Genomic DNA, 72,089 nt, shown 5'->3' with positions numbered 1-72,089 from the left:
GTGGGCACTCCAGTGCCTTCTGCAGGCTGGGTCTCACATGGAGCCCCTGCCCTCTGTCCCCTCCTTGTCCCCACAGCTCAGCGGTCCGAGCACACCTGTCAGCCCGTTTTTTCCCTCCGGCAGGGACGGAGGATGGCTTCCTGCGGGCCTCGGCGTCTATTCACTCAGGCAGCCTCAGGCCATCTGCTCCAGGCATGGGGTTCTCACGCAGCCTGTTGCTGCCCCCACTGTGGGGACAATTCCACTGGGCCCCCAAATCCCCCATTTCCCCTGCTCTCAGCAGCAACATCTTAGCGGTAACCCCAGAACATCCCCTCAACCCCTCATCCTCTTCTTTTCTCCCCCAGTTAATCCCAGCAAAGTCCCGTCTTAACTTGTCCAACTGTCCTGCAGCAGGATTTTGGCTCCCCCCTCATCTGTCTTCTGGTACATTCTTGAGTGTCTGTAGCCGGAGCTGTATTTCTTCGCTGTTTCCCTTTTCCTCTTCCCCTCTTATCGTGGCTTGCTCCCTGCCCTCTTCCTTTGTTCCTCTGTCTGTTATTTATATGAACTTCCGTCCATGTTCTTCATCCTGGGGAGATTCCCTGTCGAGGCTCGAAAGGTTCGTCATCCCCCTGGAACTTGGCTTATCCTGCTGCTAAGGGGTTTCCCCAGTGGCTCAACTTGTAAAGAATCTGCCTGCCAAAGCAGGGGACACAAGAGACATGGGTTCGATCGCTGGGTTGGGAAGATTCCCTGGAGAAGGAAATGGCAACCCATTCCAGTATTCCTGCCGGGGAAGTCCCATTGGACAGAGGAGCCTGGGGGGCTACAGCCCACGGGGTCACAAAAAGTCGGACACAGCTGGGCGTGCATACAGGCACGCGGCTCAGTCTTGCCTGAACCATTTCCAGTCATTGCATGAAGGTGTCACCTCTGTGGAGAGTGCCTGGGCAGTGACCCACAGAGCCTGGCTGTGACACCACTTGGCCAATTTGGCAGGCAGACTCTTTTTTTTTTTTTTTTTTTAATTTTTTTATTAGTTGGAGGCTAATTACTTCACAACATTTCAGTGGGTTTTGTCATACACTCTTAAGTGACAAAGAGCTTGGCTTTGGCATCAGACAGATCAGAGTTCGGAATCTCACTATCATCTATGCCCCGTGACACTGGGCAAATCCTGTAACCTATCTAAGGATTGGCTTCCTAATCTATGCAAATGAAGACCCAGCAGTATTTCCCTCTGGGAGGTGAGGGATCAATCAGGGCCCAGTAAGAAATAAGTGGCAATTTTGAAATATGATAATTCTAGGATTTATTCAAAAAGAGTTTATACAAAGGGCCTATTACAAAGTAGTGGGTTACAGCCAGCTGTAACTATTGCAGGCCTTGAGAAACTGCAACAGTGGGGAAGGGAGGGCATAGCTACTGGAGTCCAGAAGGACCTTTTCCTTCTGGAGTCAGCCACTTTGAGAAAGGAGAGCCCAGTTCAGGGCCATGGTCAGCTCTGCAGGGCAGAGGTTTGGGGAGTACAGACCCCGTCTTGTTGTTTCTGCCCCCTTGACACCTCTCACTGGCTGAACCTCACAAAAAGCCAGAGTCCAGGGGCTCCTGTCCACCTGCTCCATCCATGTCTGCCCCACCACTAGCCAGAATTGAAGAGGGATTGGGTAAAGGATTTGGAGGAGCACAATTAGCAATTAGCAGAGTTTGCAAATCAAACAAGAGAAGCATGTAAGACCCAGCACCCCCTACATATCAATAAATGTGTTAGCAACTTTTTTCCTCCTCTTCTTCATTACTGTTATTATTTAGAGAAAGTAAAATACAGTCTTTCTTGACTTTTCTCTCAACAATTCTATCTCTCCAAGAGAAACTACCCAGAAACAAATTCCTCGTTGAATTGTCCAGAAGTTCCTGCCCACTCCCAGTCTTCTTCATAGTATCCCACGATGTTTTCACCCAGCCTTAAGTGACTGGACCAGAGGCAGACACTTCACCCTGATAGGCAGAGCACCCCCCAGTGTTTCCACTCTGGCTTTTGCTGATTGGACGAGGGTAGACACCAAGGAGGCTGCTGACTGGTGATTGGCCAACCCCATCAGCTCTGCCTTAGAGGGTTTGCACAGTGGGCTGTTCAGAGGAGTCGGTTTGTAAGTAGGTCCAGAAGTTGGCAGAGCAGAGCGGGTAGGAAGCTGAGGGACCACTAAAGTGACTAGTATAGATCAAAACATGTATTTTGAAAGGCTGAAGGTGGTCTGTCCCCAGGGCTGGGCTGACTTTCCCTCAGGCTGGTGGACCAGCACCCACCCCCTCACTACCCACCTTCTCTTACGATAACTTGCCTCTTAGCTGAGCTTGTCCCTGTCAGAATTCCTATACTCTTTGCAGACACATTTTCAAACTCCTCATATATGGCAGGCAAGCGGGAAGCATGGCCACAGCCCATTTGCTGCTCCTGAGCAAAGTGCTAAAGGTTTGGGGTGAAGAACACACCCTCCTTTCTAGCTTGTCAATGCAAGAGGGGGAAAAGATGAGGCACATCAAATACTCAAGGACCTCTCTTGGTTATGCAGTTACTTATTCTGTTATTTGTATAATCAGGAGGACCCACTAATACGTTAAAGGAATTTATGCGATATAAATACTGGACAAATATTTAAGCTACAGTGAATTGTGGTAAGTAATAGAGCATAGCAACCAACTCCATGCTTTCCAGCTCAAATGTATTCATTCACTTTCACCAGGCAATTTTACATACTCTAAAAAAATGATTAAGTGTCTTTGTTTTCATCTCCAGACACAAAATATTTTACTCTCTGACACATGTGTTAGGCATTTGATGTATGTTTTCTCCTTTCTCTTTTAGAATGGAACGCCAGTATGGTGTGGTCAGGCTTGCTTTTTTTCTTTTTCTTTTTTTTTCAGACAAGGAAGCTAAGTTCCTGCAGGACTGGTGGGTGAGTTGCCCAAGATCTTAGGAGGCTAGAGGCAGAGAACAGACCAGAACCACGGTGCAGAAGACCTACTCCCTGCTCTGTGAGTCTGTGCAGGCTTCCAGAATGGCTGCAAGGCCACCACCTCTGGGAAGCCCTGCCTGATGGCCCCGGTTAACTTTGACCTCTCCCAATTTGGGTTTGCACTGTGCTTCATCCATACCTAACTTGATGTATCTTTCTTTCAGCCTGGCCAAATGTCTTTATGCCCTTTACCTTTATTGTTACTTAGTTGCTAATTCTATCTCTTTGTGACCCCATGACCCAACAGGCTCCTCTGTGGATGGGATTTCCCAGGCAAGAAGACTGGAGTGGGTTGCCATTTCCTTCTCCAGAGGGTCTTCCTGACCCAGGGATCTGACCCATGTCTCCCACTTTGCAGGTGGATTCTTTACCCCTAAGCCCCCAGGGAAGTCCCCCTTTTAACTTCTATTGGGCCCCAAACCCTCTAAAGTCAAGATTCCGGGTAAATCACTTTCATGTTTCCTTTAATGCCCAGCTCAGAGCCAATCTGTCTGATGGATGAATAAGTGTGTAAATGATTAAAAGAATGAAAGAACAGCAATCTTGTTGGGATGTGAGTGGGCCCTTACACCTGGTAGCTAGTGACAATATGAGAGGTGATGAGGGGATAGAGGTTAAAAGCAGGATGGTGGGGACCTGGCTTCTAGTTCCCACCCTGCCACTCACTGGTGGTGTTGCCTTAGCCCATTTCCTTCACATCTCTTCGCCTCTGTTTTACCTGTCTGCGGGTGATGACAACCGGAGCCTCTCACTCCATTGTGCTGTTGTGAGGATTAAATGAAAGAATGCAAGCAAAGCAGTAGTTCAATTCTTGCTACATAGTAAGTGCTCAATAAACACATTATTAAATAGATGTTATCATTGGACGTTGGAAACCATCCCCACCTTAAAAGCTTTATGTTTCTTCTCTGTGAAGACCAGGAGCCACCATTTATTAATACCTCTGTTGTTCATTTGAAGCACAGGCATTGATTAAATCTAACCTCTCTTGTACTCACCTACCAGTGCAAATTCAGAATCTTTTTTTTTTTTTTAAAGATATATCCTTAATCTTGAATTTTATTTTATTTTTTTTCCCAATTAATTTCAGAATCATTTTTTATCTCCAGCAGTGTAAGTGGTGCATCCTGGTGTCTCAGCTTTGCACCTGGGGCCTCTGCATCTTGGTTAGCACTGGACTAGGGTGAATGAGGCACTTAGGTTAAGCATAAATTTAAGGAGGATTGGAAAAACTCAGCAATCAAGGGAAATAATATTATTTTTATTGTGCACAATATCCGTGACATTCCTAGTTTAACCATTTTAACTGGACAATTCAGTGGCATTAAGTACATTCACATCATTGTACAATCATCACCTTATTTCTAGAACTTTGTCATTGTCCCAAACAGAAATGTTGTACTGACTAAACAGTACCTCCTGAGAAATAATATTGTACCACAATGTTTAAAAAATCAAAATTAATATAAAAATCTGAAGTGAGAAAAGTAACAAAGCTTGAAGCAGAATGAGTTAAGCTGAAGTGTATTTAAAACTTTTTTAAATTGTCACTTGGTCAAGAGAAATTGTCAAACATGGCATTTCTCTCCACTGAAAGTGAGAGTGGCAAACAAGTAATTTACTTATTTTATTTATATATATATATATAGGCCGCACGGAGTAGTATGTGGAACTTCCTGGATGAGGGACTGAACCCATAGCCATTGTAGTGAAAGCACTGAGTCTTAACCGCTGGACCATCAGGGAAGTGCAGCATTTTTTTTTAATTGACGTATAGGTGAGTTACAATGTTGTGCCAGTTTTGGGTAAGTTTTTAAAAATATTTTTGATGAGTTTGCTTTCCTTACAGTCAGGAAAATAAAATAAAATTCTGTTTGGAATATTAATAAAATATTTAAGCTTAAGATAATCTTGTGAGTTTTAATACACCTAGTTTCCAATTTTTCAGTAACTTTTTAACCACTTTAATTGTTCTGGGGAAAAAAGTTAACAGTTGAAAAGTATGTAAAAATATGTATATCAGGGCACATATTTTTCCTTCTGCCTTTGGCCCCAATATGACTCAGCACCCTCATGTTCTTGATCCAGTAAATATAGAATTCTGATTTTTTTGCTCACCATGGAGTTTTGGCATTCATTTAGATTTTAAAATACTATATTAAGATATCCTTTATGTTGATTACTGAATATTGTTTGGTCTCTTAGTTTTGGTGCCTGAGGCAAGGGTCTCAATCATCTCACCCTCATTCTGACCCTGCCCCGGGGGCTTCCAAGAACCTGGACCTGACCCTCCCTGCAGAGAGGAGTCACCATTCACGTGGGGAGACAGGCTTTACACACTCACGCCTCCAGAAGTATGTGGAAGGAGAAGGTGGAAGGTTCCAGCACTGCGCCTCTCCTCTCATCTGAGAACAGATTCGTACTTTGCAGGACCTGGTGCAAAATGAGAATGTGGGGCCTTTGTTCCAAAATTAAGAATTTCAAGGCGACAGCAGGAGAGCAGTGAACCACGCACAGGGCCCTTCTGAGCGTGGAGCGCTCTGCGCCTTCCCAGGTCGTCTTCTTGAAGCTGCCTCTGCTCATTCCTGCCAAAGGAGCTCTCCGGTCCGATCCCCACTGACCTCCTCTCCTCTCTCAGCTGGATTTACCTTTCTGCCCCCGCTGGCCCCACCATCTCCACCACTCAGCGCTGCAGGCATTGCCCTGCCTAACCTGACCCCAGGCCCCCTGCAAGACATCCAGCTTAAACCTCCTCTGAATGAATGAAGCACGATGCTGAGCACACTGTGTTCCATGCACCCCTCTCTTTGGGAAAAAAAAAACTAGAACCATTTAGGAGATTTCCCTGGTGGTCCAATGGTTAAGACTCCATACTTCCAATGCAGGGGGCACAGGTTCAAGCCCTGGTCCAGGAACTAGGATCCTGCATGCCACGGGACCAAAAAATAAAACTAAAAGATAAAAAAAAATTTTTTTTAAAGACTGTTGGTTCGTATGGACATTTATTCATTCTTTCATTTCATGTCATCCAGGCATTCACTGGGCACCTGTATGGCAGACACGGGGCTGGGCATTCTGGACCCGGACAAGAGCAGCACCGGAGCCCTGTCTTGGAAGGTCCAAGCGGACCTCAGTGAGTAAGGAGATGGTTACAGCACAGGTGCCTCCCCAGGGCCAGTGACACGGAGCTGAGGACCTGGGTCTGTTTCCGTAAGGCGTGGCATGGCCTCCTCCGGCTTCTCTGACCTTGCAGGGAAAGGCAGCCGGGGCCCTCTTCTCTCAGGGGCGCTCTGAGCCCTGACTCCAGACTCAGAAGTGCAGCCCCTCCCACACCAGCCCTGAGACCTTGCGCAAGTCGGGTCGCCTTCAGAGTCTCCGTGTCCTCTCTTACAATTGGGAAACTGTCTTCCAAACACCTCGCAGGCTCCTCGGAGTAAATCAGCTAAGTGCTCATAAAGCCCACAGGCATCTGACGGAGCGATCTTATGAGTCCTGGGCCCCAAGGACCACACCCACACCGCCGTCTGGCTGTCTAATAGTCATTCAGCAAACACTGGCTGAACACCACTGTGTGCCAAGCCCTGTGGCATCTGAAAGCTCATTATTTCCCATTCTTCCAGAGAAAGGAGATCGTCTCTATAGTCTGTGTTTACAAATGAGGAAATTAATGTTACATGGAACCCCAGTCCCTTGGGGGCACTCTGAAATTTGAACTCGCCTCTGACTCTGTGCTCAGCCCCTTGGTTGTATCTTGAGGGCCCTGCAGGACCTGGTAGGCACCCCACCGTCACCCCCAATCTGACCCCGGGAAGGAATTCCAGGAGGGGGTTCCCATCCCCATCCTCCTGCCTGCTGCTCCCCCACCCCCTTGCCCGCCCACTCCCCGCAGTCACCTCTGACCTCGTGCCCTGCCCCCACACTAGCTTGCACAGCAGCGGCGTCTGGCGGGAAGAGCCTTGAAGCCGGCAGCCCTGGCCTCCTTGAAGCTGTACTTGGTGAGGCCTTGACCTTGACCTCCCCATGCTCCTCTGCACGATGGGAAACAGGCCCCATGGCAAGGTGAGGACTACACAGGGCTGTGTGTGAAAGGTCCTGGCACAGAGGATTCTTTCTGTCTTTGCCCTGAGCCCATGGGGAGGGAGGTGGCTGCATTGCACTTGGAGTGCTCCTTCCAAGCCAGTCCCTCTGGAGCAGGTCAAAGCGTCCCCCTGCAAGCTTGGTTAGAAGATGGCTCCTGAGCGCCCCCCATTAGTCTGTCACCTATTTATAAACACTTTGAGCCCTCACTCTGCTCCCAGCATTGTGCTAGGCACAACAGATAACCCAAGGGAAGGTGCCTGCTCTCGAGAACTTGTAGTCTGGTGGTAGAGGCAGAAATAACCGGACACTTCTTCTAGGAAGCAAGCTGTGTCCTTCTGGTTGGCTACTGGAGCCCTGTGAACTGCTGACAATGACTTCATCCTCCCGAGGGATGCGTGTCATCTGGGCTTCGTGCACTCTGGGAAGGCTTCCTGGAAGAGGAGGAGGCCGAGAGGCGAAGGAGCTCCTTTGGTTCTCCTCTTGGAGGCACTGAGGTCTTAAGAAGGAAGGTCCCCTACAATAGGGTCGCCAAGCACCATTCTCTTCTTGCCTCTCGCTCTGGGGTGTAGTTCCCGTACACGAGCCTCACTGGCTCTCTCATCACGTGAAATGGGGTGAAAATATGACCGACCTCTCAGGATTGTTCCAAGACAATAATGAAATAATGGAGATGAAATTGCTCTGGACACTCGGTGCTGAATAAACGTCAGCTGCTATCATCTCCCCAGCAGGGCCAGCTCTGCTTCCTGAAACACCACTCCCTACGGGGCGCCCACCTCGACCTGGCTCCTTGGCACCAGACCCAAGGTCCTGGTGTCCAGGCTCACCTTCTTCCTCTAAATCTGAGAGCTCGACATGCCACCCAGCGGAACTGCTGTGAAGATTGTTAAGAAACGGTTCATTTTCTCAGGGTTAAATATATGTAGCATGATGCCATTTTAACATTTACATTTAGGCTACCCACTCCAGTATTCTTGGGCTTCCCTTGTGGCTCAGCTGGTAAGGAATCTGCCTGCAATGCAGGAGACCTGGGTTTGATCCCAGGGTTGGGAAGATCCCCTGGAGAAGGGGAAGGCTACCCACTCCAGTATTCTGGCCTGGAGAATTCCATGGACTGTAAAGTTCATGGGGTCACAAAGATTCAGACATGCCTGAGTGACTTCCATTTTCACTCATATTTACATTTTAAGCATACATTTCAGTGGCATGCGTGGGTACATTTATACTCTTTGGCAACTGTCACCCATTCATCTCCACAACTCTTTTTATCGTGTCAAATTGAAACTCTATACCCATTAAACTCTCACTCCCCACTCCCACCTCCCCCTAGCACCTGGCAACCACCCTTCAACTTTCTGTCTCTATGAATTTAACTATGCCAAGTACCTCGTATAAATGGAATCATACAGTATTTGTCCTTTTGCAACTGGCTTTATCTCACTCAGCATAATATCCTCAAGGTTCATGTGCACTGTAGCATGTGGCAGAATTTTCTTCCTTTTTAAGGCCAAATGATAGTTCACTGTATGGATAAACCACATTTTGTTTATCTGTCCATCCATCCGTGGACACGTGGGTTGTTTTCACCTTTCGGCTATTGTGAATAACACTGCTATGAACATGAGTGTACAAACATCTGCTCATGTCTCTACTTTCCATTCTTTGGGGAATATACCCAGAGGTGGAATTGCTGGATCCTGCGGTAATTTGATGTTTGGGTTTTTGAGGAACTGCCAGGCTGCCTTCTGCGGTGGCTGTCCTACTTTCTATTCATCAGGGTTGCATCTGATCCACTCCTTTCAGGCCTATCCTGTGGCAGTCACGATATGAGTTAAAAGCCCAGATAGAAGGTAACATTTTAAAATGGAATGGACCGGGTTGAAGAGCAACTAGGGGACCTTCAGAAAATGTAGGAGGAACCATCAGAAGGTGTTTGAGGAAACAGCGCAGTGTAGCAGAGCGCCAACACATAGAACGACTGTGTTCCCGAGCCTGTGTGTGTACTTGTAATCACGGATAATTTTATTGCTTCTTACCAGATGCCTGGTAAACCCCTTAATGTAAAAAGCAATGACTTTTCTTTTGCCAAAGGACTTGGGAAATACCTGTTCTGAAACCATGAATACCAGGGGTACCAAACAGGGCAAAAAATGTCCATGCAAAGCCATCTAGCTTTCCCAGTAATGAGCAATATAGGAATAGAGGATTTTTTTTTTAACATGCTCATAAAATGATTATACTTGTTCTGAGAATTTCCTGGTTTGAGCATGGCTGTTACAGACTTATTTCGTAAGTTGATTTATTTTTTCATGGTATCTGCAGGGACCTGTGTTTTCATTCCTGTTGGTTTTTTTGTTGTTGTTGTTGCTTTCCCCCCATATCACATCTGAAAAATCTCTTTCTGGCACATTTGAAAGTGGCGAGAATTGTGAGAGAATTTTGGTGCTCCAAAATCCTCATTCACATTCTCAGCTGCTAACATTCTGGCTTGAGATGGTCTTTGCTTTGAATATTCGTTGACCATTTCTGTTGTTACATTTCCCCAAATAAAATCTACTTCAGATTGTTGCTCTCTGGAAAAGGGCTGGTGAGCAGTTTTCTGACAGTTGTATATTAAATGCAGGTGGCTTCATGAATGCATTTTCTGTCTGACTCAATACATTAACCATAACCCACAGTTTCTTCCAAAGGAACTGGAATGAATTAAATTGTTTAATAAAACCTTACTTACCTGGATAAACTCATTTCTATTTTGCATTTAGATTCCCTAATGCATCTTTCCAGATTGTTATTTGTAAAATAAAAAGCTAGACGTGTTTACTTAGAAAGCCAAACATCAGACTCTAATCCTGGTTCCCATCCAAGTGCTTTGCAACATCTTTCTTTTTTTTCCCTCCCACATTTCCTAACACGATATGAACCGTTGCGTATTTCATTTAGCATGAGTTGATAACTCCCACCCAGGGTACAAATTAAGACTGGGGCATTGAATTTGCTTCTCTGCATACACTTCTTTCCATCACATCCCTGAAACCTGTACTGTTTCAGACAGAAAGGAGGAAGGCATTGCATATTGGGAAACTGATTTTAAAGCATTGCCCATGCCAAAAAACCTTGACTGACTTTGGGTTGAAGCTCACTAAGAAGCTGCTTATAGGAAAGCTTCTCTACCCCCTGTAAAAATCATTCTAGAAGGCTGAATCTCCTAGAAGAGCCAACTTGGGAAACTGAGCGACAGTGTAGTTTTTGGAGAAATCTGGGCCTGAAGAATCAATAACCTTTCCCTTCTCCTTTGCCAAAAGCAGTTTCTGGTGTATAGTACGCCTTAAGTGAGTGCTTGCTGAATTGATTAACTGAATAAATGAATAACGAGGATGACTTACTTCATCCTATTTCCCTTTTTCCAGAAACCCAGTGCCAAGTTCAATGCTCAAATACAATTATATTAGCCAAGATATTTGATCTCATTGCATCCCCTCTTTCTTTTTAAAAAATTTAAAGTTCCACTTAAGCAATTTTATTATATACCTGTCTTAATGTAAAGTGCTAAAGATAATGTCTGTCTGATTGAACCAACATCCACCAAGCATACACCTTTTCATATGTCACCTTCCTTAATCACCTTGCCAGCCTTACCTTGCATGCCAGAAGTCAGTGCTCTATTTAACAGATGAGGAAACTTAAACATTTTTATCCTTGACTTTTAGGGGTAGGAGGAGTGGTGGCTGACGTTGCTTCTTCTGTTGTTCAGTTGCTCAATCCTTTCTGACTCTTTTCGACCCTATGAACTGCAGCAGACCCTGCTTCCCAGTCCTTGACTATCTCTCAGAGTTTGCTCAAACTCATGACTATTGAGTCGATGATACCATTCAACCAGCTTCCTAAAGGCCAGGCAGTATGTTAGTCATTTGACTTAATCCTCAAATTAAAAAAAAAGAAAAACTCACCACATCAATATTCTTGGCAGCCCCATTTTGTGGATGAAGAAACTGAGGCTTGGGAGATTCAGTAATTCACTCCAGGGGCACACAGCTGGGCAGAGATAGTATTTGAACCAGGACTCTGACCTCCCAAGCCATTGCACCCAACATGAACTGTCGGTTCAATGTGAAAATATTGAGGTAGCAATGTTTTCACTCAGATGTAAGTAATTTCTTCCCATAACTGCAGCAATCCAGCTGCTTACACACTACTAACTGGGCTTAGGATAAAAAGCAAAGTGATTATTATTCCAGAACGAGATGGCTACTAGACAAGGCCTCACAGGATAAAGGAACAGGGTCTCAGGATTCATAAATTCCGCTTTGCTGTGTGCTTCAGGGGCCACCTGACGAAGGAAGGGCCCTGGCCAAGCTGGAGGAAGCTTTCCCCACCTCTCCGCTCTGACCTTCGGCAGCATCTCCCTTGGGAAGCACCCTCTGCTGTTGAAAGGCGGGCATTAGACCATTAGACTGGGTGTGGCTGGCGGTTGGCAGCCCAGGGCACCTTCTTTCTCTTCCCTCCTCCTGGCCTTCTGCCGGAGAGACAGCACTAGCCACCCCCCCACCCCCCGCCCCAGCCTGCAGACTTGCTGCAGCCCTTCCTGTCAAACCGCCTGAGAAGCTCGACAGGAACGTCAAAGATGAGGTGCTTGAGGTTTATCAAGTTTTCAAGATTACAGCTCCATAAACCCCTTTACAAGGCCGCTCAGCACCAGCGTCCCGAGCCTCCCTGCGCATCGCCGCCACCTCTGGTTCAGCCAGCCAGGCGGCCCCCACACCCACCCACCCACCCACCCATCAGACCTGCCCTGTCATCGTCGGGAGGAGGGGGAGCAAACCCAGCGCTGGTTCCCTTATAATCAAATTTTCACTGTGCTCTCTGACAGGTTTTTAAGTCACTTAAGGGATCTATTTATATGTGAAAGCATCAGCATTGTGCAGTAAATCCAACCACAAGCCAGTCCCATATTTTATTAAGTTTAAGTTCAGTGAAAGTGCAGAGCAGACGAGGGTCCTGTGTCTCTCCGTTACATCTGATTTGCGGTTCCCATAAAAAGGCCCACATGCCGCTGTTTCAGATGTGTTTTGGATTGAAAATAGGATTAATGTGCTAAAGTGTGATTAGAATGGTTAAACACGATTAATTGGAACAGACTTCTGCTGCCAGGGGAGCCCCTCCGAGCCTGGCCCGGCTCCAGGTTACCCAGTGAACAAAGCCGGCCAACTGTCCAACTTCCCCGTGTCTCGCCTCACGTGCCTCGCCCTTGCATTTTCTCATCGCCAGCCTGTCTCAGGGCAGATTAAATGCAGCTGAGAATGTGGGTCTCGCTCGGCGGCCGGCGTCCTCCGGGAATAGGCAGGAACCTCGGCCTGGCCGGGCCTCGACGGGGCGGGCCAGGAGCCGCTGAGCACCGGGGGCAGCGGGCCAGGTGGCTGGGCCAGGGGTGGGAGTAATTTGGGGTTTTTTAAATGATCTATTAAACCCTTGAACTTTAATCAAGCTGCTACCACACTGACGGCTCTGATTTATCCTCGGAGGCCAGGCCCAGGCCCAGAGCTCCAGCCAGGCTTCTGCGGGCCATTTTAGGGGGGCGGGGTGGGGGGGTGGGCAGACAGGAAGGTCACCCACAACCCCCCTCCAGGGGGTGTGTCCTTGGCCACCAGGCTGGACAAAGCCTTCCTCCGCCCTCTGCCCCCAACACAGAAGAGGCTTTGAAGAGGAGCTCAGCCAAGCCTCTTCCCAACCTGCACCCCCAGACTGCTTGCCTTGGGGTCTCCCCTGGGATGGGCTCTCGGGGCCCTGGCTGGCTCCTCCTCCTTCAAGTTGGGGGTCAATGCGGTCTCCCAGGCCGAGGTTTCCCCCAGCTCAACAGGCAGACTTTCTGAGGAGGGGGAATCACGGAGATTCCACAGAAGGCCCACTCAGGGTAAACATTTTAGGCAAGAGGCATTTCTCACACCAGTTAGTTTGAAAGAGGTTCTTTTCAAACAGTGAAGAAGCAAAGTTATTAGAGATTCTAGAATTTGAAAGCATATTTTCCCTTTAAAAGGGTCAATCTGGCTATGAAGGAAAATATGGCCTGGAAGAGACCCTTCCCCTGGATCCTGGGGAAGGATCTGACACACGCCATGCTGTGTCAGACAATGCTGAGTGTGGCAGGGAGTTTGGCTGCGGTCAGTCGTACTTTTGACTCTTGGGTTGGCAAAGTAAGTGCGTGCGTGTATGTGCGTGTGTGTGTGAGAGAGAGTATGTCTGTGTAATTTGTGCTGTGTGTGTGAAAGAAAGAATGTGTCTGTGTGGTATATGTGCCTGTGTGTATGTGTCCATGTGTGTTTGTATGAGTATGTGTGGGGTGTGTGTGTGTGTAAATGTGTGTGTCTGTGACTTTGTATGTGTGTGTGTGTGTGTGTGTGGTGTATGTGTCTGTGTGTGTGTGTGTTGATAGGGAGACCCTGGAAGCAGGCGTGGAGCATTCTAGAAACATCAGTCCTCCCAGACCTCAGCCTTGCCTATGTCTGCCCCGTCCTGGGTAGGGGGGCAGCTGGAAAACTTTTCAGGGCCTCAGCAGTTTGACCCTCAGGCTTGTGGTCCAACCTGAACACTTGAGAGTAAAGAAGATGGTGTCTCTGATCACAACGTGAGCAGAAGTACGCACGGGAGCGGACACGGCATGAGGGTCCAGGCCCCGGAAGTCATCTCGGCCCCAGACTTGGAGATGGAGCCCAGATAAGGGCCAAGCCTCGTCCTGGACGGCACAGCGGTCAGATGGACAGAGCCTGCAGGAGCCCCGTCTGCTGCTCTTTCGGGGGGTGGGATTTCAAGGTGTTGGGGCTTCCCTGGTGGCTCAGTGGGAAAGAATCCAGCTGCCGATGCAGGAGACTCAGTTCTGAAAGATCCCCTGGAGGAGAAAATGGCAACCCACTCCAGTATTCTTGCCAGGGAAATCCCATGGACAGAGGAGCCTGGTGGGCTACCGTCCATGGGGTCGCAAAGAGTCAGACACGACTCATCAACTAATTGGCAAAACAACAACAACCACAATTTCAAGGGGCCCCATTCCATCCTGAGTGTTAAGTCTCTTCAGTCTTGTCTGACTCTTTGTGACCCCATGGACGGTAGCCCACCAGGCTCCTCTGTCCATGGGATTCTCCAGGCAAGAACACTGGAGTGGGTAGCCATGCCCTTCTCCAGGGGATCTTTCCAAGCCAGGGATTGAACTCGCATCTCTCAGGTCTCCTGCATTGGCAGTCGGATTCTTGACCACTAGCGCCACCTGGGAAGCCTGCTTCTGTTTCATCCCCGCGCCTTCTGGGACACTCCGCCCTTTGATGCCTCCCCAGTCCCACCCTGCACACCTCTGCCCATCTGCCCAGCACGCTGCCCTCTGCTGGGTCTCCTCTGCCTCTCCCGGCCCAGCCCATCAGTCACTCTGTAAACATGTCCCCAATCCACCTGCCTCTCCAGGGGTCCCACTCAGGGTCACGCGGGGTTTGTCACGATTCCCCACCAGCCCCCCCGCCACTGTGAAGGGGTGAGAGATGGAGTTCGGGGTCAGCTGGCTCAGATCCAGACAACCCTGCCGGCCGCTCCCTGCTGTGTGGCTTGGGGCAAGCAACTGAGCGTTTGTGACCCTCTGTGTCCTCATCTGTAAAATGGGGGCAATGTTCCCTGCAACCTGGGACCTGCATTTTTCATAGAAATCTGGTAATGGTAGTAGCGGTAGTGGTAGTCGCCCAGTCGTGTCCAACTCTTTTCAACACCGTGGACTGTAGCCCGCCAGGCTCCTCTGCCCACGGGATTCTCCAGGCAAGGATACTGGAGTGCGTTGCCATTCTCTTCTCCAGAGAATCTTCCCAACCCAGGGTCTCCTGCATTGCAGGAAGGTTCTTTACCATCTGAGCTACAAGTCCCTAGAAATCTGGGTGCATCTCAATTAAAACGCACATATTGAATGAGGGGCTCTTCTTTCTTTCCCTAAAATGCTGTCAATGAAAGTAGTGCTGGGTCTTCCAGTTGAGGGGGTGTTAGAACTGAGAAAATCCGGAACACCGCCCACTCTAGGTTGGTCCTGGAGAGTCAACCACGTCGTTTGTGTAGACCAGTTAGCGCAATGGCTAACACCCTTGGCGGCGCCTCCTCGGCCCCTGGTGGGTCTTAGCGATTACCAGCAGGATCACAGGGAGGCGGGCCGTGTCTGACTTCCTCTCACACCGTGGGGTCTAGGAGCAGGGGCCAAGTCTGTGTCCTCTGCACCCGCTCGAGGCCCCCGAGAGAGGCCTCGGCATGACTGGTGAGGAGAAGTTTCTCCTCCCGCAGCCTGAAGGGTGTTCCGCCCCAGCTGGCCAGGCCTTCCCCAGGGAAATGGGCCAGGCTTACCTCTGCATCCACTTGTTTGCTTTTCTGGAAAAATGTGCATCTTGGAGGTGCGAGGTCTGGAAGCCCCCGAGCCACCTGGCAGAGGGCACCAGGAAATTGGAGTGTTTACGGGATTTGCAAACAGGAATGTTTCCGCCGCGCCTCAGACCCACCGCGGACACTCTGGGGCAACACGAGGCTGTTTGAAGGGAGAAGGATGTCCCAGTCAGGATTTCCACCCAAACGACCACAGGCATTGGGTGTTGGGGGGCTCTGCCGTCACCCTCCCCCTGAGGATGTGGAGGGCCCCTCTCAACAGCACAGAGGCCACCACCGCTGGCCGTTGGCCTTCACATCCAACCCTGGGGTGGCCGAGGCCTCTGGCTTCCCCTGCAGGAGACCCAGTATGTTGCTAGATAAGTGAGTGGATGGGATTTGCAGTGAGGGAAATGGCAGGTCCGCGATTTAAGCACTGACCCTTGAACTTGGCAGGTCACTTAGAAAAAGTCTCAGTCAAATGTCACCTGGAATTTGTCCTGAATCAACAGCATCTCAGGAGAGACACCAGCTCTCATGGCCCCAGGCCACATCCAGCTATATAAAAGGGTGTCTTGGTTTGAGTTCCCCAAAATCAGAGTCCTGAAACCAGAACTTGGCACTTGGAGTGGGTGAATGATCTAGGATGTGGTCCCAAGGAGTAGGAGTCAGAGGCAGCGCGTGCATGCTAACTTACTCGATTGAGTCCGACTCTTTGTGACGCCACGGACTCCTCTGTCCATGGGATTCTCCAGGCAAGAATACTGGAGTGGGCAGCCATGCCCTCCTCCAGGAGATCTTCCTGATTCAGTGATCCAACCCGAGTCTTTTGCACCTCCTGCGTTGGCAGACAGGTTCTTTACCACTACTGACACCTGGGAAGCCACCAGAGGCAGTGAGGAAGGAAGCAAAGCCGCAGAGGAGCTGAACTGCTCTGGGCCACCGGGGGTCAGCCCTGCTGGGGAGCTCTGGGGGGGCTGTGCAGAACATACCACAGAATTGTCCTCCAAGGGGAGGCAGGACCCTTGCCCAGAGACCCCCATCTCCCTTAGGGTGAGACTCCTCTAGGGTATCACCCTTGAAGACTGCCTTTGCCCACAGGCTGAGCAAGCTCCTCCCACTTTCTAGAAAGCCCTGTGGCCAAAACCTGTGAGATAGTCAGCGCTTTTGTGGGAAGTTTTGCAAGTTCAGTTCAGTTGCTCAGTCGTGTCTGACTCTTGTGATCCCATGGACTACAGCATGCCAGGCTTCCCTGTCCTTCACCAGCTCCGAGAGTTTGCTCAAAATCGTCCATCGAGCCGGTGATGCCATCCAACCATCACATCCTCTGTCATCTCATTGGAAAAGACCCTGATACTGGGGAAGAATGAAGGCAGAAGGAAAAGGGGATGACAGAGAAGCCTTGCAAGGACAGGACCTAATTGCATGCATACACACTCAGTTACTTCGGCTGTGTGTGACTCTTTACAACCCCATGGACTGTAGCCTGCCAGGCTCCTCTGTCCATGGAATTCTCCAGGCAAGAATCCTGGAGTGGGTTGCCATGCCCTCCTCCAGGGGATCTTCCCAACCCAGGAATCAAATCCATGTCTCCTGCATTGCAGACAGATTCTTTACCCACTGAGCCACCTGGGAAGTCCAGAACCTGATTATCAACTGCCTTTAGGGTGAGTCTGAGGTGGTAAGCTGCAGGACACCACCACTGTCCCCCCCAGGTAACACCACCAGTGTTGGCACCTTGCTCTGTGCCCGCAACCAGCTTCCCATTCTGGGCCACATCATAACTTTTGTGAACCCCTTCATCCCTCCCAAAAATACTAACTTTATATTTTATGTCTGCATTAGTATAAAGATAACCTGGGCCAGGTGTGTTATTATCTGTGTAGTATCTGATGCAAAGAGACAACTCACTGGAAAAAATCCTTATACAATGCTGGAAAAGACTGAAAGCAAAAGGAGAATGGGGCGACAGAGGATGAGCTGGTTAGATAGCATCACCGACTCAAGGGACATGAATTTGAACAAACTCTGGGAGATGGTGAAGGACAGAGGAGCCTGGCGTGCTGCTGTCCGTGGGATCGCAGAGTTGGACACAACTTAGCAACTGAATAATGAGAACATAAGCATTATATTCATAATTTTCTTTTGATTTAAAAAGATTGTGATTACTGGATAAAGAAGATATGAGACATATATACAATGAAATATTACTAGGCCATTAAAAGGAATGAAATAATGCCATCTGTAGCAACAAGGATGGACCTGGATATTATCATACTAAAGTGACGTAAGTCACCCAGAGAAAGGCAAATGTCATGTGATATGGCTTATATGGCAGAATCTAAGAAAAATGATACAGATGATCTTATTTACAACACAGAAGCAGACTGACAGACTCAGACAATGAACTAATGGTTATCAAGCAGGTAGGATGGGGAAGAGGGATAGATTGAGAGTTTGTAATTGGCATAAACACACTGCTATATTTAAAATGGATAACCAACAAATACTTACCATAGAGCACAGAGAACTGTGCTCAGCATTCTGTATTAACTTAAATGGAAAAAGAACTTGAAAAAGAGTAGATACAGGTATATGTGAAAAGTAAATAAAAAGATATCAATTAAAACATTTTCATGGACCTTTAAAAATCATGGTGGACCCTGAGCACAGGGCCTGGAAAATAACAGACTATTGGAGAAATGGGCCTTGTTCCCACCTCTCATAACATCGTCCCACCTCTACCACTGTTCAGGCACTCCCCCAGTGCTGGCCACCTTTTGAGCTGTCTCAAGCCAAGAGCTGTCTCAGGTCTCCGCTGAAATGTCACCTCCTCTCAGAGGCCCTCCATGCTATATTCTCTCTCGTAGGCATCCTCTTCTTGACCTTTGTAGCACTCAGCATCCTTCCAATTATGTGTAGTTAATTTGCTTGGTGTTGAGCACCCATCTCCCCATTCCCAACAAGCTCCACAAGGGTGAGGTCTGGGTCTGTGTGATCCATCGCTCTATCCCCAGGTATCATCCAGGAAGCTGGGCTGAGCTGACCAGAGCCCTCTCAGGATGAAAAATTGTTCCTGGGGGCTGGAGGTGCCTCTGACAGACAGTCCTCAACTGTCCTCCCCTTTTGGAGACTTCCTTCTCCTAAGAGAGGAGGCCTGAATGAGGCGGGCATGGCAATCCCCACTCCAGTACTCTTGCCTGGAAAATCCCATGGACAGAGGAGCCTGGCGGGCTATGGTCCATGGGGTCAAAAAGAGTCAGACACAACTGAGTGACTGAGCATGCACGCAAGAGAGGAGGACAACCTGAAGGATGAAGACCCGGTCCTCTCGCCCCCATCTGGGACGGCTCTAATGGGTCATCTCAGCTACAGAACTCTCTCTCGGCTAGACTAGGGCCTCAATTGGGACAACGTCACAACTTGACTTCCCCCTCCCTCAAAATCCTGCTTCTTCCCATCCATCCCAAAGGTGTTGGTCCTGAGGGCACCCCCACCAAACCACCTGAGTCTGGTCTCCATCTCAGAGTGCATTTTCCTGGGAACCCATCAGCAATGGGTCATACTCTCATCAGACATGGCCATTCTCTCACTTGTACAGAGTGAACAAGATAGGAGTGAGACCAAGAGAAACAGGAATTTATTAGGAGCCTACTGACATGTCTGGATTTGTATCCACTGAAAAGATTTTGAAAGTTTTCCTTGAAGTCTCCTTAAGAGCTCTTGTGAGGAGATGTCACTGTTCAGTCACTCAGTCTTGTCCGACTCTTTGCGACCCCATGGACTGCTGCACACCAGGCTTCCCTGTCCATCACCAACTCCCGGAGCTTGCTTAAACTCATGTCCACTGAGTTAGTGATACCATCCAACCATCTCATCCTCTGTTGTCCCCTTCTCTCCCTGCCTTCATGCTTTCCCAGCATCAGGGTATTTTCTAATAAGTTGGCTCATCACATCAGGTGGCCAAAGTATTGGAGTTTTAGCTTCAACATCAGTCCTTCCAATGAACATTCAGGACTGATCTCCTTTAGGATGGACTGGTTGGATCTCCTTGCAGTCCAAGGGACTCTCAAGAGTCTTCTCCAACACCACAGTTGAAAAGCATCAATTCTTTGTTCAGCCTTCTTTACGGTCCAACACTCACATCCATACATGACTACTGGAAAAAAGGAGGAGACATGGAAGGGACTTATTCTGACAGGTGAGGCATGGCCTCTCCCCTTCCCCAGGTCAATTTGATAACTCTGCCTCAGTCGAGTTTTATGCACTGGGTGAAAGAGAAGTGAAGCTGCTCAGTCATGTCCAACTCTTTCCAACCCCAAGGACTGTAGCCTGCCATGGGATTTTCCAAGCAAGAATATTGGAGTGGGTTGTCATTTACTTCTCCAGGGGACCTTCCCGACCCAGGGATCAAACCTGGGTCTCTCGCACTGCAGGCAGACTCTTTACCACCTGAGCCACCAGGGAAGCCCACGCTCTGGGTGTTTGCATCTGATTTTGTTTGAAGAAAGTGCTCTGCCATTACCCCACAGTTCAGTTCAGTCCTGTTCAGTTCAGTTCAGTTCAGTCGCTCAGTCATGTCAGACACTTTGTGACCCCACAGATTGCAGCTTGCCAGGCTTCCCTGTCCACCACCAACTCCCAGAGCTTACTCAAACTCATGTCCACTGCGTCAGTGATGCCATCCAACCATCTCATCCTCTGTTGTCCCCTTCTCCTCCTGCCTTCAATCTTTCCCAGCATCAGGGTCTTTTCTAATGAGTCAGCTTGTCACATCAGGTGGCCAAAGTATTGGAGTTTCAGCTTCAACATCAGTCCTTCCAATGAATATTCAGGCCTGATTTCCTTTAGGATGGACTGATTGGATCTCCTTGCAGTCCAAGGGACCATCAAGAGTCTTCTCGAACACCACAGTTCAAAAAAATCAATTCTTCGGCGCTCAGCTTCCTTTATAGTCTAACTCTCACATCCATACATGACTATTGGAAAAACCATAGCTTTGACTAGATGGACCTTTGTTGGTAAAGTAATGTCTCTGCTTTTTAATATGCTGTCTAGGTTGGTCATAACTTTTCTTCCAAGGAGCAAGCATCTTAATTTCAAGGCTGCAGTTACCATCTGCAGTGATTTTAGAGCCCCCAAAGAAAGTCTGTCACTGTTTCCATTGTTTCCCCATCTATTTGCCATGAAGTGATAAGAGCAGTTGCCGTGATCTTAGTTTTCTGAATGTTGAGTTTTAAGCCAACTTTTTCACTCTCTTCTTTCATCAAGAGGCTCTTTAGTTCTTCTTCACTTCCTGCCATAAGGGTGTCGTCATCTGCATATCTGAGATTATTGATATTTCTCCCAGCAATCTTGATTCCAGCTGTGCTTCATCCAGCCCAGTATTCTGCATGATATACTCTGCATGTAAGTTAAATAAGCAGGGTGACAATATACAGCCTTGACATACTCCTTTCCCAATTTGGAACCAGTCTGTTGTTCCATGTCCAGCGCTAACTGTTGCTTCCTGACCTGCATACAGATTTCTCAGGTGGCAGGTCAGGTGGTCTGTTATTCTCATCTCTTTAAGAATTTTCTACAGTTTGTTGTGATCCACACAGTCAAAGGCTTTGGCATAGTCAAAAAAGCAGAAATAGGTATTTTTCTGGAACTCTCTTGCTCTTTCAATGATCCAACAAATGTTGACAATTTGATCTCTGGTTCCTCTGCCCTTTCTAAATCCAGCTTGAACATCTGGAAGTTCACGGTTCACGTATTGCTGAAGCCTGGCTTGGAGAATTTTGAGCATTACTTTGCTAGTGTGTGAGATGAGTGCAATTGTGTGGTAGTTTGAACATTCTTTGGCATTGCATTACTTTGGGATTGGAATGAAAACTGACCTTTGCCAGTCCTGTGGCCACTGCTGAGTTTTCCAAATTTGCTGACTTATTGAGTGCAGCACTTTCACAGCATCATCTTTTAGGATTTGAAATAGCTCAACTGGAATTCCATCGCCTCCACTAGCTTTGTTCATAGTGATGCTTCCTAAGGCCCAATTGACTTCGCATTCCAGGATGTCTGGCTCTAGGTGAGTGATCACACCATCATGGTTATCTGGGTCATGAAGATCTTTTTTGTATAGTTCTTCTGTGTATTCTTGCCACCTCTTCTTAATATCTTCTGCTTCTGTTAGGTCCATACCATTTCTGTCCTCTATTATGCGCATCTTTGCATGAAATATCCCCTTGGTATCTAATTTTCTTGAAGAGATCTCAAGTCTTTCCCATCCTATTGTTTTCTTCTATTTCTTTGCATTGATCACTGAGGAAGGCTTTCTCACCTCTCCTTGCTTTTCTTTGGAATTCTGCATTCAGATGGGTATATCTTTCCTTTTCTCCTTTGCCTTTCACGTCTTTTCTTTTCTCAGTTATTTGTAAGGCCTCTTAGGACAACCATTTTGCCTTTTTGCATTTCTTGGGAATGGTTTTGATCACTGCCTCCTGTACAGTGTCATGAACCTCCGTCCTTGTTTCTCCAGGCACTGTCTATCAGATCTAATCCCTCAAATCTGTTTGTCACTTCCAGTGTATAATCGTAAGGGATTTGATTTAGGTGTTACCCAAATGATCTAGTGGTTTTCCCTACTTTCTCCAATTTAAGTTTATATTTGGTAATAAGGAGTTCATGATCTGAGCCACAGTCAGCTCCCGGTCTTGTTTTTGCTGACTGTATAGAGCTTCTCCATCTTTGCCTGCAAAGAATATAATCAGTCTGATTTTGGTATTGACCATCTGGTGATGTCCATGTGTAGAGTCTCCTCTTGTGTTGTTGGAAGAGGGTGTTTGCTATGACCAGTGTGTTCTCTTGGAAAAACTCTGTTAGCCTTTGCCCTTCTTCATTTTGTATTCAAAGGCCAAATTTGCCTGTTACTCCAGGTATCTCTTGACTTCCTACTTTTGCCTTCCAGTTCCCTATAATGAAAAGTACATCATTTTTTGGTGTTAGTTCTAGAAGGTCTTGTAGGTCTTCATAGAACCATTCAGCTTCAGCTTCTTCAGCATTACTGGTTGGGGCATAGACTTGGATTGCCCCTCAACTCCCTGCCAAAAATAGCTTTGAAAACCACTGGATTTAAATGACATAATAATGCCCACCACGGTGGTGAAAGCAAGTGTCCAGCCGATATCCTCTGGGCCAGGTGTGCCTCAGCTTCTTTCATATGATCCTCACACCCATCGCATCAGGCCGAACATACTCCTTAGCTTATAATTTGGGACACAGAGGCACAGAGAGGTTAAGTGATGTGGCCAAGGTCACACAGCTGAAAGCTGCAGCAACTAGGATTTCAACCCATGCTTCATTGAATTTAGTCCCAGGAACTGCAAGAGATTTACGATCACACTTTGTAGAATACAGCTGATTACAACTCTCGAATCCTTTTAGAGGAAAGCACCCAGCTTTTTTTTTTTTTGAAAATCAAAAGCCCATCGGACTGCTCTTTGCTGTGTCTTTTCCTGGGGACGGGCTCTGCCTGAACGGCGGTTGGGGATGGTGGAGAGGAGGAAAGAGCAGGGAAAAGGGTAGCTGAATATTTACAAAATTATCCCAACAGTCCTCTGATTGTCTAAACTCCTTATTTCACAAGCAGTGAGGCTGGGAAGGTGACTTGCCCATAGGCATACAAAATTCAGTGGCTTTCCCTTCCAAGCCAGGCCAGGGCTGTGTCCACTCTTCTGGCTACTTCCCTTACTTTCAGAAACGTCCAGAATGAAGTCAAGACCCTTTCAATACCAAATCTTGTCTAGGGGAAAAGTCTGACTTCAGTGCATCACCCTGGGGGCCCTGGGCTCTGAGGAATCCAAGCGCTGTGGTTTCCAGACTCCATCTAATCCATATCATAATGCAGTTTATTTAGCATTAAGCTAAGGTCCTGGGATCTCATCAGGGCAGGAGAGCAAAGTTCCTCAGAGTCCCCAAGGAGAGATGCTTCAGCTGAGTTTGGCCTACATTTTCTCCAAGAATCCATTCACAGCGAAGATAATATTTGGGATTCTTCCAGGCAGGCCTCATCCAGCTCCATGAAGCCTGGCTCCACCAGATCTTACAAGGTTCACTTGGGTTCACGATACAGCTCCAGCTTGGAGCTCCACGGCTGAGGGAGTTGGGCGGGCCTTGGGGGTCCCCAGAGAAGAGCTTCACCCTCAGCCTCCTTTCCTGTGTACATATGTGGAGCAAAGGAAGAGGGTGCCTTGTCCAGAAAGCTTAGATAGTCATCTGGTTTTTTTCTAAAATAGAAAGAAGATTGATCTACTGCAAGACGGTTATGATGGGTTTTTTTTTTAATTGGAACAGAATTGCTTTACAATTTTGTGTTGGTTTCTGCTGCACAACTACATGAGTTATCCATAAGCATACACATGTCCCCTCCCACCTGAGCCTCCCTCCCCTCCCCCTCCCCGTCCCTCTAGGTCATCACAGAGCACCGGGCTGGGCTCCCTGCATTACACGGCAGCTTCCGCTGAGCTATGTATTTAACACGTGGTAATGTATAAATGTCATAAATGTCAGTACTGCTCTCAACTCGTCCCACCCTCTCCTTTCCCCACTGTGTCTGCAAGTCCATTTTGAACATCACTTTTCCTGCACTCCTTGCCCACAATGGCAGGATGGCCCCATGTGTGGCATTTTTCTACGATAAGGTGGAGACACTTAATTCACTGCATTCCACTAGGGACAGAATCGCATTTGCTGGGGACAGTCCCGTGAGGAAGGCAGAGTTAATAAGACGTTCAGGGTGCACTGTTCCTGAGCCAGGCTCTGAGATGAGTCGGGCCAGCAGAGTCATCATGAAGAACAACTCCAGGGGGCGCTGTCCATGTGGAGCGCACAGGAAAATGATGCCTCCTGCAGTCGTCTGGCAACTCCAGGTCCTGTTGACTTAACGAGGCAGAACTAAAACAAAGGGAGAAAACAGAGGTTCCCTCTCAGTGCTGAGCTCCATCATCTTTTATATTCGCATCGTGCTTTGTCACTTACAAGAAAGAGTCTCCTCCATTTTCTCTTTCATTCTCAGAATGGCCTTGTGGGGTAGGCAGAAGAGAGATGGACACTCCTGCCTTGCGGAGGAGACTGAAGCTCAGAGACATCAAACAAGTATCCCAGAGTCACACAGCATGTAGGGAGCTACAAAACTCAGCAAGCTTATCAACGTAAACATGATGCCCATTTTATGTAGTTATCAGTTCTCATCCCTGTCTCCTCCTGCATGGAGTTCCTTGATGGTGTGGCTCCTGTTTCCTGTTAAGTCTTGTCTACCCTGCTTGGCCGTGCTTGCAAATGTTTGTTCAGGAGACTCAGTGAGGATGGAGTCACCCTATCACCATGGAAGTAGCTGATGTCAGGATGTGATGGGCAAGCTGGGGACTCAGAGGCCCCCCTGAGACCTTGACTCCCATTAGCCCAGATCAAGCAGCTGGAAATAACCATGACCACAACTACCACCACTGGTAACACCACCATCTTCTTAGCACTCACCACCATCAAAAATTTTTATTCATTTGTTTACTTTTTCTGTTGATTCCTCATGCTGGAATTTCAGGTTCAGAAGAGAAGGAATCGCCTGTCCTGTTAACCGTGGTATCCTCAGCACTAAGCATGGCACACAGTCTGTGCTCCATAAACATTTGTTCAATGAGCAAATGAATGAATGGTCAGTTTTAACTAATGCTTGGGAACCCTTCACAGCTTATACAACATTCTCATGGGCTCCAGTTAGTAACTGCTGCATGACAAGCCAAGCTTAATGGCTTGAAACTACAACATATCCTCACAGCTCTGTGTGATGACTGGGCAATACTGTGTGGTCCTCACACACTCAGATCTCCACTTGACTGTGCTGGACGTGCACCAGAAGTCACTCATGAGGCTGGGAGGTGATGCTGGGGCATTGCCTGAGCTCTGACCCATGGCCTCTCCATGTGACATGGACTTGAATAGCCAGATGGCTGGATGCTAAAAAGAAGAGAGAGCCAGGCAGAGTTAGTGCCTCATGACACCATCCCTGGAATAGAACATTGTGATCGATTGACCAATTGAGTGACTCAGATCAGTCGAGAATCAAAGAATTAAGACCTAGACTCCACTTCTGAGTGTGCGGAGCAGCACACACATACGGAGAGATGAACAGGCCGAGATTGACCTTGAAGACTATCTACCACTTACCATCCATCACTTCAATGTTCGTTGCTTTTTTTTTAACCTAGAATTTCCCTTGGACTGCAAAGAGATCAAACCAGTCAATCCTAAAGGAAATCAGTCCTGAATATTCATTGGCAGGACTGATGCTGAAGCTGAAACTCCAATACTTTGACCACCTGATGTGAAGAACTGACTTCTTGGAGAAGACCCTGATGCTGGGAAAGATTGAAGGCAGGAGGAGAAGGGGACGACAGAGAGGATGAGATGGTTGGAAGTCATCACCGACTTGATAGACATGAGTTTGAGCAAGCTGTGAGAGTTGGTGATGGACAGAGAAGCCTGGCGTGCTGCAGTCCACAGGATCACAAAGAGTTGGACACACCTGAACAACTGAACTGAACTGAACTCTGTGCAGGCTCTCTAAATGGCTCTGGGCATAGAGTACATTTCTGCCCTGGGCCAGGACTGGGGCTGTGACTGATTGCTCTTGGATCTAGTCTTTGCCCTCCCCTCCTGGCCAAATTAAGTCTCAGGGGACTGGCCCCTGCAAATAGGCTCCCTGGCTAACTGGCTTCCTGCAAGGTGGAAGGCTGCATGTAGCTCAGTGGTAAACAATCCACCTGCCAGTTCAGGAGATGAGAGAGACCCAGGTTCGATCCCTGAGTCAGGAAGATCCCCTGGAGGAGAGCATGGCAACCCACTCCAGTATTCTTGCCTGGAAAATTCCATGGACAGAGGACCCTGGCGTGCCATAGTCATGGGGTTGTGAAGAGTTGGACAAAACTGAATGACTGAACATACACATGGATGGGAGGCACTGGTGAGTGGTGAGAAAATGGGAGGAAGGGAGGAGCCTGGGTGTCTCCCCCAACCCGCACTTGGGCAGCATTTCCAGCTGAGGCTGTGCCCCGTCTCGGGCCCCACCCCCGCCTGGCAGCCCTGGCTCTTGGCTCTGACAACATCACCTTGTCGCTTTGCCCCACCATCCCTAGGAGTGTGTGGTCCCCTGGTAAGTTTTTCAGCTCTTCTAACACCTTTGGAACTCATTCTCCATACTCAGTTCCCTCTGATAAGCTACCTGGCGTGGGTTGCGTTATGCCAACTGACATATAACACCTTTCCCCCCAACCCAGGAATTTCAGTGTGGCTGTTTGATTCACGTAACTGACCTAGGAAGACAGGATTTTTCTACTTTCATTTTTTTTATGAAAGAGGAAACTGAGGCTTCTTTTAAGCTTTTTCAGGAAGGACCCAGACTCCTTCTACAGGCTTAGAGGAGCCATTTGACATTCTAGATTTCCAATCCAAAAATGATACAGCAGCCCTACTCACACATAGGTTTTAGGATTAGCTGAAAACCCAGGCAGACTTGGGTAAGGATCTGTGTCTAGATTAAAAGCTCACACACCTGGTTGCTGAGACTCAGAGACCCTCCACAAGTCCAGGGCTCGTGGCTTTATTAATGGGGAAGCACACAAGTAGAGGGTCTTAAAATTTCTTCTGTAGCCTCTTCCCCGTTTCTTTTCTTTCTTTCTTTCTTTCTTTTTTTTATGATGAGGATGTGTTTCTTTTTTTCTTCTTCTTTAATTAATTTATTAATTTATTTTTGGCTGTGTGGGTCTTCGGGCTTTCTCTAGTTGTGGCCAGCGGAGGCTACTCTTCATTGTGGTGTTCAGGCTTCTCACTGTGGTGGTTTCTCTTGTTTCAGAGCTCAGGCTCTAGACACTCAGACTTCAGTACTTGCAGTGCCTGGGCTCAGTAGTAGTGGCCCGCAGGCCTTATAGCACAGGCTTGGTAGTTGGGGCACACAGGCTTAGTTGCTCCGCAGCTTGTGGAATCTTCCTAGACCAGGGATCGAACCCTTGTCTGCTGCATTGGCAGGCAGATTCTTATCCGCTGTGCCACCAGGGAAGTCCTCCCCATTTCATTAGTAGGAATGTTGAGGATTAAAGTATTAGCTCAAGATTTCAGGATTCTTTCCTCCAGACCTTGGCCAGCGCTCCCTCTGCTGAGGAGATCCAGTGAGGAATCGAATGGGCCTCAAGGTTAAAGACCTGGACCCAGTCCTGGTCCTGTCACTTCTGATGGCAGGACAACCAGAAGTGCTTCCAGTGCCAGAAGGACAGTGTGTTGTAGGCTGGACAGAGAATCCAGCTGGACGGTGACCTGGAGTGCGGTTCCCATCCAGAGTGGGGAAGCTCTTATAGGTCATGACCTTGTGGGACCAGGGATCATTGTGCCCAGATCTGCCCATTGTTCAAGAAAAGCCTAAAATTGCCCACCCACCCCTTTTCTTTTTTGGTAAATTCTTTTTTCATTTTCAAACTACTGTGTAGCTCAAACAAAACCCATCTGCAGTTGTAGGGGAGGCTACAAGGTTCCAGTTTCTAACTTCCGCTCTGCAGAGTTGACAGAAGTTGGATGGTCCACTCTGTTAGCACTAACCAAGGGGTGACCTGGTTTCTTTTTCTTCTTTTTCCAAGAAAACAGGAACTCTCTGGGAGTCACCAAGTTGTAAACCTTGGTTGTAAACCTTGGTTCCCTCTGAAATTTCTCACCTACAGATGGCTCCCATCACAGAGTCCAGGGCAGAGGTGAGCAGGTATACAGGTGTTACTCCACCTGAAGACCATGGGCAACTTTCTACATCATTTCCAACTTCTGTTCCGTAACCCACCAGATTGTAATACAGATTTATGAGAGTCCTTTCCATATCCACAACTCACAAAGTACCACTCAGCAGTCCAAGCTGGAAAATAAGACGCCATTCCCCACTTGGGGAAGGCTCTACAGTCTAGCTTCGGTTTAAATAAGTTTCCTTTAGAATGCCTTTCTCCTGTAAATATCACATAGGAAAAGAGATGTCTTTTATCTGGAAAAAGTAATCTTAGGATTTCAGCCTGAGGCTCTACATTCAACAGGCTTCCTTGGTGGCTCAGAGAGTAAAGAATCCACCTGCAATGCAGGAGATGCAGGTTCGATCCCTGGATGGGGAAAATCCTCTGGAGAAGGGAATGGCAACCCACTCTAGTATTCTTGCCTGGAGAAGTCCATGGACAGAGGAGCCTGGTGGACTGCAGTCCATGGGGTTGCAAAGAGTCAGACACAACTGAGCAACTAATACTTCACTTCTATACCCAACAGTAGAACTGGTCAAGACTCTTCCTGGGGGACGAGAGGGCACTGAAGTGTGATGGACGACCTTCAGCTGACTTCCATGAAGGTCGATAAACTCTGAGTCCATCTTATTTAAGTCTCCTGGGTATTCTTGCACATCCACATGCAAGTTTGGGAAATACACAGGATTTGGGGGTTCAGAAGAAATGGAGAGATAAGCTGGTCTGCGCCCAGATGACTCACTCAGAGTCCTAGAGTTGAATAACAGAGACAGCTGGCATGGACCCACACCTTCTAATCCACAACTCTCTCCTCCCCATCCCCCCGGAAAACAAACAATGTGCTCCTCCTGGACTCAAAACATATCTTGGCCTGATATGGATTGGGCGGTATCCTTCATTCATTTGTTCTTGGAAAGTGAAGACACAGCTGAATACCAGCTCTCGGGGGCAATGATGGAGACCCAGAGAAGTGATGACCTGATGCCCAGGGAGTTTCCAGTCCAGTGGGGAAACAGACATGGTACAAACAATTGCTACAGAATGCCTTTGGTGGCCCTTCTAGAACTGGAGGAAGGGGAGGAGGCGGGGGGTGGGGAGCCGGTCAGGAAGAAGGTCAGCCAAGCTTTACAGAGGAACCGCTTGGTCACATCTAGAGAGGTGGGTTGGTGCTTGCCTGGCAGAGCTGGGAGGAGGGGACCTCATGCGGCAGCAGCGACTATATGCAGAGGCTGAGTGGTCTGACCTGGAACTGTGAGGAGTCAAGAGCTGAGATCCCTATGCTTGGAGGGAGAGTCACGTGGGAGACCCCAGAGGCCGCACGGGGAGAGGGAGGCTGTAGGAACTTCCACCTCCACCTACCTTGCCCGGGGTGAGCCTGTCCTCACAGCTGACCCCACTGACTCAACCTTCCTCTGGATGGTTCATCAACTGAGAGGATGAAGTTTGAAGAACGTCCTGGAGTCAAGAAGATGGACTGAACTATGAGAAAAAGAAAGGAGGCCAAAGCTAGATAAAATGAAAAGGTAAAAATAACAGTAAAGAAAGTACCCGTAAGGAGTAGGATTTTTTTTAAAAATCTTGACCACACCCATTGGGATCTTAGTTCCCCAAACTGGGGGTCAAACCCTTGCCCCCAGCAGTGGAAGTGAAGAGTCTTAACCACTGGACCACCAGGGAAGTTGCAGGAGTAGGGTTCTAAAAACAGTTTTGCTGCTGGAAACCTGTGTTCTGCAGTGAGGTCCATCCCCTGCCTTTCCCTCCCTCACCTATTGAAGCTGGGTGATAAATGCCTACTTGGCTGGGAGAATTCAGAGAGCACCCAGCAGGGCCTGGTACATGGCAGGCATTTTCTAAATGGCCATCATGGCTAAGCCTGGCCGTAGACAATCACAACTTCCAGAGTTGAAAAGGGACTCTCCAGAGATCAGATTGTAAAATAAACTTAAAGAATTCAGAAGAAACTAAATCTTCCACATAAGAATTTAGGTCTTAGGAGAAAAGGAAATAAACCCAAATTTGTATTTGGGTTTTCATATTTGCTCTTTGGTTAAAAATGAAGCAGTGAACATCATCCCAGTACAGCCGGAGGTCCTTAAGGTGACGTCACTTCCAGGACCTGCAGATTTCCGGGGGCTCTCAGCTCCAGGGAGACATGTGGGAACAGAGTGGAAGGTAGGAGGCTTGGTCCCCCTACCCGCCCTGCCCTTTGAGATTAGGAATGGGGAGAAGACGGGACCCTCAGCACAGCCTCTGGGAGCCACCAGCTCACTACAGCCCACAGCCCAGAGGGGCCAGTGCAGCCTGGGGTACTGAGTGGAGCCTAAGCCTCCTCCAGCCCGAATCAGGACCCTGCAGCAGCCCCGTTGCAGAACACAAAGGTCCCAGCTGAGCCGACCTGAACCTAGAGGGGAGGACAGAATCCCTTGAGTCCCGCCTTCCTCGATACAGAGGTGATGAGCCACTCTGAGTGACACTACCCGTTTCAGTGGGGCCAGCAGGAGGGAGAAAAGGCTCCCCCAGCATACTCAGAGATGCCTCCCATGGGCTGGGCTCCCTTGGCCCTGAAGCCCCGGGGCCAAGTCTGTGTCCACCTTCCCCAAACCTAGACTCATTGTTTATACCATCAAGGCCTTCCTTCCACCCCATAGCTACTCAGCTCTTTGGATGATTCACATCACCCTTTCCCCATTTTAGCAGATGACTGTGGTCGACTGGAAGGAAAGCAGGCAGGGTGTTAAAAGGAATCTGGTTGATATCCCCACAACCTCTAGCAAGTTCTGCCCCTCAGTTCAGTTCAGTTCAGTTCAGTCTCTCAGTCGTGTCCGACTCCTTGCGACCCCATGGACTGCAGCACGCCAGGCCTCCTTGTCCATCATGAACTCCTGGAGTTTACTCAAACTCATGTCCATTGAGTCAGTGATGCCATCCTACCATGTCATCCTCTGTCATCCCCTTCTCCTCCTGCCTTCAATCTTTCCCAGCATCAGGGTATTTTCAAATGAATTAGCTCTTCGCATCAGGTGGCCAAAGTATTGGTGTTTCAGCTTCAACATCAGTCCTTCCAATGAACACTTAGGACTGATCTCCTTTAGGATGGAGATGGGCCCCCTTGGCAGCCCATCATTTTCCCTGACTGTCCAGTGAAAGGCCTGGACATCAGCTTTGTTCTCTCCAATCCTCTGAGTCACCAGACAGTCACCCTTCCACTGTCTTCTTCCTTCATTGAGACTCAGGATCAAAAGAGCTGACTCACATCTTGGGGGAAAAATCCCAAGGTGGGGTGACCTGCTGTCCTGTCCTGCATGGGACTGGGAGGTTTGCTAGGATGTGGGACTTTGGGGGCCAAACTGGACAGTCCCAGACAAGCCAGGAAGGTTGGTCACCCAAGTACAAAAGCAAGATAATGATCTCTACTCTTGCACTTCCAGAAAAGAAGAAAAGAGTTTCCTGGCTGGTTTTCAGACTGACACATCACCGGAAACTCCTTTAGGAGGAAGATGACAAGGAGTAAAAGGCTTTGCCTGTCATCAAATTATTACTGTTAGTGTCTTCACCAAAGGGGAAGCATATGGGTATAGTTAGACACAAGGTAGAAAAAAATCTGTGGACACATAAAAAACCCCCTACCAGGGTGCTACTGACAGACAGAAACCTGCAAGAGATGAGAGAGGGGAGGGTGGAGGTCGACCCAAGAAGAAAGTTAAAGGAACCTGAGGGCTTGAGCCTTGAGAGGAGAAGCCCTGGGTGAGTTGACATTGGCTTTATAACCCTAACCCCACCACCAGCCCTAACCCTAACTTATCCCCAACCCCAACTTCAACTCTAATCCCATGGGCTGGGTTCCCTTGGCCCTGAAGCCCCAGGGCCAAGTCTGTGTCCATCTTCCCCAAACCAAAACTCGTTGTTTATACCATCACTGGCCTGCCTTCCACCCTACAGCTACTCAGCTCTTTCAACGTATCACATGACCCTTTTCCCATTTTAGCAGATGGCTGTGGACTACTGGAGACCGGAAGATCAAGGTGTCAGCAGGGTTGGTTTCTTCTGAGACTGGGTTGTTGTTTTGTTGTTGTTTAGTTGTTCAATCATGTCCAACTCTTTGCGACCCCGTGGACCGTGGCATGCCAGACTTCCCTGTCCTGATGCTATCTCCCTGAGTTTGATCATTGTCAAACTCATGTCCATTGAATCAGTGATGAGTGAATGAGTTTGACAATGATCAAACTCTGGGAGACAGCGAAGGACAGGGAAACCCGGCGTGCCACGGTCCACGGGGTCACAAAGAGCTGGACGTGACTAAACGACTAAACAACAACCACAACATCCACTGAGTCGGTGATGCTATCTGACCATCTCATCCTCTGTCGCCCCATTCTCCTTTGGCCTTCAGTCTTTCCTAGCATCAGTGAATCATTTCCAGTGATTTGACACTTCATGTCAGGTGGCCAAAGTATTGGAGCTTCAGCTTCAGCATCAGTCCTTCCAATGAATATTCAGAGTTGATTTCCTTTAGGATAGACTGGTTTGATCTCCTTGCAGTCCAAGGGACTCTGAAAAGTCTTCTCCAGGATCACAATTCGAAAGCATCAATTCTTCAGCACTCAGCTTTCATCTGAGACTGGGAGGGAGGATCTATTTCAGGCCTCTCCCCCAGCTGTTGGGGTTTGCTGGCATTCTGGTGTTCCTTGGCTTGTAGAAACATCATCTTTATCTCTGCCTTCATCTTCACATGGCATTCTTCCTATATATATGCTTTGTCCAGATTTCCCTTTTTCATAATTCATGTGGGTATGGATTTGGGTCCATCCTAATGACCTCATTCTGACTTGGTTACCACTGTAAAGACGCCATCTCCAAATAAGGTCACATATTCCTAGGATCTGGGGGTAGGACTTCAACATGTGAATCTGGGGGGACACAATTAGGCCTATGACAATAGTTCAGATCATATTTCAGATGGATAGTGCTGCATTCACCTGTAAATGAACACCATGAAAGCAGGAACCACACTGGGATTTGCCCGTGTTCAGAATCTAGCCCAAAGCCCAGCATAGACTATAGACACTCAGAAGGGATATGTACAATGAATTGATAAAAATTCTTTCTGCCTGAATCTCCTAGAGGTGAGACAGGCAGGATCTGAAGGTTGAGTGGGAAAAAACATAGAAAAAGACCCTGGGGTAGAACCAAGGCCACCTTTTGTGAGCTGAGTGCTTGAGCAAATTGCCTGATCACAGGAACCTCAGTCTTTTTGTAAAAGAAGAAAATGCATGCTTACCCAGATGTGCAGGTGGTGCCTTGAAAGTGCGTGGCACACAGCCACCATCAGCCTCAATCAGGATGAGGAGTGAGGTCCCTGTCGTGGAGGAGTTTAAGCAGACAGATGCTGGAAGATCTGTGATTTCAGCACAGAGTGAAGTTGGGGCTAGATTATATCCTGCGCCCGAGGGTGCAACTGACCGTCCCCAGGCCTTCTCCCTACATGTCCAATCTGCCTCCCCTGGGCCCCTGAAGAGGAGAAAGGGCACTGACATGCAGTCAGTGTGTGCCCCATGCTATTGTTAGAAATCACTCCTACTCCCATTTAACAGATGAGGAGACTGAGACCAGCCAGGCCCAGCATGGCACAGCTGGCAAACAGCAGGGTCAGGATGAGCAGGAAGGTTTGCCCAAGTCCAGAGCTTTCCCCTGAAGTCCTGGCACCATAGACATTCATTCACTCAAGAAATCATACCACTAAGACATAATATGTAAACTGAATCACTTTGCCATACACCTGAGACTAACACAACATTGTAAATCAACTATATAATAAAATAATTATTCATCTAGAAAAAGAATAGGGGCTTCCCTGGTGATGTGCTAGTTAAGACTCTGCCTGCCAATGCAGAGGATATGAGTTCGATCTCTGGTCCAGGAAGATTCCACATGCCTTGGAGCAACTAAGCCCATGTGTTATAACTACTGTGCCCATGCTACAGGGCCTGTGACCCACAACTACTGAGCCCACATGCTGCAAGTACTGAAGCCTCCGTGTCTAGAGCCTGTGCTCTGCAACAAGATAAGCCTCCACAATGAGAAGCCTATGCACCACAAATAGAGAAGGCCCTTGTGCGGCAACGAAGACCCAGTGCAGCCAAAACTAAATAAATCTTTTTAAAAATCAAATAGAAATAATTAAAAACAAAACCAAAAAAAAAAAAAACAAAACCAAATTCAATGAAATTCATTGTTTTTACTGCTTCATCCAGGATATTCACAAGTGACTCTGTTTTTTCTGCAAGGCTATGTCTCTAAAGAATACAGGGCCTGGTCCACGTGGTACCTCCCACTCTGTTTCACGCTAAAGCAGCTGCAGTTTTACCCACTTTGCTTTTGCACCCTCAGTGCAAATGTCTACATAATACAAACAGCAAATAGCATCATAATTTTATCATGGAAACACTGTTGATGCAGCAGACTCCTGACAGGGTCTCTGGCAGGCCCCAGGGGTCTGTGGACCACGCTTGGAGAATCTCTGTGTAATTCAACAGATGCAACGGCTCTGATGTTTGTCCCTGACGTCCTTCCATGCCTTCCTCTGCCCAGAAGGGCTCCTGTCCTCCAGCCATCCCATCACCATCTCACCTGCTTTCTCGTAGTCAGGACTCCCTGCCTTACCTTGGGTGACTCCGATCCCCTCTTGGCCACCCATCTGACCTGTTCCAGATTTTGGTTCCTCCTCGTCAAAATGCGCCTTCCCGTGGCCCACCGGCTGTGACGGCTCCTCTCCCTGACCGGCCTCAGCTTCCGTAGCTGTAAGGTTTGGGATTCAGCTCCTTCACAGTGAGTGGCCTGGGGTGGTATACTTCACCTCTCTGAGCCTCAGTTTCCTCAGGCAGAAGATGTGGATGAAGGGGGGCCTGCCCCCCGAGACTCTGTGCAGGAATACGGAGATTACCCATGGAAAGACATAGTGCATGGGAAAGGCTGCAGAAAGTCTCCGGTTTCCTCATCAGTCATTGCTCTCAGGGTCTTGCAGAGGGTGCAAGGAAGCCACTGCAGCCCACGGACCCACCGACCTTCCTGTTGCACCTGTGACAGCCTAAGGCAGGGCCACCTGCTCATCCAGGTCCCTGGGCCTTGGGAGTTCATTAGACCCTGGGAGAAAGGAGAAGGGCCAGTGAGTTCCTCTCTACAAGCCAGGATGGGGAGGGGTGGAGGCGGGTCTGAGCATTCCCTGCAGGACCGGCAGTCAGTCCTCCGGGCTGCTTCATGAGGCGGCACTGGACATCTAGGGCTTCACGGCAGCCCCTGCACGGCCATCCTTTGGACCCATCTGAGAGTCAAAAAAGCTCCAGCAGCCTCCTAGGGAGACCATTATCATTAAACACAGGTGTCTCTGTCAGACCTTGGCCCCTCGTGGTTCACGCTTCTGGTGCGACCGAGCAGGTGTGTCTGCCCATGTGGTTGCCAGATCCACACCCTCTTGTTGGCTGACTGGTCCTAACGGAGGCCGGGGGTGTGGGTAACGTGTCCCTCCTCCAACCTCTACTTGGTTCTAAGACAGTGTTTTGTATACGTCGTTGATCTCTGGCAAAAACAACCTCTTCAATGTAAAAAACGAAAGACATGTTCCCAAATCCACTCTTGGCCCATCAGTGTGGAGAAATCATGAGACCCGGGCTCTCTGTCAGCGGAGTCCCGGAAGGCCAGGGAGCAGGTTAGTTCGTGCAAACGTGACTTCACCTCGGGCCTGGCTACAGGCACCGGGCCCCGCCTGGAGGACTGTGACCTGCAGGGAAGAGGGTGGGGATGACATTTTCAATTTCCTCCTCGTTGCCAGGCCGGGGGAGCATTTTCACAGCGGAAGTGAAGGCATTGGGGAAGCTATGCAGGAAGACCCTGAATGTTGACCAAAAGCAGGCGGACCTCAGAATGGTGGCCTCCATCCTAACAATCGTCAGTGGAGCCCTCCTAATCCCCCGGGCACTGGCCAAGCCCTTCATGAGGCTTGTCTCATCCCATGGGCCAGCAGCCCGAGGGGGGAGATGCTATAATTACATCCCTCTGAGCAGGGCCTTCTCATGCCTTTTCCTCCATGACATGGGGGACACCGGTCTTCTCAGCACCAGACCAACCCCTGGGTCTCCCTGGATCCCTGGCACCCCACTCAGATATCCAGTTTCTGTGAGGTTGACTGTATGGACCATAAACTTTCCCTCATTCCCTTCATTCCCCTCATTCCCTCATTCCCCTCATTCCCTCATTTCCCTCATCTCCATGCTGGGGGGATGGATTAGCAAAACTTTGGGGGTTAGGGGGCCCTTCTGAGTCGAGAAAGGGGATTGAGTGAGGAGCAGGGAACTGACATATGAGAGGTCTTGCTCCAGGCTAAGATGTCCAGCTGAGGGTTTAATGCTTGAGCATTTAAATACAGGGTCAGCCAAGAAGTTTGTTTGAGTTTTTCCGTAAGAGGCTATAGGAAAACCCAAATGAATTTCTTGACCAACTCAATATTTAAATGTGATCAATACAGCAGCCCTTCAAGAGGATTTCTGTCATATTATTCCCAGTTCCTAGGTGAAAAAGCCGAGTCACCTGGAAACCAAATGACACAGCCAAGGCCACACAGAAGTAGATGACAGAGCCGGGATCTAAGCCCAGCTCGCCAACCCAGGAAAGGAGGTGACGCCCTCAGCCTTGCCATGGTACCACTTTGGCCTTAGAGGGTCACCCGGGCAAGGTCTCATCACAAATCCGGGATCCTAAAAGGCTAGAGTTGGCGCCTTTTACACGTGCCCATCTCCTATGTCCCCCACTTTCTGCGCTATATATAGCCGACACTTAACATACTTGGACTGGGTGGTTGAATTCACAAAAAGGCATAGAGAAAAACAGGTGACTTTGATTTCAAATCGTGATGGGACTTGAATAGCATGTTGTTATAAGAAAGGCTTCACTCTCTGCACTGGAGTCACCCACAAAACGGGATGAGTTCTCTTGGGGATGAAATGCTTTGTAACAGCAGCAAAGGGCAGGGGGCGGGCGTGGTGCTAGAGCCCTCGCCACAGGCAGGGAATAAAAGCCAACACTGGGCAGACAGCTGCTTTTAGATCAGCAGGAGATTGAAATAGAAGCCTCGATATTTAAAAAGCTTTTCCTTAACACTGAACCAAGTGGCACATTTCTGGTGGAGCCTGGAATTTCTTAGCACTTGTGCCTCTGCTTCTCATTTCCAGTCTGATGTTCAAAGGGGGATTGGAAGCAGTTAAATATACCCAGGTACCAAGGGAAATGCTCTCAAGGTTTAGACTCAGTTTGGGTTTGTTAATGAATATTTTTCTTTTTTTTTTTAAACTTCTCCAGTCTTTCCCCACTTCTTGAGGCCTCAGACTCACAAGACTGGGTTTTTTAGCTAAAAGGGTTCTGTAGAGACCACCTGATTAATGCCCTCATTTCACCAAGTGGAGGTGATCAGCCCAAGGTCACGCAGCATCTCAGTGGGGTGCTGGGAGCAAAACGTTTGACTTTGTGTGCCCAACAGGGGCTCTGCCCTCTACGGATTTGAATGACATGCTCTTTCCCAATTCCTTCTCTTTTTCTGAGGCTGGCCTCCACAGGACATTAAGTTCTAGCTGAAGTTCTGGCCTGAGATACATCAGTGGTTTGGGTTCCTCAATCTTTGTTTTTGGAGAATCATCTCTCCCCATTTCTGCAAGAATCAATGCAGTTTCAGTAGGGCTGGTCCAGGAAAGCAAAGGTGGCCAATCAGAGTGGTCACCTGTGATGGGCTCAGGGCTGGACCAATCAGAGTCTTCTTTGGGACTTTGGTGGAACTTCAAGGCAAGACTACTATTTTCTCTAGCTTTGAAACAATCGGGACAATGCAGGTCAGGAGCTACCACAGGCCATCTTTCTGCCACTTGAAGAGAGCCTGTTGGAGAATGAAGAGAGGTGAGAGATGGGGGGAAATTCTCAGTAACATCATTTGAACTTCTGAGTCCATCCATACCAAAAGAGACTACCTCCTTGGAACTTTCCAGAAACATAAGCCCACACATCTCCTTTTGTGAGTCACGCCAGTTTGAGATAGATTTTGATCATTTACAACTGAAGAGTCTCAACTGATACTCAGAACTTAGGGAAAACTTGTTTGAAGGTTGACATGAGGAAAGGGCATTTCAGGGTCCCTCCTGGGACATCCCCCTACAACCTCACTAGCAAGAGGTAGATGAAAGTAAATACAAATTTTTGCTCATAATTTTTCCCACGTGTAAAGATTTACCAGCAGGCAGGGACAAAAGCTGTCCTAGAACTGTTCAGTGATTCCTCGGAGGTCCAGGCTTCTGTTCTTTCAGGGGCACCTGCAGCAGACATTCAGTAGTAAAGAACCCGCCTGCCAATGCAGGAGATGTGGGTTCGATCCCTGGGTCGGAGAGATCCCCTGGAGTAAGAAATGGTAACCCACTCCAATATCCTCGCCTGGGAAAGCCCATGCACACAGGAGCCTGGCGGGCTACAGTCCATGGGGGTGCAAAGAGCCGGACATGATTTAGTTACTGAGGCCACACACACACACACAGAGGGCTGAAACATTTCTAGCAACTTCTAGAATAAGTCAAATTTCTAAAGTAACCTTTTTATTTTGGAATAAGTTTAGATTTATAGAAAAGAAGCAAAGATAATACAGAGTTCCCATATACTCCTCACCCAGTTTCCCATGATGTCTCACATTACCAACGTGCATTTGTCAAAACTAAGAAACTATTAAGTGAACTCTAGACTTTACTCAACTTTCCTTAGACTTGCTACTAATGTCCTTCTTCTTTTCCAGGAATGCGTCCAAGAAACCACATCACATTTAGTCATCATGTCTCTTTAGGTTCCTCCGGTCCATGAGAGTGTCTAAGACTCCCCTTATTCAGTTTTGAGCAGTACTGGTCAAGTATTGTGTAGAATGTCTCTCATTTTGAGTTTGTCTGATGATTTTCTCATGGTTAGCCGGGGTGATTAGTTTTGGGGACCACAGAGGTAAGGTGCCCTTCTCATCCCATCATATCAATGGTACATACTATTAACATAATCTATCACCGATGAAATTGACCTTCATCCCTCGGGTAAGGTCTTGTTTGCCAGGCTTCTCCACGGTAAAGTTACTTTTCTTCCCCTTCCCGTATTCTATGCTTTGAAAGCAAGGCAATACGTCAAGCTTACACTCAAGGGAGAGGGGTTAAACCCCATTTCCTGGAAGGAAGAGCTAATCCCCCCTCCCTGAGTGTAGACTGGATTTATTGCTTTCCTATCATCAGTGAATTCTTCTGTAAGAAAGATTTATCTCCTGTTCCCTTATTTATTCAATCATTTATTTACATCAGTTTGAACTCATGGATATTTATTCTATACTTTGGGCTATAATCCAATAGCATATTCTCTTTTTTCCTTTTTTTTTTTAACCACACTGCACTGCTTGTGGAAACTTAGTTCCCTGACCAGGGATTGAACCCAGGCCCTAGGCGTGACAGTGCAGAATCCCAACCACCGGACTGCCAGGGAATTCCCTTCAATAACGTATTCTTAATTTTACTGCTCAAATTACTCCAGTTTGGCCACTGGGAAATCTTTGACATTGGCTCCAGGACACGGCATTTTGGTGAGTTACATTAAATGCTAATGAACCACATCTGAAGTGGGTATTCCTGAGTAAGGTATACTTCTGACATTAACAAATGTCCTCTAGAGTATAGATTCAGACTAATTAGCCTAATAAAATGGCAATCAAGCTGTTTGTGCTTTGCATCTGTTTTATTCACTACCTTTTCCGTTAATATCTGTATAATGTTGCACTGAGTGGGCAAACTACGGTTTATGTCACTCTGTGTTTTGCTATTATATGTAACACTTAAATGGACATTTCTGTGTATTTTTGCATTTATATTTATTTTCTTATGAAAATGATGAAAGCACAAGTCTTGTGGCTGAACCATTTTTGAAAGGAGTTTTATACTGCCACCAACACTGTGAGTTACTGAAACTATTATTATGAAGCAGATTAAGCAAAAGTGCAATTAAAGAAACAATAGGAAGCACCTTCACTAACACACACACACATGCTTAACCAAGCCACACATGTGTTTCAGACTGGCTGTGCTGAAAAGTTTTTAAAGCCAGTTAAGCAAGAGAGTTCCAGAAAAACATCTACTTCTGCTTTACTGGCTATGCCAAAGCCTTTGACTGTGTGGATCACAATAAACTGTGGAAAATTCTGAAAGAGATGGGAATACCAGACCACCTGAACTGCCTCTTGAGAAATCTGTATGCAGGTCAGGAAGCAACAGCCAGAACTGGACGTGGAACAACAGACTGGTTCCAAATTGGGAAAGGAGTACAACAAGGCTGTATATTGTCACCCTGTTTATTAAACTTACATGCAGAGTACATCATGTGAAATGCTGGGCTGGATGAAGCACAAGCTGGAATCAAGATTACTGGGAGAAATATCAATAATCTCAGATATGCAGATGACACCACCCTTATGGCAGAAAGCAAAGAACTAAAGAGCCTCTTGATGAAAGTGAAAGAGGAAAGTGAAAAAATTGGCTTCAAACTCAACATTCAGAAAACTAAGATCAAGGCATCTGGTCCCATCCCTTCATGGCAAATAGATGGGGAAACAGTGGAAACAGTGACAGGCTTTATTTTTTTGGGTTCCAAAATCACTGAGATGGTGACTGAAGCCATGAAATTAAAAGACACTTCCTCCTTGAAAGAAAAGTTATGTTGTCAATGTAGGCAACATATTAAAAAGCAGAGACATTACTTTGCCAACAAAGGTCTGTCTAGCTAAAGCTATGGTATTTCCAGTGGTCATGTATGGATGTGAGAGTTGGGCTATAAAGAAAGCTGAGCACCAAAGAATTGATGCTTTTGAACTGTGGTGTTGCAGAAGACTCTTGAGAGTCCCTTGGACTGCAAGGAGATCCAACCAGTCCATCCTAAAGGAAATCAGTCCTGAATATTCATTGGAAGGACTGATGCTGAAGCTGAAAATTCCAATACTTTGGCCACCTGATTCAAAGAACTGACTCATTGGAAAAGACCCTGATGCTGGGAAAGACTGAAGGCAGGAGGAGGAGGGGACGACAGAGAATTAGATGGTTGGATGGCATCACTGACTCAATGGACATGAGTTTGAGTAAACTCCGGGAGCTGGTGATGGACAGGGAGGCCTGGTGTGCTGTAGTCCATGGGGTCACAAAGAGTTGGACGTGACTGAGTGACTGAACTGACTGATATACACTACAGCAGGAACAGGGAGGTTGACCAGATGATCTTTTAGATCTTCTAGGGCTCTCATAGTTCTGATCTTTTATGATTCTATCCATGGTATATAATTATTAACATTTATTATATAAATATTTTTATGCTTCTCAGGGGAAAAATACCCCACCATTGCTTTGGGAAAGGTAACACAATCATTGCATCACCCCCATCACATAGCACAAGATCCCCACCTTCCAGGCATCACGCTTTGTGCCTCACATCCCTGCTGCCATCAATCCTGCTGGTATTGATAGCCAGAGTTAACTCCTGCTGGTATTGTCATTTTGCAAAAGCAGGAGCCTCAAAGCTTGCCCAGTTACACCTCTATTGTACCTCCTTCAGCAGCGCAACCTATGGCTGGTTGCTTTGTGGACCTTCCCCTGTTTTCCCCTTAACTTCTTGAGAGTCTACATCTTCCTCCTTTTTTCTCCCCGGTGCCCAGCATGGACCCTGGTACATAGTAGGCACTCACTAAACATATAAAAGCTGAGCCATTGAGGCAATAAAGGAGAAGGAAGAGACCAGGATTCAAACACTCAATTTATTAACAGAAAATCCAAGTTAAAAATCAAGGCTTATACAAAGTGTGCAAAAAAGGAAAAGAAGGTTTTGTCCTTGGGCTCCAAATTCCAGTCATGCCCTGCTTCTGGCCTCTTTGAACCTCAGTTTCCCCTTTTGCAAAACTGCTCTGGTCCCTCCCACCTTAGGGAGCTGTGAGAATGAGAGGCGATGGACAGAAAGTACCTGGTTCAGTGTGTTCACATCATAGATGCCCAGTGAATTGCAGCCTATTATTCAGTTCAGTTCACTCAGTCATGTCTGACTCTTTGCGACCCCATGGACTGTAGCACGCCAGACTTCCCTGTCCATCACCAACTCCTGGAGTTTGCTCAGACACATGTCCACCCAGTCAGTGATGCCGTCCAACCATTTCATCCTCTGTTGTTCCCTTCTCCTCCCACCTTCAATCTTTCCCAGCATCAGGGTCTTTTCCAATAAGTCAATTCTTCACATCAGATGGCCAAAGTATTGGAGCTTCAGCTTCAGCATCAGTCCTTCCAATGAATATTCAGGATTGATTTCCTTTGGGATGGACTGGTTTGATCTCCTTGCAGCCCAAGGAACCCTCAAGAGTCTTCTCCAGCACCACAGTTCAAAAGCATCAATTCTTTGGCGCTCAGCTTTCTTTATGGTCCAACTCTCACATCCGTACATGACTACTGGAAAAACCATACTTTTGATTAGATGGACATTTTCAGCCTAATAGTGTCTGCTTTTTAATACTATGTCTAGGTTGGTCATAGTTTTTCTTCCAAGTAGCAAGCATCTTTTAATTTCATGGCTGCAGTCACCATCTGCAGTGATTTTGGAGCCCAAGAAAATAAAGTCTGTCACTGTTTCCATTGTTTTCCCATCTATTTGCCCTGAAGTGATGGGACCAGATGCCATAATCTTAGTTTTTTTAATGTTGAGTTTTAAGCCAGCTTTTTCATTCTCCTCTTTCATCAAAAGGCTCTTAAGTCCCTCTTTGCTTTCTGCCATAAGGGTGGTGTCTTCTGCATATCTGAAGTTATTGATTATATTATAATATAATAAGCCTATTATAATACTATTTATTAGGCAAATGATCTGGACAATCCTCTTTGCTCCTCTAGATTTTTATAAAATGGGAACAATACAGCATTCTCAGAAGACAATAGAAAGGGTTAAATGAGGAAACGCAAATAGACCCCTCAGATGGTTCCAGACCTCAGCAAAAACTCCACCAAAGGTCATGAAATTCACCTGAAAAGATACATTAGATACTGACACCAGTAATCTCTTCATTAAAAAGAGAACCTTACAAGATCTGCTAAAGCTACCAACAAGAAGTCACATCAAATTGGATCTTCGGTGCCAAAAACAACAGCTGAAAGTTTCAATTCAGTGGTGCGCGGTCAGCCTCTGGCCAGAGTGGACACAGCCGCAGACCCTAAGCTGTGGCAGTGCCTGGCCCTCAGAACCGAGCTGAATTCTTCTCTCTTGATCTGCAGGGCAGCTTGGGCAACTTAGAACCTCTTTCTCATTTGCCTAGCATAGAACTGAGAGCATAGGCTTAGGGGGATTCAGACAGGTCCAGGTATTATTCCAGGATTTGCGACTGCTGTGTGGCCTTGGGCGGATTATTAACATCTCTGTGCTTCTGTTTTCTCATAAAAGAGAAGAATGTTCTGTATCTGATACTTGATATGGGGATTAATTGAGCAAGTGTATAGAAAGTCCTTACCTAACCCAGCACCTGGCACAGAGCAAGCAATCCATGCGTGCGGGCTGTAACTCTATAGTTAGACAAGGATGCTCGCAGACAGGGCTTGCCATGTGGCACTAGTGGTAAAGAACCCACCCAGCCAACGCAGGAGACATAAGAGGTGAGGGTTTGATCCCTGGGTTGGGAAGATCCCCTGGAGAGGGGCATGGCAACCCACTCCAATATTCTTGCCTGGAGAATCCCCATGGACAGAGGAGCCTGGTGGGCTACAGTCCATAGGGTCACAAAGAGTCGGACATGACTGAGGCAACCTAGCACACACGCACACTCGCAGACAGGGTTGGTGCTCATTAGATGTTTATTTGAATGAACACCTCCTATATGAATGAATGAATGAAGGATGCTGAAGTCCCTTTCCTCCTGAGGGCCTCTCAGTCCCTTCCCCTGCCTTTGGCCTGTTGGAAGGTAGCTCACCTTTTCATCTAGGCTATCTGCCCCTTTGGCGGAGTCTCCTGGATTGAGGACCGCACCCCTCAGACCCTTCTGAACTCTCCTAGCCCCACTGGCTTGGCTACGGTGGGAGGTGGTGGTTGGTGGCTGGAAGCTGAGCTGTCTGCGTTCAGGGGTCCGCAGCAGGATTCCTCCCTACCCCACCCCCGCGCCTCCTGCTCCGGGGGCATATTTCAGAGTTGAAAGGAAAGGTGAGAGGTGGGATTGGCGCGCTCTGGATAACCCCGGGAGGAACTGCGAAGTACTATAAACAGCGTCACGTCAACCCGAGATTTAGCATCAGATCCTGACTTGAGCGTGAGGAAATGGGGCTGTGACAGGGAGATGCTTCCTCCCAGACGAATGTCCAGAGGTGTCTGGAGAAGGGCGGTGATGACAGGCAGAAGGCTTAGCAGGGTAGGAAGTGGTGGTTTATGCACTGCAGGTTTCTCCAAGTGCGGCTGAGGGGGAGACGGAGGGGAGGGGGGCGGGGGTGGGCAGAGGACAACTGTGCCCTTGTCCCCTTTGTGGTCAACACAGGTTGGAACCGACAGTTACAGCAGATCGGAGGGGAGCAAGAATATCCCCCAGGAGTGCCCAGAGTCCACAGAGGACCTCAACACCACCGTTGCTCGCCAAGAAAGACCTGCCCCCTCCCTACTGGGTTTAAATATTCCTGAGGCTGGAAAATCATCTCCCCCTCCCCCTCTCTCTCCCTCCCTCCCCACTGCTCCCCACACCTTATCAGACCCTCTGGGAAAGTCCCTGCTCTGGTGACTTCAGAAACCTTTAGGAAAGATTCTCTGGCACAGATCTGAACCTTTCTGGAAAAGTTTGTCCTGTAGCAATGGGTCTAAGACGAGCGAGACCTACCTCCCTAAGGAGAGGTACCAAGTGAAGATCAGAGTGAAGGAGGTCCTGGTGATGTCCCTGCTGGGAGCCAGCTCCCAGCCTGGGCTGCCTGTGTAGATGTCTACCCTCGGCAGGTCTACACTGTGTGGCCAATCCAGCCTGGTTCAGAGCAGACACTGCCCAGCGGTTCAGAGTGTGGACCTAGGCCAACAACCCGAACTCCATCAATCACAGAGGGTGGCAAGTCCTTAAACTCTCCAAACGCCAACTTCCTCATCTATGAAAGAGTGTGGGTTAGTCGCTCAGTCGTGTCCAACTCTTTGCCACCCCATGGACTGTAGCCCATCAGGCTCCTCTGTCCATGGAATTTTCCAGGCAAGAATACTGGAGTGGGTTGCCATGCCCTCCTTCAGGGGATCTTCCCAACCCAGGTATCAAACCCATCTCCTGCATTGCAGGCGGATTCTTTTACCTTCTGAGCCACCATGGAAACCCCATCTATGAAACAGGGACTGTTGTATGGAATGAATTGTCCAACTTGTAAAACCCATTTTTCCTCTAAGAGAATGCACCCCAGAATATTCCACCGTCAACACGACAGCTTTCAGTTCCCGCCCTCTGCCATCAAATAATGAATTGGCTTAATGGCACCAGTAGGTTACACCCTTTCACACTCTCTTCCCTGTTCCATCTTTTCTGCATTAAAAAAAAAGAGATACGTTTCCAATCATTTTCAATGCAAGTGATTTTGTATTTCAATGACTTTTTCAAAACCACCTGAATCAACATATTTTACCCACCATCTCCTACACACAAGAAAGATGACATTTTGTTGGGGGGATTTGATGAAATGTCACTGGGACAGCATGTTTCATGTTTATTTATTTCACAGGCTAATTGAGAACATACTCCGTGCCAGGCTCTAGGGCCTGGGGACACTCAGACATCATCCCCACTATCCGGACCTCATGGTGTCAGAGGGAGACAGGGCTCTAAGAGAGGACAAATCATCCTGGGCTAAAACTGCTTTGACAGAGGCGAGGACCTGGCCTACGGGAATACACATCTCCATCTGCTGGGGTTCTCAGGGGAAACTCCAGGGTAAGTGACATGGGAGCTGAGCCCTGAGGATATTTGATTGGAGAGGGGCGGACAATCCATGCAAAGAGCACAGGCAAAATAGGGGGCTGTCAAAGAGTCTGCATTTCCTGCTATGAAGTATTTCATCACAACTCCTGCTTCTGGGTTGGCAAGCTTCCCTGGAGTGGGGCATGGCAACCCACTCCAGTATTCTTGCCTGGAGAGACCCATGAACAGAGAAGCCTGGCGGTCTATGGTCCATAGGGTCACAAAGAATCGGACACAACTGAAGCAACTTAGCACGCACGCTTCTAATAATAATAATACAAGTGGGACTAATACCAGCACACGTGAACTGCTTATCTTCTGGGTGTCTGGCACTGTACTATGCACACCGCCTCGTTTGATCCTCACTATTACCCATAAGGGGCAGTCTCCTATCGGCCCCATTTTACAGATGAGAAGACCGAGGGAGGGTTTTTGCCAAGGTCAGAGAGCTGGTAAGCCCCAAGCAATCTGACTTAGCATCTATAATATCCTTTTTATTGTCATTGTACTGTTTGGGGGCAAAAAGGAGGTCTTGTCAAGTTGCTCTCTTTTAATGGACCCAGTAACTTCTGGAGGTAAGTGTGCCGTCCGCCCACTTTGCAGGTGAGGGGTCAATAGTTTAGAGAGGAAGGGGCCCTGGGAACGAGTGGGAACAGTTCCCACTGCATGGCTGCTGCTCTTCCATTTGAGAGCTGCCTCTGAGCATGAAAATCTTTAGACCGTCTGAGTTAGCAGGCCAACACCCTCCTTGGCATACTTAGTCTGTTTTTTCTTTTTTTTCCTATTGTTTTTTGTTTGTTATTTGGCAGAAAGAAAATTGATCCAAGTCAAAAGCTAGTCCCAGCTGCCCCTTGCTGTCCCTTCAGGAGAGTAAGACTGGGCTTCCCCTCTGGGAATCACCTCTCAGCTTGTCCCTCCACAGGCCCCCAGAGTCCACTCCTGTCTCTGGTCATCCCACGTCCCTTCCCTCCTTCAGCCTCATGAGCCAGTTGGCCCATCTTCTTCAAGACCCTGCCGATAAGCCACCTCCTCCAGGAACCCTCCCCACCCCGGCCAGACGAATTTGACCTGGCCTTCCATTATCACCCCACTTTCTTCACTTCCTTCTTGGCCCTGGGGTGAAATGAAGGGGGGAGTCTTGGGGGAGACCCCATCCCACCAGCCATTCCTGCAGCCAGTCCTTGGACCCCTTGAGCCTCAGTTCCTTAACTAACAGAACACTGTCAGGACCAGCCCCCCAGGCCGTGAAGGTTAAATGAGGCAAGTACCACCCACAGCGCCCTCAATGCTGAGCTGCTGTGACCATAGACCCAGGGAGTAAGAGGACGCCTGTTCTGTGGTCAGGCCTTAGGTATCCGCAGGCGTCTCAGATCTCTGAAGCAGAAAGCGCTTCTTGCTCCCCTGACTCCTGTGTGACACGTGCATCTTGAAAGAAAAAAAAAAAAAAGCGTTCTGGAACCAGGCCAGTGTTTGAATCCCAGCCCTTCTGTCCTCTTGCTCTGTAAATTTGGAGAAGTTACTGAACTTCTCTGAGCCTTGGCTTCTTCAACTGGAAATGTAGGATGTTTATACCACCTTGTGGCTTGTGAGGAAGAAAAGAGAGTTATTCATTCAATCATTCATTGATCAGAACATTCTTGGAGCTCCTGACCTGTGCCACACACTGGACTTGAGGCTGAGGATATGATGGGGAATTTCACACAAAGCCTGTTCTGGCAGAGATCTTGGCCTGCCCACCATGCTTCACTCTTTCTCCTTAGACCCCCTCTGACTGCATTTTCCAGCTTCATTTCAGGAACAGTCAGGATCTGAAACCAGGATACACTGACTTCACAGGGGATAGAAGTTTCCTTCTGCAGTCTGTAGGGAAGGCCAGCTTTCTCTTCAAGAGCCAGTACATCTCCTGAAGCTACCCACACCTATTGCTGTTTGGGGTCCAGAAAAAGAAGTAGGGGCAGGAAGAGAGGTTTTCTCATCATCTGGGTTTAAGCCGAACCCAGAACACACTTTGCCAAGTCATCCTTTTCCCCCTTGGAACAAGTGGGTGCTCCTGGGGCGATCTTACTGCATCTGGTTCGTTTCAGTGACACCGAGTTCACCCAAACTTTACACGGAAGCAGCGGGGTCTGGGCACCTCCATCGTCCAGAGGCCACCGGGTCCCCATGTGTCCCCGGGGCTCAGGTAGAGCACGTGAGGATGCTCGTCTCCCCTCTTGAGGCTGCTTTTGTCACCCAGGCCTCATGGAGCGCTGCTGGTACCCAACATCCCAGGAAGTCTCTCCTGTGCCTGCCTCTTCTGGCCCTAACTCCGCTCTCCTCGGGCTTCCCTGGTGGCTCAGACCTTAGAGAATCTGCCTGCAATTCAGGAGACTCAGGTTAGATCCCTGGGTCAGGAAGATCCCCTGGAGAAGGGAATGGCTATACACTCCAGTATTCTTGCCTGGAGAATCCCATGGACAGAGGAGCCTGGCAGGCTACAGTCCAAAGGGTCGCTAAGAGTTGGCCACGACTGAGCGTCTAACACTTTCTCTTTTCCCTCTTCAGGGCTCAGAGAGAGCTCCAGCAGCCAGGAAGTGGAAGTCCTCACCAGATCCTCCGGGGATTGTGCCTCTGCACACACATGCACACCTGTGCACACTTGTCACACCTATGCACACTGCTGGCAGGGAAACTCACAGGCGTCATCAACTGCCTCTTCCCACATGCCTCAGAACCAAAACTCCAAAACACAAAACACAGCAGCATTGTAACAAATTCAATAAAGGTTTTAAAAACAGTCCACAACAAAAAACAAAATCTTCAATTAAAAAATAAATTAATTAAAAACAAAATATTTTTTTAAAAAGCCTCTGAAAAATCCTGCAGCAGAAACCTGTCTTAATGGACTTAACTTGATGTCTCTCAGGCTTTGACTACATACCCTTTTAGCATTTTTGGGGGGCCATGTTGTTTAACATGCATGATCTTAGTTCCCTGGCCAGGAGTTGAACCTGTGCACCCTGGAGTGGAAGAGTAGATTCTTATCTGCCTGACTACCAGGCAAGTCCTAAGCACGTACCCTTTTTGTACTAATTACCTGGTAGTGATTCTGTGGAAAACACTGAACATACGTCTGAGACCATCCTAAATCCATCTTCAAAGATGCATCACAGTTGGTCCCTGGACTGCGTTGCTTACCTTCTGAGGAGTAGAAGAGGCAGGGGAACCAAATGCCTCCTCCATCAGCTTTATCTTGACTATCACATTATCTTTACCTGAGATGTTATATATGCACTTATTTGCATATTTATTCTCCGTTCCCCTCTCCCTTTCAGTCAAATGAAGCCTCCACAAGGGAAAAAGTTTTCTCCTGTGTTTTACGGCTTTATCCCCACAATTCCTCCCACATCTAGGTCAGTGTCTGGCATGTACTGTGTGCTTCACTAATGCTGGTGGAATGACTTTCCTAATTGTGCAAATGGGGAAAGCAAATCACAAGGAGAGTAGGTAATTTGCACACTTGTGTGACTAGTACTTGGAGTCAGGTTGAAAGCCAAGAGTCCGACCTCAGAGCTCAGACACTGACCACCCTGCCCACTCCAGCACCAGCCTCCTCTGAGTGAGTGAAAGAAGGATATGAGACCTTTATTTTCTTAAAGTTGACAAACCAAGCCCAGCTCCTGCCTTGCTTTCCTCTTGACCTCTACAACATCCCTCTCTGCACCCGTCTCAGACTCTGTTCCCAGGCCAGCACCCAGCAGTGGATCAGGGTACCTAAGACCCACCGAGTCGTGCTGCTAAGGCCCCAGCAATTGAACCTGGGGGTGACCCTCGGAGCAGCCAATGCTGGGTTCTCCACAAGGAAGACAATTCTCCTGAGAGTCCAAGAAACTCAACTCGACAGCTTCCTACCTCTCCTCCCCTCCTCAAATCAGATGCCAAATAAAGTTGCCAGACAGAACGACTTGAGGCTGGCAACCCCTCCACTCTCCAGTCTAATACAAGGAGAGGATAAGGGAGGGAAAGAGCTAAGTTCAGAGCTGGAAGCACTGGCTTGGCCCCACTGCTGTGTGATCTTGACCAGCTGGCCCTTCTCTGGGCTTTGGCTTCCTCTGCAGAGAATGGAGGGACAGGGCTCAAACTGCTGGCCTTGCAGCATTGACAGAGAGATCAAGGATCATCACCTTGAAAGTTCCACACAAATGTAATTCTTGCCAGGGCAGAGGTATGGGCAATGGCTGGGGGTCCCAGAGCCAGGGGTCCCGGGCCAAAGGCGATCAGGGAGGTTTCTCAGAGGCTCAGATGACCTTTGACCTGAGTCTCTAAGGATGAGTTGGAATTTTGTTTGCTGATGGGGCCAGGAAGGAAAGTTAAGGCAGATTGCACAGGCTCTGAAAACCAAGACATTTTCCCGGTGCCAATGGGAAGCCTGTGAGGGTTTTAAGCAAAGTGCTCTTCAGCTAGTTTTTGTCCCAGTGTCAGGATTAAGTTCATCTGTGATTTACAGAAGACTCAAATAACAGTGGCTTAAGCACATAAGAAATTATCCTCATGCAGAAAAGAAGCCCCAAAGCAGTAGTCCAGTAGGACAGGTCTGCAGAGTCCCTAGGGACCCAGGCTTCCTTCTGCTCCACTCACCTCTCGATGTGGCTCCCATCCTCCGTATCACCGCATGGTGCAAGATTGCCGTTGGAGCCCCAGCTTTCTCATTTGCCGTCCAGGCAGCAGGGCAAATGAATGAGAGCAGGACAAAAGAGGCACCCCCCAGAAGAGTCAGTTCATTTTAAAGAGCCTTCTCAGAAGTCCCACACACAACTTTTACTCACATATTACTAGCCAGAACTTAGCTAATCTCACTGCCAAAAAAAAAGGACTGGTGATGAAGTCTTTGTTCTGAGCAGTAATTCGTCCTGCCACATATCAGAGCTCTGTAACTAAAGAAGGTGGGACTGGATACTGGATCGGCATCTGGCAGTCCCTGCTATAGAGGCTTTTGGCTGCAAGAAACAGGATACCTGACACTCAGACTTTAATACTTCCTTGGCAAGGGGTCTGGAGAAATATGTCCCAGGGTTGGGTTGTTGACTCAACAATGACATCGAGACCCAGATTCTTTCTATCCTTTGTTCTGCCATCCTTAGGATATTGGATATTAATTAAACAGGTTATTATTAAATACCAGTTAATGTTTATAAAGCACTTATGCAACATAAAAATAAAATATGCTAAATGTATTACTTCACAATCACAAGATGATTGCCACAGCTCCAGACATCATATCCTGCCCCTATATCCTATAATATAGGAAAAGAGGGAAGAGGGCAAAAGAGCCCACACACCCACCCCCTCCCCCAAGGCTGGATATGTTGGCACCCATACAAAACCAAAGCTGATTCAAGAGGAAGGCAGAAAGGGACAGGGCTGGTGGGTCGTGAGACAACCTTGCCTGCTACACTAATTCAGAAGGGAATGGAGGTTAAGAAAACACTGAGGAGGTGCTGAGAGATGGAGAGTCAGTCACACCAGGGAGTCAAAGAGCAACCTCATGGGGCAACCAGGGCCTGCACAGTCACCAAAATTTTTTTCTTTTTTAGCAAAATGGTTGCTCTTCCTTGGTCTGTGCTGGCACAAAACTAGCCTTGAATGTGTATGTGGGCAGGCCCAGCGCTGACTGGTAATTGCATCAAACACTTTCCCTTTCTGCCATCAAGAATGCACTGTGCTCATTTCCCTGGTCCCCCAGGGCACAGGGGCTCCAAGTGAAGTGTGTCAGGAATTCTGTGTTTTCACCTTGGCCTGAGCTTCTCAATTTATCTTGTAGTTTCATTAAGTCCTGCGCCACATACCTCAGACATATTTCTCATCTAACGGCCTGTTGCAGGGACTCCAGGACACTACAGAGTGTTCTTTGCCTGGTTTTCTTTCTTAAAACCAAATAACTATTCACTACTCTCCCCCTGTGTCTTGCATGGTTCACTTAGATTAATAACATTTGAGATTTTGCCTATTAGGTATCGAAAGCGGCGAGCGGGGGCCTTCTAGCCAATTCTAATTCCAGATACTGCGTGATGGAAACTATTTCTCCCCGACCCTGTTGCCAGCAACAAGCTTTTCTCTAACGGCTTAATTAGGATTCAAGATTGTGTCCAGAAATCCAGAGCCTTGGAAGGAGCCAAGCCAGCGTGTTTACAGACTTCTGTGTTCAGTTCATTTCTGGTTTTGTATTTTGCAAGAGGAGGTAAAAGGAAACGGCTGAGAGACACAGAGACAGAGAAAGAAGAGGGGGTATTTTTAAATTAATTTTTATTAGAGTATAGTTGATTTACAATGTTGTGTTAGTTTATTGTACAGCAAAGTGAACCAGTTATCCACTCTTTTTTAGATTCTTTTTCCATATAGGCCATTACAGGGTATTGACTAGAGTTCCCCATGCGATATAGTAGGTCTTTGCTGATTATCTATTTTATATATAATAGTGTGTATGTGTCAATTCCAAGCTCCAGATTTAGCCCTTCCCCCTTTGTCTGACTTACTTCACTCAGTATGACAATCTCTAGCTCCATCCATGTCACTACAAATGACATTTAGTTTGCTATTTTTTATGACTGAGTAATATTTCATATATATACATATGTAAGAGGTGGGCTTTTAATAACAGGAAGAAGCTTCAAATATGGTGGGAAGAAGCTTCAAATATGGTGGGGAAAGGGTTAGCTGGCAGCCAGATGGGCAGCTGGGAATAGCAAGAAGGCAGAGAGAGGCAGGTACTGAAATCCAGAGGTGGTTCAGACATACCGGAGATCAGAGCAATGAACGGCCTGGCTCTTGACCAGCTGTACCTCGGTGACAAGAGATTATGAGCTGTCCATCAGTCCTGATGGGGGCTGAGCATGGGGAGGAATGCTTGTGTTTGTAAGCAAGGAGAAATACTGCTTTTGCCAGGAGGCTCCAATTTCCATGCTGACACCCACCATGTTTTCTTGCAGTTTCCAAGCAGTGAAGAGAGACACCTGGGACACACTGGACCATTCAATGATAAAACCTGTGTGCGGAGAACTCAAGATAAATTCTTTCTCCATTCCTTCCCAGCTGAGTGGCCTTGGCCAAGTCACCTTACCCCTCTGAGTGTTAGCCTCCTCCTCTGGGAATAATAATACTGGAATATTTCACAAAATTACTGTGAGGCTTATGAAGAAGCATGAGAAAAGCATTGGACATTGGGTGATGTCTGCCATGGTACCAGTTGAATATGTATCGCATGGACTTCTATGTCACCCTGGAGATGAAGGTCAGACCTTACAGTTAGACCATGGATGGGTCTCTAAGAAGCTGTGGGTACCATTTACACTCTCTTGGCCTCAGTTTCCTCATCTATAAAATGGTTTAAAAGACATGATGCATATAAGACCCTTAGCTCAATGCCTGGCACGAGGCTGGTGCTCATCCCTGGGGATGGGCAGGAAGTGGCCTGGTCAAAGCCTGTCATCGTCCTGGTAAGGAATCTGAGGCTGAGAGGCAGGGATGTGAGGCAGGAAGTGACATGTGCTGATCCACAATGAATTAATGGAAGAACCTGGTTAAGACTCTTGTAGTATTTTACCAGTGGTTGGTGGAAATAAGCTCCCAGTCAAGCGCATATAGAGGGATCAATGGACTTCCCCGGTGGCTCATTGGTAAAGAATCTGCCTGCAGTGCAAGAGATGCAAATTTGATCCCTGGGTCAGGAAGAACCCCTGGGGAAGGAAATGGCAACCCACTCCAGTAGTCTTGCCTGGAGAATCCCATGGACAGAGGAGCCTGGCGAGCTACTGTCCATAGGGTCTCAAAGAGTCGGACACTACTGAAGCAACTTAGCACACACACGTGCAAAGGGGTCAAGAGAAGCCAGAAAAGACATGAACCTTTAACAACACGCTGGTAATAAGAAATCCGGAATTCAAAATAAACTTCAGCATGAGAAGGGCATATGCCAGAGGGACAATCCTCCTGGGAATGTCAGTCTACATCAGCTTATTTCTTATCAAAACTGGAATCATCAATTAAGTCAGTTTCCTAAGACCTCTTAGAAAATGCTATTTTACATCTGACCTTGTACTTCCCTGTCTTAGAGCTGGAGTTTCATTTATGTGTGAGGACATTCATTACAGAGTTCATAATGGCAAGACAATGAAAGCATCCTGTATGTTGGAGGGTTAGTTAAGCAAAGCATGGTAATCCAATATGAGGCAGCTATTAAAATTGACATCTGTAAAGAATTTTTAAGGAAACAGGAAAAATACTTACGGTATAATGTGAAGAAAAAGGTACAGAGGGACACAAAACTGCATTCAGAATTTCAGCTGTATAAAATAAATGAACATTCATGTGTGTGTATCCAATCTTTAGAAAAAAAGGATGAGAAGGGAAATATACCAAACTGATGACACTTACTTATACCAGAATGGTAGAATTAGAAGTGATCACTTCCAATCTATTTATTTATTTATATTTTATGCATTTTATAAATGTTCTACAGTGAATATATATTTCTTTTATACCCAGAAAATGCTATTTAAATGTTAAATAGCATACAAAAGGCAAATATAAAGTGAACTCCTCCACCTCTTTAAAGCATCATTCCTAAAAAAAAATAAATAAATAAGGCATCATTCCTTACTCCTATGTAAAACTATTCATGTAAGGAAGGTCTAAGTTTCAGGCTACTGCCACATCCAAGGTAAATCACTTATACACAGGCTAACTCAGATGTTTCCATTGGTATATAAATAATGTCACAACTGGGATATAGCAACACTTTTAAAAAGAAAAAAAAAGTACATTTTTAAAGAGTGCAAGGGAGTCAAGCTCCAGCAAGACCAGTTCATCAAGCACAAAATACAGTAAGAATTTAGAAGGAGGTGGAAATAGAGTGATGTAAGTCAAGGGGTACAAAGTTATAAGAAGAATAAGTTCTGAGGCTTTAATGTATAGCACGGTGACTACAGCTAATAATATGGTAGTGAATACTCAAAGTTGCTGAGAGTTCATCAGCATTCTCATCACAGACGCACAAAAAGTTAACTATGTGAGGTGATAGTTTTATATATATACATATAAACTATATATATATACACACACACATATATATATATATTATATATAAAACTCTCTCTTGATAGACCAAGTTATCTTGGTCTTGGTTAATCATTCTGCAACATCAATGTGTGTCAAATCATCACAGTGTACTGTTTAAATATGTACAACTGCATTTGTCAATTATTTCCAATTATTCCTTATAAACTTAAAAAAAAAAACTTAAGAGGAAAACAAAAACCTGCAAGATTATCAGCATTTCTGTTTCAATGATCTGTTGTTGTATAATAAAACACCATAAAATGTAGCATTCAAAATAAATCTCGATTTGTTATTTCTCATGATTCTGTGAGACAGGAATTCGGGCAGGGTTCAGCTGGGTGGTTCTTCTGCTCCACATGGCATAGGCAGGAATCACTCAGTCCTCTGCTTCAGCAGGTAGCCATCTAGATATCAGTGTGGAGTCTGGCTCCTGAATGCTCCTCTCTCTTTTCTCTTCCCACCGCCTACCACTTCATTCAGTCTTCCATCTTGAGTTACTTCTCAGCAGGCCACTGGCTTCCATAGAGCACAAAAGCAGATGCTAGTGGGTTCCTCCAAGGCTGCACCCAGAACTCACACGCTGTCACTCTCTCCACACTCTATTGGTCAAAGCCATCCAGGGCCAATTTCAACACCAGGAGAAAGAAAGGAGATGCCACATCTTGATGCAGGAGCATCACATAGAGGGACGGGAGGATTTGCAGAAAAGAACCACAGTTACTAGGTTCACCTTGGTCTACTCACGGTGGGATGGGAAAAACTGCTTCGCATGATTGTCACACTGGTACCTCTGGAGCCAAGGACACAGGAGGCCTGAGTTGAGCTCAAAGTCCATGTTCTAACAGACACTGATTTGAATCCCTGTTCTACCATTAGCCAATAAAAACTTTTCTGAATCTCAGTTTCTCACCTCTGTGTAAGCCTGCTCGGGTGCTCAGTCAGGTCCAATTCTTTGCTGATGCTTTGGACTGTCGCCTGCCAGGTTCCCCCGTTGATGGGATTTTACAGGCAAGAATACTAGAAGGGGTTACCATTTTCCCCTTTAGGGGAACTTCCTGACCCAGGGATAGAGGTCTCTTATGTCTCTCCTGCATTGGCAGGTGGATTCTTTACTGCTGAGCTATAAAATGGGCATAATAATGTCTGTTGCAAATGTCAGGCCAGCATAATTATCCAGAAAATGTTAGTATAGCCTCTCCTCTCTTACGCTTTTGCTTTCATTTATTTTTAAATTAATTTATTTATTTTGGGCTGGGTCTTGATTGTGAGCTTTCTTTAGTTGTGGCAAGCGGGAGTTACTGTCTAGTTGGGATGCACAAGCTTCTCATTGTAGTGGCTTCTTTTGTTGTGGATCATGGGCTCTAGGCATGTGGGCCGGTTGTTACTCAGATTTAGTTGCCCTGAAGCATGTGGAATTTTTTTAGGCCAGAGATCAAACCTGCATCCCCTGCACTGGCAGGCAGATACTTCAACCCTGGACCATCACGGAATTTTCTAGGCTTTTGCTTTTATAGTAAGGTTTTGGCAGTAGAAATGAAGAGTTCTGCCTTTATAAGTTTTCTAGGATTATCAAGGTTCTAAGCAGACATCTAGAAATGAAGGAGTAGCTAATGCTTTGAGCAGCCTAGCAAATTTCCCACCCTTTGCTAACAGGCACTATGAAGGTAAGCATGTGACCTAAATCTGGCCAATCACAATACTGCCTTCTTTTGGACCAAGGATTGGTTCAAGGGAGTTCATGTGACTCCGGAAGAACCAATAAGAGTCCTTCTCTGGGATTTCCTGTCTGAGCTGGAGAAGTAGCCTTGCTTCTGGAGTCTGAGAGCTAAAAGAATGGGATATTAGGACTACAGTCTGCTATTTTTAAAGCTGGGCAGAGAAGGTAAGGAGAAGATAAAGAGACAAGGTCCTGGTAGCCCTCTAGTTTGGTGGCCAGTTACAGCTGCCTTTCTGCAGAGCCCAGGAAGAGTTGGGCTACTGACACTTGCTGGTAAGTGTTCTACCTAATACACGTTTCAAGATGCAGAGAGATCCAGGAGGTGGAGTAATGGAGAGGGCAGGGAGGAGGAAGAAAGGAAAACACAGAAGTCAAAAACGGAGCATTCCTGGGCCACTCAAACTGCCCACGACAGTGATCAAGTAAAAATCCAGCATCACTGCTTCTCACTTGCTCATTTGCCATAAGAGACAAGAACAAGACAGTCCGCTGCAGTATTATCTAGGGAAATAGAAAACATCACAACCATCAACAGGAGAATGGCTAAATAAGTGAGATAAACTCATACAGTTGACTACGTAGCTATAATTTAAGACAATGAGAGTAATTAATGTATCACTCAAGTATATATACTCAAAGTATATATATTGCATAATATATTATGCAAGTAATAAAAAATAATGGCATGGGAACATCTCCGAGACATATTTTTGAGCTAAATATAAGTATAGAATAGTAAAATCCATCAAAGAAACAATCAAAACCATAGAAGCACTGTTGGTGGAAATGCAAACTGGTACAGCCACTATGGAGAACAGCATGGAGATTCCTTAAAAACTGGGAATACAGCTGCCGTACGACCCAGCAATCCCACTGCTGGGCATACACACTGAGGAAACCAGAATTGAAAGAGACACATGTAACCCAATGTTCATTGCAGCACTGTTTATAACAGCTAGGACATGGAAGCAACCTAGATGTCCATTGGCAGATGAATGGATAAGGAAGATGTGGTACATATACACCATGGAATATTATTCAGCTATAAAAAAGAATGCCCTTGAATAAGTTCTAATGAGGTGGATGAAACTGGAACCTATTATACAGAGTGAAGTAAGTAAAAAAGAGAAGCACCAATACTGTTTATTAACGCATATATATGGAATTTAGAATTAATTAGTAATTATGTAATTACTAATTAGTAATTATGACCCTATATGCAAGGCAGCAAAAGAGACACAGATAAAATAGAACAGACTTTTGGACACTGTGGGAGAAGGCAAGGGTGGGATGATTTGAGAGACTAGTATTGAAACATGTATATTCATGTATATTACCATATGTAAAGTAAATGACCAGTGCAAGTTTGATGCATGAAGCAGGGCATTCAAAGCTGGTGCTCTGGGACAACCCAGAGGGATGGGGTGGGGAGGGAGGTAGGAGGGGGGTTCAGAATGGGAAGACACGTGCACTCATGGCTGATTCATGTCAATGTATGGCAAAAAACATCACAATATGGTAAAGTAGCTATCCTCCAATTAAAATAAATTAATTTTAAAAGAATCATACAAGCATCATGCAGAGAATATGATATTTTACAGTATTGTTCAGAGAATATGATTATTATATCATATTGTGATTTCTTCTGAAAAGTGAAATAGGGACTAAGATCGGATGGACCCAGGAAGGGGTGAAAATGGACTTCAGCCTTGTCTATAAAGCATTCAGTATTATAGATATATTACATAGTGTTTAAAAATAACCACCATGAATGTAAATAGAGATTCATAGCAATTTAATTCTGAGATCATTAATTTCAACATTCTTAATTTAGAGTTGAAGAAACCAAGACTCAGGGAATGCAAGTGACTGGCCCAGGGTTTGTACTTGGGAGGGAAATTTGTACTGAACCCAACAGAATTCTAGCCCAAAGTCTCCCTACCATGTCACGCTGTCACCCGCAAGCTGAGGCTACCGACCTATCCTCTCAGCATTAGACAATGCCCAGGAGACAGAGCCAACTCCTTGGAAAAGACCCTGATGCTGTGAAAGATTGAAGGCAAAAGGACAGGAGGCTGGCAGAGGATGAGATAGTTAGATAGCGTCACCAACTCAATGGACTCAATGGACATGAATTTGAGCAAACTCCCAGGAGACAGTGAAGGACAGGGAAGGCTGACATGCTGCAGTCCATGGGGTCACAAAGAGCCAGATACAACGGAGTGACTGAACACCAAGAGGGGAGACAGACAGCCTGTGGTGTGCCCGTGTCCTTACGCCATGTCTGTGCATCAACTACCTGCCTGGACAGACTCAGGATGCAAAGGGAAGAGTGTCAGACTGGGAGGCAGGAAGCAGCTTGGGAAGTTTTCCCTGCCCTCAACCTCCCAGTGGGCCCTTGAGTGAGGAGAGCCACTGACTCAGTGGTCTCTCTGCTTCCTTCCACTTCTCAGGGGCTACCCTCTGTGAACTTTGCCTGCGGCCAAGTCCATACACAGCATACCCTCTGCGTGACCCTAGATCTTTGCCTCCTGTTCATAATTAAGAGAAGAAACCACCAAATGAGCATATACGGAAGTATACGCAGCAATGAAGTCTTTTTTTTTTCTTTATGTGAACTATTTTGGCCTAATTCTTTTTTTTTTTTTTTTCTTTACAAAGAGAGCGGCTAATATTTCACGGGGAGAGATAAGATCTTGCTTTAATACAGTTAGCTTCAATTGACCTTGAACTGAATCTACAAATTTCTTAGAGGTGACCTCTTCATCGACGCTTGATACACATTCACAAATAAATGAACTGAGAAGATTCTTATTTAGATAACTAGTCCAATCGAGGATCCAAAATAAAGGCAGATGTCCAGGGCTCATGAGGGGAGTCATGGAATCATGGAATCTTAGAATAACAGAGTTTTAGAATGATAGAATTATAGAATCTTAGAGCTGAAGAATCCAGGGTGAAATGGGACCCCTGAAGTGAAAAAAAAAATGAAAGCTCTGAACTGTGAACTCTTTGGGGAAGGGGTTAGGCATTGGTCATCCCTAGCGCTGAGCCTGGCACACAGTAGGAAGCTGGGGGTGGGGATCATTCGTTCAGTCAAGCTCTTCTGCACCCCTACTATGCACCAGAGTCAGATGATATAGACGGTAAAGAGATGAGTTAACACAGACCCTGCCCTTGGGACGTCTCAGGCCAGTAACTGCTGGCTGGAGAGGATTCTGGAAAGATTTTGTCTAATCCATGCCCTTTTCCCTACCCACGCTGATCTTTCAGGGGACCCCATCCCCTCCTGAACCTTAGACCTGGATTTCAGAGGACTGGCACCAGGTACATAGAGGGATCTTGCTGTCACCGAGTGGGACAACTGGGTAGGCTTTTGCCAGTAACAGAATGAAAGAAAAACAATCATCCTCAATTAGTCATTGGTTGAGGGTTGCTTCCAAGAGGTGCTAATTCTCCAAAATTTCCAGCTTGTCTGGCTTACCTTCAGAACTGATTCCAGACACAAGTAGAAAACCCTGGAGCACAGAGATGTGGGTGCTGAGAGCTGAGAGTTAGGCGGGTGTGCACAGAAGTGGTAAGAGTGTCAGGATAAGGACAGGGTTAGTGACAGCATTTGCTTCCCTTCTGTTTTGCCTCATCAAGAAGAGCTAACACTGAATGAGCCCTTAAGTCTTCCAGGCACTGCCATGACTATTTGACACACTTTTCTTTTATTTAATCCTGACAACAAATCTAGGAGGTGGGTTGTTCTCCTATTCCAGTTTTATAACTGAGACCATTGAGGCCCAAGGTCATGTAGCTAGACTTGAACCCAGGCTAACCCAGAGCCCATGCTCTTATACACCATGACATGACTCATCAGTGGTGAGGTCAGATTCCTGCTCTAGAGCATTTCATCACTGCCCAGTGTGTACTGGACTTCCATTCTTGGTTGCAGCCTTTCCAGGCACAGTGATCTTCTGCAAGCTGCTTGAGCTCTTTGGGCCCCAGTTTCTCCAGCTGTAAGATGAAGCCATAATCATAGCTAGTTTATAAGGTTATTGTCAAGATGAGCAAGGAGGTAAATTAATCTTAGCAATTGGCATGTCGGGAATTCTCAGTAAATGAGAGCGACTATTTTTCCCCTATGGAAACCTCAATATTTTTTCTGTAAGATAGAAAAAATTAACCTCTCTCATAGAAAAGGAAGCTTTAAACAATGAAATATATGCAGATATTAAAGATAGGCTGGATTGAAAAGGAATTGTCCCACATTAAGAAAATGATTTGAAAGTAAGGCACCCTTAATTAGTCATTCTACTTTAGATAAAGGGTGCTTTTATCTATAATATACAAATAAAAATATAAGATACAGAGGCAAAAAGAAACCAAAGTGGATAAACATTTGGAAATATTAATTTGATAAGTATAAGAATATTTGTATAAACAGTATATTTGCTCTAGTAGTAGAAGGAATAAAAGTGAATGATAAATCCTACCAAATAAAGAAATACAAGAGGATTGCTGTGCTATTAATTTAAATGAAAAGATCTCTTTTATTATTATTATTATTATTATTATAGATATAAAAATATCTATATTATTATAGGTAAAATAATGGTACACATGCTTAAAGCTTATTACATGTCATTAGAAAGAGGGAAGCTTCTGAGCATTAATAGAAAAAAAAAGTGTATTAGAGATAAAATTTTAGATCGGTCTTTGGCAAAATTCTACTGAGACATAAAATGATACTAAAAATTATAAGCGTCTTCATTTTTATCACATAAGTCTAAGAGTTAAAAAAGATCATCAAATGCAAAAAAATAAAAAATAAACCTCTCTCAAAGAATTTCTGGTTGTCAAGTGAAAAAGGATATGCAAATATTACCATTTCTATAAAGATAAGAAAGTGGAAGCTAAGAAAATTTATAGAACATTTATGAGGGTTGGGGAGCATGTGAGTCCTGCCCTCATCAATTTCTGCTCACTCTCTCTCTAGGGCAATATCATTCATCCCCATGGCTTCAACTACCATTTATGCAATTTCAGATATTGAATTTTTTAAGTTTTTTTGTTTGTTTGCTCTTGGTTCTTATTTTGCAGGAGTTTTACATTTCTCCACTGATGTTTCCTATCTTTTCATTCATTTTGTTGCTGCTGTTGTTCAGTCGCTAAGTCATCCCTGACTCTTTGCAGCCCCATGAACGGTAGCTCACCAGGCTCCCCTGTCCTTCACTATCTCCTGGAGTTTGTTCAAACTCATGTCCATTGAATCGGTGATGCCATCCAACCAGCTCATTCTCTGTCACTCCCTTCTCTTCCTACTCTGTCTTTCCCAGCATCAGGGTCTTTTCCAATGAGTCAGCTCTTCACATCAGGTGGCCAAAGTATCAATCCTTCCAGTGAATATTCATTCAGTACTGATTTCCTTTAGGATTGACTGGTTTGATCTCCTTGCAGTCCAAGGAGCTCTCAAGAGTCTTCTCCAACATCTCAGTTAGAAAGCATCAATTCTTTGGTGGTCAGCCTTCTTCATGGTCCAAATCTCATATCCATACATGACTACTGGAAAAACCATAGCTTTGACTAGATGGACCTTTGTTGGCAAAGTAATGTCTCTGCTTTTTAATATGCTGTCTAGGTTGGTCATAGCTTTTCTTCCAAGAAGCAAGCATCTTTTAATGTCATGGCTGCAGTCACCATCTGCAGTGATTTTGGAGCTCAAGAAAATAAAGTCTGTCGCTGTTTCCATTGTTTCCCCATCTATTTGCCATGAAGTGACGGGACTGCATGCCATGATCTTAGTTATTTGAATGTTGAGTTTTAAGCCAGCTTTTTCTCTCTCCTCTTTCACTCTCATCAAGAAGCTCTTTAGTTCCTCTTTGCTTTCTGCCATTAAAGTGATATCATCTGCATGTCAGAGGTTACTGATATTTTTCCCAGCAATTTTTATTCCACCTTGTGATTCATCCAGCCCAGCATTTCACATGATGTATTCTGCATAGAAGTTTAATAAGCAGGGTGACAACACATAGATTTGATGTACTCCTTTCTCAGTTTTGAACCAGTCCACTTCCATGTGAACCAGTCTGGTTCTAACTGTAGCTCCTTGACCTGCATACAGATTTCTCAGGAGATAGGTAAGGTGATCTGGTGTTCCCATCTCTTGAAGTATTTTCCACAGTTTGTTGTGATCCACACAGTCAGAAGCTTTAGTATAGTCAATGAAGCAGAAGTTTTTCTGGAACTCTCTTCCTTTTTCTATGATTCAATGGATGTTGGTAATTTGATCTCTGGTTCCTCTGCCTTTTCTAAATCCAGCTTGAACATCTGGAAGTCCACAATTCATGTACTGTTGAAGCCTTGCTTGGAGAATTTTGAGCATTACTTCGCTAGTGTGTGAGGTGAGTGCAATTGTGCGGTAGCTTGAACATTCTTTGGCATTGCCTTTCTTTGAGATTAGAATGAAAACTGACCTTTTCCAGCCCTGTGGCCACTGCGGAGTTTTCCAAATTTGTTGGTATATTGAGTATAGCACTTTAACAGCATCATCTTTCAGGATTTGAAATAGTTCTACTGGAATTCTGTCACCTCCACTAGCTTTGTTCATAGTGATGCTTCTTCAGACCCACTTGACTTCACACTCCAAGATGTCTGGCTCTAGGTGAGTGGCCATACCATCATAGTTATCCAGGTTATTAAGACCTTTTTGTATAGCTCTTCTGTGTACTCTTGCCACCTCTTCTTAATCTCTTCTGTTTCTGTTAGTTCCTTGTTACTTCTATCCTTTATTGTGCCCATTTTTGCATGAAATGTTCCCTTGATATCTCCAATTTTCTTGAAGAAATCTGTGAAAGAGACCTCTTTCACATTCTATTGCTTCCCTCTATTTTTTTGCATTATTCACTTAAAGCTTTCTTATCTCTCCTTGCTGTTCTTTGGAACTCCACATTCAGATGGGTATATCTTTCCTTTTCTCCTTTGCCTTTCACTTCACTTCTTTTCTCAACTATTTGTAAGGCCTCCTCAGATAGCCACTTTGCCTACTTGTATTTCTTTTTCTTTGGGATGGTTTTGGTCACTGCCTTCTGCACAATTTTACAAACCTCCATCTATAGTTCTTCAGGCACTTTGTCTACCAGATCTAATTCCTTAAAACTATTAATCACCTCCACTGTATAATCATAAAGGATTTGGTTTAGGTCATAGCTGAATGGTCTAGTGGTTTTCCACACTTTCTTCAATTTAAGCCTGAATTTTGCAATAAGGAATTCACGATCGGTGGCACTAGTGGTAAAGAACCCACTTGCCAATGCGGGAGATGTAAGAGACATGGATTTGATCCCTGGGTGGGGAAGATCTCCTGAAGGAGGGCATGGTAACCCACTCCAGTATTCTTGCCTGGAGAATCCCAGGGACACAAGAGCCTGGCGGGCTACAGTTCATAGAATCGCGAAGAGTTGGACATGATTGAGGCAACTTAGCATACATGCACTATCTGAACTACAGTCAGCTCCTGGTTGTGTTTTTGTTGACTGTACAGAGCTTTTCTGTTTTCGGCTATGAAGAAGACAATCAATCTGATTTCAGCATTGACCATCTGGTGATGTCCATATGTAGAGTCGTCTTCTGTGTTGTTGGAAAAGGGTGTCTGCTATGACCAGTGCGTTCTCTTGGCAAAACTCTGTCAGACTTTGCCCTGCTTCATTCTGTACTCCAAAGTCAAACTTTCCTGTTACTCCAGGTATCTCTTGAATTCTTACTTTTGCTTTCCAATCCCTTTGATGAAAAGGATATATATATATATATATATATATATATATATATATACACACACACACACACACTTGGTATTAGTTCTAGAAGGTCTTGTAGGTATTCACAAACTGTTCACCTTCAGCTTCTTTGCCTTGGAAATGAATTGAGATCATTCTGTCTTTTTTGAGATTGCACCCAAGTACTGCATTTTGAACTCTTTTGTTGACTATGAGGGTTACTCCATTTCTTCTAAGGGATTCTTGCCCACAGTAATAGATATAATAGTCATCTGAATTAAATTCACCCATTCCCATCCATTTTAGTTCACTGATTCCTAAAATGTCAATGAACAACTAGTATAAGAAATTATAGTAAAATTAAATAAAGTACAGCATGCTTATTAAGAATGATTTGACTGAAGTTAATGACATGGAAAGTGTTCTTAAGGTATTGGTAATATAAATGGAGTTGTAATGATAAATTCCAAGCAGTTAAATATAATAGCAAAATCCCAGTTTTACTTTAAAATATGCATTACATTCTTTGAAAGAAGACTTAAAGACACATATGAAAAATGTTAACAACGGTCGTGTTTCAGAGAAAGGATTGCAGGTGATTTTTAGCTTCTTCATTTTTAGTTTTTCTAAAATTACTGCCTTGTCTTTGTTCAGGGATAAAAGTTTTTAAGGTATTTTAAAATCAAAGTGATGGACTTACTTATCCCCCAAGTCCCTTCCAGCTGGCATATCGTGTGACCCATCGATTCATTCAGCATATGAGCATCTACTTATACCAGCCTCCCTACTGGGCAATGGGGAGATGTTAAAGGCAAGTAAGATACTGTACTTTACAGCTCACAATCCAGAAGGGAATCAGACACAACTTCTTTCTTTTTAAAACCCCAGTCTCTGCTCATGGCCCCAAGCACAGCAGGGGCCCATTCGATGTTTGTTGAACAAATGTTGGCTGTAATCACCTAGCTCAAAATCGAAGCAGAACAGGAAACCTGAGACAAGGAGATATAAGAGCAAGGTCCAGAAGGGAAAGAAGGCTGCAGAGGGGAGGGACATAGAGATGAGATGTGGGGATGTGCGGAAGCGGGTAGAAGGTCCAACTTGACTGCTTCTGTGTATTGGGCATAGACAGAACTGGAGAAACCCACCAGTTCCCCGACTCCCAGGAGTACCCAAGGTGAACATAAAACCCCTGATTCTCAGAGGAGCTCCAGAAATCGGGCCTCTCCCGCTATAGGTAACCCCTCAGGTCAGCATCCTTCACCTGCAGGAAGGAAATTGGCATCTCCTGAGTTTTTTTTCCATCTCAGCGAGAGCTTCACAGACAAACGCAGGCTGGCCACTGTGTGGACCCTCCTCTGTGCGGGCGCCTCATGAGGCTTCAGGTGGCTGCCCCTGGAAGGAGGGGAAGACCCACACCCCTTAATTAACAACCTGAGACAAATTGGAAGCAGCTGTGAATAATTAGACAATTTAAGTGCTGTGAAGGAGGAATAATTTCTGAAGCCTTTGTAATAAATCTTATGCTGTCTCAGGCCCCACACTGGACTTGAACCTTTTTTTTCCAAGGGTGAGTTAGCACATTACTCATAAAAGAAACAGTATCCCTTTTGTTTGGCCTGGGTCTGTTTAATAACAAAAGAGCCTATCGTAATTACGGGGGCAGCTCGGTGACAAAGAAAGTGCCCCCGTCTGAAGGGGCCTGCACACTCCGTGGTGAGATGGGCAGCAGCTCTCTGACCCAGCTGTCTTGTCCAGCGTGGCTTGATTTCCACTCCAAATGCTCTTCATTTTCAATTGGCTCCAGATTTTGGAGTTTACCATGGAAATAATAGAGTACAGTATTCACATAAAACAACATGGATCTTGGGTCCATGCTGGTTTTAACTTCTGCAGGATCCTGAGTTTGTTTTACCCCACCATATTTCAAAGAGAGAGAGGAAAAAAACCTCATCATTAAAGAGCAGAAAGGAATAGAGGTGGCCCCTAGATCAATCCCTGGGCTTCCCTGGTGGCTCAGATGGTAAAGATTCTGCCTGCAATGCAGGAGACCCAGGTTCAATCCCTGCGTTGGAAGATCCCCTGGAGAAAGAAATGCCTACTCACTCCTGTATTCTTGCCTGGAGAATTCCATGGACAGAGGAGCCTGGTGGGCTATAGTCCTTAGTGTTGCAAAGAGTTGGACATGACTGAGCTACTAACACACACCAGACCAATCCCCATAGAGAGGAGAACTAAGACACACAGAGAAGTGATGTGGCCAAAGGTACTGTTGAATTTGCAGCAGAAACAGATTCAGAATCAGTCCACTTTGGATTCTGCACAGCAATTCCCAAATGATTAAATAATCAAAGTCACTTGTTGCTGTCATTCAACCACTCAGTCCTGTCCTACTCTTTGCGACCCCATGGACTGCAGCTCGCTGGGTTTCCGTCTTTCACCGTTTCCCAGAGCTTGCTCAAACTCTTGTCCATCAAGTCAGTGATGCTATCCAATCATCTCATCCTATGTCATCCTCTTCTCCTCCCGCCTTCACTAGTTCCCAGCATTAGGGTCTTCTCTAATGAGTCAGTTCTTTACATCAGGTGGCCAAAGTATTGGAGCTTCAGCTTCAGCATCAGTCCTTCCAATGAATATTCAAGATTTATTTCCTTTAGGATTGGCTGGTTTGATCTCCTTGCACTCCAAGGGACTCTCAAGAGTCTTCTCCAACACCACAGTTCAAAAGCATCAATTCTTGGGTGCTTAGCTTCTTCTATGGTCCAACTCTCACATCCATACATGACTACTGGAAAAAGCATAGCTTTGACTAGATGGACCTTTGTTGGTAAAGTAATGTCTCTGCTTTTTAATACTCTGTCTAGGTTTGTCATAGTTTTTCTTCCCAGGAGCAAGCATCTTTTAATTTCATGGCTGCAGTCACCATCTGCAGTTATTTTGGAGCCCAAGAAAATAAAGCCTCTCACTGTTTCCATTGTTTCCCCATTTATTTGCCATGAAGTGATGGGACCAGATACCATGGTCTTAGTTTTTTGAATATTGAGTTTTAAGCCAGTTTTTTCACTTTCCTCTTTCACTTTCATCAAGAGATTCTTTAGTTCCTCTTTTCTAAGTCACTTAGAGTTCCTTTAAAAGGAACATATAGCAGCTATATGAGCACACTGTAAAGATTCAGAGTATGGAATTTGGAGTCAATTTTGGGTTACAATCCCAGCTCTATCCCTTCCTAAATGTGATCTTGGGAAAGTCACTTCACCTCTTTAGGTCTCAGTTTACTCATCTGTGAAATGGGTATGCAATATTGAGTCTGTTATGAGGATTGATGGGATAACATCTCACTAAATACAACTGCTTCATCCACACTGGTACCCACTCAGCTGATCATGGCTGGGGAAAGGCATGCACATGGGCTCTCTTTGAACTCATGACCCAAACCTCAGGTGGTATCTTTGGGCCACCCATTTTCCCTAGATCATTCTATTCCTCTCCTTATCTCAAACTGCCAGCACCCCCTCTTCTCTGCTTGATTTCAGCTGATGACCTTCCATTTATTTTATTTCACTAAAACAAACTTGAAGCAATCAGAAGAGAACTTTTAAATGGCCCTCCATGAAATCAGGGGCTTTCTGGTAGCTCAGCTGGTGAAGAATCCACCTGCCATGCAGGAAACCCTGGTGTGACTCCTGGGTCGGGAAGATCCGCTGCAGAAGAGATAGGCTACTTACTCCAGTATTCTTAGGCTTCCCTGGTGCTCAGTTGGTAAAGAATCTGCCTGCAACGCGGGAGACCTGGGTTTGTTCCCTGGGTTGGGAAGATCTCCTGGAAAATGAAAAGACTACCCACTCCAGTATTCTGGCCTGAAGAATTCCATGGACTGTATAGTCCACGGGGTCCAAAGAGTCAGACATGACTGAGCAACTTTCACTTTCACTTTCCATGAAATCAACCAATCTACTCATACTCATATACTCTGCCTTTGCTCCTGTTAAAAAGTGCATGCTTTCTTCACCTTGTACTTGATCAAAGCTCAGAGAAGCTGAGTTATTTGCCCAAGGTTAATAGTAGAGCTAAAATTTTCATCTTGAACCTATTAGAGAAGCTCTAGGAGACCTTTTCCTCAGCACCCAACAAAGAGACTGGCATAGCACATACACTAAATAAATGTCTGTGATAAATAAATAAATGAATGAGTGATCTCTGGATTTCAATGGACTTTCCATGATACCAGTGATTTGACAGCTGTAACTCCCCAGCTCTCTCTCCCCATTATCCCAAGAGCAGACGTCTCAGGTATCTGCAAGAAGATAGAAGAATGGAATCTCTGCATAAATGGCAAGGGAAGCTTGCCACATGTTCACAGCCCTGCAAAGGGAAATTTGGTAACCTAGATGAACTTTATGTTCTTCATAAAGGACACATTAACACAGAAGCTATGAAAAGCTATGACAAAGCTAGAAATCACATTAAAAAGTAGAGACATCATTTTGCCTACAGAGATCCATATGATCAAAGCTATGATACAAGCCACATGATACAAAGAGTCAACTCATTGGAAAAGACCCTGATGCTGGGAAAGACTGAGGGCAGGAGGAGAAGGGAGCAACAGAGGGTGAGATGATTGGATGGCATCACCAACTCAATGGACATGAGTTTGAGCAAACTCCGGGAGATAGTGAAGGACAGGGAAGTCTGGCGTTCCGCAGTCCATGGGGTAGAACAGAGTCAGATAAGACTTAGCAACTGAACAACAACAAACACCACAAAAACTACTACAGGCCAAGTGAAACTTGCAAAGGTCAACTATAGAGACAATTCATAATCCAATGGGCATAGAATTTCCACAGGAAACAATTCCTATGAGAGATGAACCTGCAATCAAAAATTACAAACCATGTATGACTTCCCTGACGGTGCAGTGGTTAAGACTCAGCATTTCTCTACAGGTGGCACGGGTTCATAATACTTAAAAATGGGTTTGATGTGCCAGCTAAATATATAATTTTTATCATTTTAATAGTTGTTTGTGTACTAAAAATATCTCATATACCACCAGTGCTATATCAACCAAGCTGTAGAAAATACTAGCCTAGAGCAATTCCCCCTTTGTTTCAAATCCAGGGAAGTAAATCTTTACCAGAGGTCAAAGAGTAAGTTCAAGGGAGAGCCAAGCTTGAACCCGGATGCCAGCCTCTCGGTCCAAAGGTTGAGTCCTGGGTTTTGCATGACATTGCCACCATTCACATCATCTTTATATAACTTTTAAATCTGTCTGCAAAAGTCAGAAATTCTTTATGCTTTTTCCAAAATAAACATATAAATGGTTTTAAAAGAGAGGGAGTTGTTTCCACCAGACATTTATTACCACTCTGTAAATTAAACCCATATTTATGTATGCTGATGAGCAGCAATCCTCAAGTGGTGAAGCAAGTCTGTGTGGAACGTATTAAGGTCACAGTTGATTGAGGAGCTCAAAGGGCTTCATTAATGGGAAGTCATTTCTAACACTTGGAAAGAAATTAAAGGGAGAGGGATTTATTTCATGACTAAAATATTCCTAGTCTGTGGGTAAAAGGTACAGAGAGTGTTCCCATACCCCTCACCTGGTTTCCCCTCAAGCTAACATCTTACAAAACCATAGTGCAATGATCAAAACCCAGGAAGTTAACATTAGTCAACTCTCAACTGAACTAAAGACCGTATTCAAATTTCACCAGTTTCCCCATCATACTCTTATTTTGTTCCAGGATCATGACCAGAATGGCTACTTCTCTTGAGTCTCCTGCAAGTCTCTGGCCATTTCTTCATCTTCCCTAGTTTTTATGACCCTGACACTTTTTCAAAAGTATAAACATGTGATTTTTGTCAAATGGATAAGGTGAGATTCTTGACAGATATGATGTTCTAGGACAAGAAACTGAGTCAATTGGTCAAAGTTTATAGGCAAGGAAAGGACCTATCTCTGCCTCCAGGGTTTTCACAGGTCCCACTGCCTGGCGCCCTGCTCCCCACAATGAAGCCTCACCTTAGCTGTGTCCAATCCCCCCAAGGACAGAAGTCAGCAGAGTCCCATGAATACTTTCTCCAAGAGTGGTATCTTCATAACAACTTTTAAGATAATATATTGAGATGATGATTGTTAAGACTGATTTTTTTTTTTAAAGTAGCAGAGGAGATAATGTGAAAGCAGGACACTGAGTCACACACAGATAGATGCCATTGAGGAGTGTCCCCTTCTGATGCGCTGTGCCCCTGAAACCAGACGTACAGACTCATCCCCTTCAGGCCATCAAGACCTCCTCCTTCTCCAGCTCCATCTCTCTGCTTAGAATGTACTTTGTCTCTGTTTGCGGACGTCAAGTTTTCCCTTTCCTCCCCATCTCCATACTCACATTCCAGAGGATCAAGGGGTTAAGAACTGCACCCTACCCCAGCCCTCAGTCCCCAACTGGTACCAGACAGCAGAGCCCAGTGATCCAGTGTGTGGAATCTGAGCCACACTGGCCTGGATTGGAGGTTTGTCTGCTGAACCGAGTTTCCAAATCATAGGATCCGGTTTCCTCATCTATAAAATTAGGTAATAATAATGCTAGCTCTATAGCGCAATTGCAATGCATTTCAATAAGACCATTTATGTAAGGGCTTCTCTGGTGGCTCAAGGGATAATGAATCCTCTTGCCACTGTGGGAGACTCAGGTTCACCCCCTGAGCCAGGAAGATCCCCTGGAGGAGGAAATGACAACCCACTCCAGTATTCTTGCCTGGATAATCCCAAGGGCAGAGGAGCCTGGCGGGCTACAGTCCAAGGGGTCACAAAGAGTCAGACACAACTGAGCACGCCCCCTCCATATTTGTAAAGCGTTGGACCAGGCACAGGTCAACAGGTCAGGTCAACAGGTCAGGTCAACACACCTGAGGCAGCTTATGCCGAGGAGGACTCACCCAGATGCTTCCTCCCCCTCTTCTTTCTCACCAAATGGTGAGTTTCCCTGCCCCCCAACCGCCCGCCCCCACCCCAGCCCACATCAAACCAGATACAGAGGTCCAGAGACCTCTGGCTAGAAAGCCATTTGAAGATTCTCTGAGGCATCATCATGCAGTGGGGCAGACCTTGCCTTCTCAGAGACTAGAAGGATCTGGGCTCTGCAGGGACAGGAGTCAGGGGAGAGCGCGCATCTTCCACTGCAGTTCCGGGAGCAAAGAGAGGGGTTTGAAGGATAGCCTCACCTCCCCTACGGTCACCCCAGAGAGAATAGC

The 72,089-nt window shown here is 46.3% G+C and overlaps 1 long non-coding RNA gene across 1 annotated transcript; it reads left to right on the top strand.

The window, feature by feature from the left end:
• The first annotated feature begins 31,839 nt into the window (after positions 1-31,839).
• Positions 31,840-52,831, top strand: LOC122455022. The gene is made up of 3 exons (XR_006273573.1): positions 31,840-31,852; positions 33,395-33,399; positions 52,558-52,831. It is a non-coding gene; the product is annotated as an uncharacterized LOC122455022 (long non-coding RNA).
• Positions 52,832-72,089: the final 19,258 nt, after the last annotated feature.

This window comes from Cervus canadensis, chromosome 17 (genome assembly GCF_019320065.1).
Source record: "Cervus canadensis isolate Bull #8, Minnesota chromosome 17, ASM1932006v1, whole genome shotgun sequence".
In the NCBI taxonomy this organism is placed as follows: domain Eukaryota; kingdom Metazoa; phylum Chordata; class Mammalia; order Artiodactyla; family Cervidae; genus Cervus; species Cervus canadensis.
This window is presented reverse-complemented; position numbering and strand designations above follow the sequence as displayed.